Source organism: Lepidochelys kempii, chromosome 5 (assembly GCF_965140265.1).
Source record: "Lepidochelys kempii isolate rLepKem1 chromosome 5, rLepKem1.hap2, whole genome shotgun sequence".
NCBI classification, from domain to species: domain Eukaryota; kingdom Metazoa; phylum Chordata; order Testudines; family Cheloniidae; genus Lepidochelys; species Lepidochelys kempii.
The window spans coordinates 22,336,729-22,408,817 of NC_133260.1; the positions used below are offsets into that span (position 1 = coordinate 22,336,729).

Here is a 72,089-nt window from a genome sequence, read left to right on the forward strand (position 1 = left end):
GTGGGCCATTTACAGCAGTTGACAAGAACCTCTGAGGAACAGTAGGGGGTGGGGGGCGGAATAAACAAGGGGAAATAGTTTTACTATGTGTAATGACCCATCCACTCCCAGTCTCTATTCAAGCCTAAGTTAAATGTATCCAGTTTGCAAATTAATTCCAATTCAGCAGTCTCTCGTTGGAGTCTGTTTTTGAAGGTTTTTTTTGAAGAATTGCAACTTTTAGGTCTGTAATCGAGTGACCAAAGAGATTGAAGTGTTCTCCAACTGGTTTTTGAATGTTATAATTCTTGACGTCTGATTTGTGTCCATTTATTCTTTTACGTAGAGACTGTCCAGTTTGACCAATGTACATGGCAGAGGGGCATTGCTGGCACATGATGGCATATATCACATTGGTAGATGTGCAAGTGAACGAGCCTCTGATAGTGTGGCTGATGTGATTAGGCCCCTGAATAGATATGTGGACACAGTTGGCAACGGGCTTTGTTGCAAGGATAGGTTCCTGGGTTAGTGGTTCTGTTGTGTGGTATGTGGTTGCTGGTGAGTATTTGCTTCAGGTTGGGGGGCTGTCTGTAAGCAAGGACTGGCCTGTCTCCCAAGATCTGTGAGAGTGATGGGTCATCCTTCAGGATAGGTTGTAGATCCTTGATGATGCACTGGAGAGGTTTTAGTTGGGGGCTGAAGGTGAAGGGGCATTCTGTTATTTTCTTTGTTGGGCCTGTCCTGTAGTAGGTGACTTCTGGGTACTCTTCTGGCTCTGTCAATCTGTTTCTTCACTTCAGCAGGTGGGTATTGTAGTTGTAAGAATGCTTGATAGAGATCTTGTAGGTGTTTGTCTCTGTCTGAGGGGTTGGAGTAAATGCGGTTGTATCGTAGAGCTTGGCTGTAGGCAATGGATCGTGTGGTGTGGTCTGGATGAAAGCTGGAGGCATGTAGGTAGGAATAGCAGTCAGTAGGTTTCCGGTATAGAGTGGTGTTTATGTGACCATCACTTATTAGCACCACAGTGTGCAGGAAGTGGATCTCTTGTGTGGACTGGTCCAGGCTGAGGTTGATGGTGGGATGGAAATTGTTGAAATCATGGTGGAATTCCTCAAGGGCTGTTATGGCAGCTATCCCATTACTTGGGCTGCAGAGAACACTAAAAATATTCAATCATACATTTAGAATTACCACCATGCAAAGCAATTTTCTGCACAATCTTGGTTCATTGCATCAAAACTGTGTTCATAAACAAAGCCTTTATAGCTAGTATTTACGCGATTTATACAATTCTAGGGAGAAGATCTGTAAGACAAATGGAATTTATGCTGGACAGATTCTCTGGCTATAGAAACTGGCCCTGGAGAAATATCTCTTTTGTGTTAGTGCGGCTAGAAATACAATCTTTTTGTTCTGAACAGCTTTGACCCTAATTTAGTAGGGCTCCATGCTACAGCACTGGGGAAATGAAAGTGTTTAGCTGGGAATGCTTCCTATTTTAAACTCTGCTCCTATATGCTGATACTCACTGCTGTCTAAAGATTCCCCTCCAGCAGAGCCAGAAGCCAAGGCAGCAGCAGGGGTGAAGGTGAAGCCCAACCAGGACACCCCACAGACATGGACAGGCAGAGAACCTCCTTTCAAATGGCTCCCACTTAATGCATCTGGTCTCTACCGCGTCCCCCAACTTCTCCTGCTGTGTGAGCTTGGGTAGGAGGAAGCTCCTGTTTCTGAGCCTGTCTTGAGAGCACCAAGATCCCTGTCTCTTGGCAGGAGCCAGGATTAAAAGGGGGATCCTCTGGAGTATGCTGTCCCTTGTAGCCCTCCCAACCATGTGACCTTGGAGAGGAAGAAGTTCCTGCAATGGAGCCTGCCCTTCTGAGCCCTGAGAGCACAAAGGATCCCGTCTCCTTGGACAGCCAGGAGCAGCAGGGATGCGTAGGTATTTCAGAACTGAAGCCTTATTAAGTCCTCTTTGAGACTGTCAACCAGGGTGTGAATTAGGAAAAATTCAGAAGGTAAATTCTGTGATGTGAACACTTATCCACTAGAACTTGGACTGAGACCCCAAACTATAATCATCTATATGCTGCTGAAGAATTGTCAGCAATTTTGTATCACTGCTGACCTCTGTCATATCTGAACAGGTGGTAAATGAGTAAAATCTCTAACAGCAGTAGTCAGAACATGATGCAATCTCAAAACTAGAATTAGAGCAGGTTTGTGCTAAGGGAATTGCAAAATTTAGCTAGCTGTACACAAAAAAGCAGAGCCTCTGACACAGAAGGTCAAACAATTCAGGGAGTGAGGACTGCTCTCTAAATGATAACATGTTGGCTTTTCGAGCCCTCTATCAGATTAATGCAAGTTTTGAAAGATAAATGAGACTCAAAGAGAACACTTAAATTGTGAAGGAATGGTGACCCCATCAAAATTAAGGGGTGAAAACAAGTACCTGATTCAAGGCAGTAGTGAGTCCTCAAATACTAGTTACAAAGGAATTTTCAATTAGATGCTTTAAATTGCAAAAATGTTGCTGTCCACCTAGTGTTTAACATCCTGAAGGCAAAGAAAGGAAGTTTATTCAGATGGAAGGTAGGTAAATCTGAATGCAGCATAAAACTGAAATGACGCACCATGGCAATAAAGTATGCCGAATGGCAGCATATACTGTAAGTACTAAATAAATCATGGCCTACGGGGGAATGTCAGTATTTCAGTTTTCAGTGATTGAGGGACAAGCCTCTGAAAGAGACAGCGATATCTGGGGGAGGGATAGCTCAGTGGTTTGAGCATTGGCCTACTAAACCCAGGGTTGAGAGTTCAATCCTTGAGGGGGCCATTTAGGGATCTGGGGCAAAAATTGGGGTTTGGTCCTGCTTTGAGCAGGGGGTTGGACTAGACGACCTCCTGAGGTCCCTTCCAACCCTATGATTCTATGATCTCTTGGAAGACTTAAACCAGACAGTGCTGTCCCAGAAAGGCCAATTAAAAATCCCAACCAATATGGCCTACATTTTCAAAAGTGACGTGTCATTTTCAATTGCTCAATTTTTGGGTGCCCAGCTGGAGACCTTAAAAGGGCCTGATTTTTCAGAGGGCAGGTGCTCAGCACTTCCTGAGGCTTGGACCCCTTTAAGATGTCTCCTGTTGGGCATCAAAAAATTGAGGCCTCCAAAATAACTAGTCACTTTTTTGAACATGTAGGTCTACAGCTAGAGGCAAATTCTAGCCTATGTTTTTGTACAAAACTCCCCTTGACACATCAATGGACATTCCACGTTGGACATCAGTGGATGTGGCTAAGATACAGCTGTTAAAAGTTAATGAATGTAAAACGATACTACTCAGTCACTAGACCTCAAAGGAACAGACTAGGCTTCAGGTCTGCAAAATGAGGCTGAAGTGGGGAGCCCTTAATATCTTCCCCACCCAACATACCATTTTATGTAGAATGAATAAGTTGAGTCTGGGATGTTTCCCAAAGAATCATCGGGCTAACCCATCCCCAAATCCTTAGGTCAGCTCTGTGCACCATGGCATGCTAATGGTGTACAGAAGTCTGGTGTCTTTTGGAGTAGGAGGTTGTGGGCCTGTAAACGTGAATGCTAAATCTGACTCTGCTTTTGGGGTCATGAGGGACTTGTTCCTGAATGACTCAGGGGTACAGTGTTGCATGAACCTGCATAAGGTTCCTGTTAGGTGCCCCAGAGGGAGCGAACCTGGCATTGGCCACTGGCAGTAGACAGGATACTGGGCTGGATGGACCTTTGGTCTGACCCAGTATGGCCATTCTTATATTCTTATGTTCTTAAGGTAAAAGTGATGGACTAGAAGACAGGGAGACCTGATCCTGTGTTAATGAGTGCTGCTGTGCAGCCACCTAGTTCCTTCTTTCTACTAGACAAAGCAAGGGCTAGGCGGGAAGATCATAAAAATTTTCCTCTGTTTGTATTCTAAGGATCACACTTAAGTCCCTCTCTCCTAAAATATATCTATTCTCTGACACATTCACTCCTCACCCCTTTTAACTCTGCTCCTCTGAGAGTGTAGGTGCAACTTTTATTCAGGGTGGAGGACTATACCTACTATTTAACCTTATTTGCACCCAGGTATAATGTCTGCTTACATTTGAAACCTGGCCCTCCAAGGACTTGTGAGACCAAGAACATAGTGTATTGTTAGTAAAAGCTGTTTCCTGTGGACTGTGCTATGTACATTACTGGCTGCTATGAAGGGCTGTAGAGTGACTTTAAAGCAGAATTGTTCACAATGCATTTGAAGGATGCTTGGTGGAGAAATCAGTGATTTTGAATGTTGTTTTTCTTTGCTTTGCTGCCAAAAGGCTGTAAATGGCATTTGTATATCTCTCTCTACTAACCTACTCTTTTTATCTTACAGGCAAGCTGGTAGCTAATAGAACTTGAACAGCTTTCTTGAAAGCAAATAGCCCTACTACAAATATTGCTTTATTTGATTTATAGAAAGCAATAATGCCTGGATGTGTACAAAGACCACTACATGCCAAGAAGGACCGAATAGCAGAAGCTATAATTTAGTGTATTAAAAAAAAAACACAGCATAATTTGTCAGCTGTGGTGCTGAGAAAGATCTACTGTACAAATATTGAAGTCTAATAACTAGTGAATGTGTCCCTGCTCAAAATACATGTAACCTTTAACAATGCAAAAACATGAGCCCCTAGACAGTAAATAATAAACCCACAGACAGAAACCTGAGAGCTTCGTCGTACCTTTTGTGACAGGTAGAAAAAACTTTCATAACATGGTCATTTTGATTTGCTGAAAATAACATAATGTCACAGTTCAGGGCAACTAAACCTGTATATCCCCTCATTGGGCCAGCAAGAGCACCCACCCTCAGGCTTCCAGCTCCCCAGCTATTGCCTCTCGTGGACAGCATCCCTTTCCCTTCTTCCAGCCTGCACAGTTCCTTGTCTTCACTACATATTTCCCAGCACAGACCGGTTGCCCTAGGACATCTGATTGCTTTCTCTGCAGAGATGGTTAACAGGTGTAAGTGCTACAGTTATACGGTACCACACAGCACTTTATTCTTAAGGTAAACAGTGTTACAGAGAAAACACATTAAAAACAATTAAAGGACCTATATGCATGCTAATCTTCTTAGCATATGCGCAATGTTCTTCAAGTTGCACATGACCAGGATTCATCACTGGATTTGGTCCACTGGTTGGATCATTCGCTTTCCCGGCCCGGGCTGGGTACTGACAGGGAGCATGACGTGAATACTGATCCATGCCCCCCAGCATGCTAATAAGTTTACCAGAATTAACCTGAATCCTAACATGGATTCTGGCAGGAGAAGTCCTTCAAATCCCTCCTCCCCCCCACCCCGCCCCTCACGAAAAGTGAGTCCTTTTGGTTATCAGTTTACAGCTGCAGCTTAGAACAAGCTCATTCATAACTCTTTATATATTTCAGGAGTCTTTGATCTGGAGTTTCCAGAAGCAGGTAATTAGTACATACCTGGTCTCTCTCTCTCTCTCCCCTCCCCACCCCTCCCCGGGGCATATCTTCAACAGGTTGCCTTCAAAGGGTAAAATTTGCATTCTCCTAACCCCAAGGTACTTTCTAGGAAATCCACTTTGCACACATTGTTCCAAAAAGATCTCTAAAGTTCCTAATACCTTCCAGGGATTGCATTAATCTTGTCTTCCTGCTAAAGAAATTTCATATAATCTCAGCATAGTACATAAACATTTGCATTGTTAATACAATGCCACTCCAAAGGTATTAATGCTAATTCAACAAGGTTTAATTTAATTCAGTAAACTTTACCTTAATCCCATAAGGTTTTTCAGGATATTCTCAGTCTGTCACACGTAAGCAAATGTAATTTTGGAAAAGGACTCTAGCACTCTAACTTGCAGCTGGTGATCTGGCAATACACTACCGAAAACCTGGTCTCAGAGTTAAGTGTGTGTTTTGCATCCCAAAAGAGAACACACACTACACCTTTGTGAGGCTAAACTAAGCAGCTGACTCAATCCTTCTCTGTCTCCAATTCAAAGTTACCCTCCAATTTCTCAAAATTCTGTACAGACTTTCTTTGCTTCATCTCTCTGACCTGCCAGCTCAGTAGCTCACCCTGTTTGAGCCTTTTCTTTATTTTCCTCCCTTGAACCCCTGAAGGGAGTTGCCCTTTAGTTATGCTTCTCACACTGTTTGTCATTTACTTCCTCCAAGCCACTATCACTTCCTCTTCAAAATTCTTTTCTTAAAACAAGGCTGTGTATTCCTGACCAACATGTAAGGGGAAGTGGCCTACTGTGTCTCACATAAGGAACATTTTCATGTTTTCTGACTTGGTAAATTAAAAAATTTCATCTGAACAATAATGGTCAGTGATAGCGATCTAAATGATCTATTCAGGTACTGCATTCAGCGTCATACAGTACATTGCAACACTCTATCCATGGTCGCCTTTTTTTCAGATAAATATTATGAGCTGAGTGGAACCTTGTTAAGAACATAAGAATGGTCATAGTGGGTCAGAACAATGGTCCACCTAGCCCAGCATCCTATCTGTGACAATGGCCAGTGCCAGATGCTTCACACGGAATGAACAGAACAGGGCAATTATTGAGTGATCCATCCTGTTGTCCACTCCCAGCATCTGGAAGTGAGATGCTTAGGGACACCCGGAGCATGGTTGTATTCCTAAATGTCTTGGGTATTAGCCATTGATGGACCTATAGAATTTATATAGGTTTAAATTACCTAATTCTTTTTTGAGCCCAGTTATACTTTTGGCCTTTACAATGTCCCCTGGCAATGAGTTCCATATGTTGACTGTGCGTTGTGTGACAAAGTACTTCCTTATGTTGGTTTTAAACCTGCTGAATTTCATCGGGTGACCCATTGTTCTCATGTTATGAGAAAGCATAAATAATACTTTCTTTTTCACTTTCTCCACACCATTCATGATTACATAGACCTCTATCAGATTCCCACTTAGTTTTCTCTTTTTCCAAGATGAAAACTAAGAGTCTTTTTAATCTCTCCTAATATGGAAGCTGTTCCATACCCCTAATCATGTTTGATGCCCTTCTCTATACCTTTTCCAATTCATATATATCTTTTTTGAGATGGGGCAACCAGAATGGCACACAGTATTCAAGGTGTGGGTGTACCAGGGGTTTATATAGTGGCATTATGATTTTTATTATTATTATCTATCCCCTTTCTAATGGTTCCTAACATTATTAGCTTTTTTGAGTGCTGCTGCATATTGAGCAGATGTTTTCAGAAAACTACCCACGATTCTAAATTAGCTGTTACCACTCTTTTTTGAGTGGTAACAGCTAATTTAGAATCCAATATTTTATATGTATAGTTGGCATTATTTTTTCCAATGTGCATTACTTTGCGCTTACCGATACTGCATTTCATTTGCCATTTTGTTGCCCAGTCACCCAGTTCTCAAGATTGCTTTGTAGCTCTTTGCAGTGAGCTTTGGACTTAACTATCCCGAGCAATTTTTTTTATCATCTGCAAATTTTGCCACCTTGCAGTTTACCCCTTTTTCCAAAACCTGTATGAATATGTTGAAGAGCACGGGTCCCAGTGCAGATCCTTGTGGGACCCCGGTCTTTACCACTTTCCATTGTGAAAACTGACCACTTATTCCTACCCTTTGTTTCCTATCTTTTAACCAGTTACTGATCCATGAGAGGACCTTCCCTCTTACCCCATGGCTGCTTAGTTTGCTTAAGAGCTTTTAGTCAGAGACCTTGTCAAAAGCTTTCTGAAAGTCTAAGTACACAGTATGCACTGGATCATCCTTGTCCACATGCTTGTTGACCCCCCTCAAAGAATTCTAATAAGCATGATTTCCCTTTACAAAAGCTGTGTTGACTCTTCTCCAACATATTGCGTTCATCTATGTATCTGATCATTTTGTTCTTTAGTATAGTTTCAACCAGTTTGCCTGCTACTGAAGTTTGGTTTACAGTCCTGTAATTGCCAGGATTGCCTCTGGAGTCTTTTTAAAAATAGGTGTTATATTAATGATCTGAAAAACAGGCTGATTTAAGCAATAGATTACATACCACAGTTAGTAGTTCTGCAGTTTCACATCTGAGTTCCTTCAGAACTCTTGGGTGAATACTATCTGGTCCTAGTGATTTATTAATGTTTAATTTATCAATTTGTTCCAAAATCTCCTTTATTGATATCTCAATCTGGAACAATTCCTCAAATTTGTCCCCTAAAAAGAATGACTCGTGTATGGGGATTTCCCCATATGCTCTGTAGTGATGACCAAAGCAAAAAAAATTAATTTAGCTTCTCTGAAACGGCCTTGTCTTTTTTTTTGGCCGGTGGCCTCACTGATGGTTTGGTAGGCTTCCTACTTCTGATGTACTTAACAATTTATTTTGTTAGTTTTTGTGTCTTTAGCTTGTTGCTCTTCAAATTCTTTCTTAGCTTGCCTTATTATGTTCTTACACTTGACTTGCCAGAGTTTATGCTCCTCTCTTTTCCTCACTTGGATTTGACTTCCAATTTGTAAAAGAGGCCTTTTTGCCTTTAACCACCTCTTTTACTTTGCTGTTTAGCCAAGGTGGCATTTTTTAGTCCTCTTACTATTGGGTGGGTAGGTGGATTTTTTTAAAATTTGGGGGGTACATTTAGTTTGAGCCTCTATTATGGTTTTTAAATAGTTTCCATGATGTTTGCAGGTATTTCACCTCTATGACTGCTCCTTTTAACTTCCATTTTACTAGCTTCTTCATTTTTGTGATGTTCCCTTTTTTTAAGTTAAATGCTACTGTGGTGGGTTTCTTTAGCATTTCCCCCTACAGGGATGTTAAATTTAATTACATTTATGGTTGTTCTTACCAAGCGGTTAAGTTATAGTCATGTTTTTGACCACATCCTGTGTTTCATTTAGGATTAAATCAAGAATTGCCTCTTCTCCTGTGGATTCCAGGACGTGCTGATCCAAGAAGCTGTCATTTAATGTATATAGAAATGTTATCTCTTCATCCCATCCTGAGATGACATGTCAATATGAGGATAGTTGAAATCCCCCATTATTATTGTGTTTCCTGTGTTTGTAGCCTCTCTAATCTCCCTGAGCATTTCACAATCACTGTCACCATCTTGGTCCAGTCATCGGTACTATGCTCCTACTGCTTTACTCTAATGGTTCAAGCATGGAATTTCTACCCATAAAGATTCTGTGGGACAGTTTGATTCATTTAAGATTTGTACTATGTTTGACTCTATGCTTTCTTTGATCCATAGGTCACTCCCCCGACCAGCACAACGTACTCTGTCATTTCTATATATTTTGTACCCTGGTACTACCACCTCCCATTGATTATACTCATTCCACCAAGTTTCCATGATGCCTATTACATCAACAGCCTCATTTTAATGGCACTCTGGTTCACCCATCTTAGTACTTAGACTTCTAGCATTTCTATATAAACACTTGTACATTTTGTCAATATTCAGTTGCTTGCTTCGATGTATTATATTTGGGGGGGGGGTCTCTTTTACGTTTGACTATTACTATGTTAACATCTCTTTCAAACTGAGGTGTGAACACACCCTTCATTTCAAATTGTTATAAGAGATGAGTAAGGTGCCACATCTAAAACAAGGCCTACTAGAATCTGCCTAGATATTAGCACTATTTTGGCAGAGGTTCCACTGGGTATTGTGACCACGGGGGAGTGTGAGCGAATACACAGAAACTGAGAACAGACAAGAACTGAGAGAGACAGAGGCAAACAGCAAGAAAGCCAAGCAAAGTCTGTCAGTACAGTGTGAGTTAGGAAAAAGCTAGTAAGAGAGCTTTTGGTTCTGTTGGCTAAAGAGGCTTTGGGCTATAAGCTAAGAAACTGCTACTTCTGCTGCTGAGTCCCCTTGTTTTCAGAGAAATAGAACATTGTATTCCTTGTGCATAAGATTGCATCCAGGGCTGGATTAACCTTTTGTGGGCCTGGTGTCAAACTTTGTAGGGAACTATGGTATAGTGATCAATACACATTCAGAGCCTGAACTATGTATTTCTGACTCTTCCACTGTATCCCAGTGTGAGAGCATGAACGTCCCCGTGCCTCAGTTAACCCCTGAGGCACATATACATAAAATATGTAATACCACCTCTGTCCCAATTAAGTAGTGTAGATTGAGGCTTAATTAACCTTGCCCTAAAGCTGCAACTATGCTGAAAGTTTTGAAAGGATAACTCTTTCCTTTCATTAATAAACAACACCTTTTCTAAAGAGATATTTAAAGGGACACCATTAACTTGTATTCTAGTCAACATTTTTTGATGTTAATCCTCTGTGGAGTACATTTTGTGACTATACAGGGGAAGCCATAAAAAGCAGCTTTATCCATGCACAATGTACTGTCAAATATACAGAGTAAACCAAACAATTGAAACAAATATTTTTCTCACTGCTAATTTTGTAAGCGCTGTAATCCTAAATGTTGCTTGTAATTATAGTAGTCGAAAACTTCATCCATTTTAAATTGATGTTCTTTTAATCTTCCTGCCTGCAACCTACACTCTTTCATGCAACTTTGGAGTCTGCCACTGACATCAATAGCAGTATGAGAGAGCCTTTAAAAAAGGAACTAATTATCTTAACTGGGGGGGGGAGGGGAATTCACAAGATGTTGATTTTCATCTAAAGATACAAGATTCATGAATACATTTCCGGAGCTGCCTCTTCTTGTTTTTCAGAGGGAGGTTCCCTCATTTTGATACATTTAATGGATTTTTTTTAAAAAAAAACCAAAACTGTAAAATGGTTTCATTTTGTTATAAAAATTGAGCTATAATCAGATTGCCTAGTCAGCACAAATCTATTTCTAAGTGCAATTCATCACACTTCCTGCAGCCTAATGGAGCTCTCGTTAACGTTAAATGTAATTGGTACTAATCCACCTAAGTTGAGGGAAATCACATGATATACTGTACAAATGATTAACCCATTTTACAGTTTCCCCTTCTTGAATGACACATTTTGCTTGGGTATTTCAGTGAGACATTTAATATCTAATTAACTTTAATTCTCTCTTTTTCCAACTTGAGACTTTGCCCCTGTATTTCATCTGATGAAAATGATTCTTGGCATAACTGTGATGGGCACTACAGAAATAGTTAAAACTAACTGTTATCAAGGCAGGCATGTTCAAAATGTACTTAATATCCATCTTGCATAGACTTCTTCTGTGAATAAGTAATATTTAGAGAGACCCTTTAAGCCTTCAGGATTTCAAATGTACACACATTTATTATGCCAGAGCCAAAGCTCTGGTACAGTTAAGGTTATGTATAACTATATACACACAAATCTGGGGGCCACTTAGAAAATTCAAGGCTATTACTATGCCACACATCAGGCAAACCAGAATTTCATGGTGATGGCCAGGGTAGAACTCAGACCCGCCCTGCTCCAAAACATAAGACTTTAACAATTGAGTTACAGAAGAAACTCATTTATCTGACAGCAATATAGGGCCTATGACACACAGTCGAATGGCTATCAGTCTCTCAGGAAAAGTGCTGCTACATACACACTCTAGCTGCCCAAAGCACCACTGGAGTGAAGCCGCCAGGGCAGAAGGCCACCCCCAGTACAACAGGGGAGAGGGCAATTTTGACCACAGACACAGGAACCACCCCCACCTCTTACAAGATACACCACAGGGACTTTTCATGTCTGTGCATGGCCAATATCATAGGCACTCTCCTGAAACACCTGGCTCAGACTTGAAGGAGGTTATAACTCAGCTGGTCAGTCTGAAAAGGGGCTAGGAGGGACCTCACCTTCCCTTCCCAGGAGGGGCATATCTGAATCCCCACAGAGGGATCCTCCCCTCCCCTTCAAAGCCAGAGCTAACATATGCTACCCAGGCAGTGGCCAGGGGCTGTCCACCGACTACCAGAGAGCTGCCGTTTACCCCTCAGCCATAACCATGTTGCCTTGTTGGATTTCGCCTGTCATGTGATCCACTGCCTCATCAGCTGAGGGGGCAGTGAGCAGGCGTCTGCCTGCTCCCAGGCTGCAGAGGGGCCAGGCTCGTGTGGATGGGGTGCCCCCTGGCTGCTCGCAGGGCTATATGTGGAGAGTCCAGTCGTGCCTGCTGCAGGGATTCCTCCCTCGCACCCACAGTCCCAGTGGGCAGGGGTTGGGGGCCGGGGGTGGAGAGGAGCCCTCAGCCAGCTGATCAGGGGGCTGGGGGTGGAGAGACACCAGTGAGCAGGCGGGGCCTCAGGGTGGAGTGCAGGTACTTTAGTAGTTGTCTTATCCTCATTTCCACATCGGGCAAGGGGGGAAATGTATTTGTGGGAACAGTCAGCCAGTCAGGAAATAGGATTTCAGCTATTTCTACACGACAAAGATAAGTTGATTTCAGTTAAATAGATGATCATTCACCGCTGTAATTAAACCTCTTTTGCATGTCCACACGACGGTCCTTGTGACGGCAGAATGCATACATCACAGGTGGGCAAACTTTTTGGCCTGAGGGCCACATTGGGGTTGCAAAACTGTATGGAGGGCCGGGTAGGGAAGGCTGTACCTCCCCAAAAAGTCTGGCCCCATCCCCTATCCGACCCCTCCCACTTCCCACCCCCTGACTGCCTCCCTCAGAAGTTCCGACACATCCAACCCCCCTGCTCCTTGTCCCCTGACCACCCCCTCCCAGGACCCCCCATCCCTTCGGACACCCCCCCCGCTCCCTGTCCCTGACTGCCTCGCCCCCTATCCACACCCCCGCCCCCTGCCAGGCCCCTGGGACTCTCATGCCTTTCCAACCCTTCCATTCCCCATCCCTTGACCACCACCCCAGAACCTCTGCCCCATCCAACCACCCCCTGACAGGCCCCCCGGGACTCCAACACCTATCCAACCACCCCTGTCCCCTGACTGCCCCCCGGGACCTGACAGCCCTGGCCCCTGGCCCCCTTACCAAGCTGCTCTGAGCAGCATGTCTGGCAGCCATGCCGCCCGGCCAGAGCCAGACATGCTGCTGCGCTGCCCTGAAGGAGTTTGCAGCCCCACTGCCCAAAGTGCTGCCCACGCGGTGGCATGGCTGTGGGGAATGGAGGACAGCAGGAGAGGGGCTGGGGGGCTAGGCTCCCTGGCGGGGAGTTCAAAGGCCAGGCAGGATGGTCCTGCGGGCCAGATGTGGCCCACAGGCCGTAGTTTGCCCACCTCTGGCGTACACAGTGGGTGCTATTGCATCGACAGAGAAAGCAGTGCACTGTGGGTAGCTCTTCCTCTGTGCAACTCACCACCATCTGTCACTGGGTGCTCTGGGAAGGGATTGTAGTGCTTCATGGGGGCGGGCTCACCATCCCATGATGCAGTTTCCTCTGTCCCATCATTCCGACTACATTTTCAACAGTCCCTGTAACCTGTGCACTTGCCATCTCAGTCAGAAAGCATGGATCCTGAACTGCTCTCCAATCTTCTGATGAGCGTTATGAACACAGAGTGGCTGATCTTGCAGTATTTCATGAGCGGTGAATCTGATAATGACACCATGGTGTCTGCCCTGCTGTGTGCCATGGAAAGAAACAATTCAGGATTGCTATTGGCATTCATGGAGCAGCTGCACACGGTGGACCATTGGTATGGAGATTGGGAAACTAGCAGTAACAGGATCACATCATGATGCAGGTTTGGGATGACGAGAAGTGGCTGTAGAACTTTCAGATGCACAAATCCACCTCTGGGAACTGTGTGCAGAGATTGCCACTGCCCTCCAGCACAAGGACACTGAAATAAAAGCTGCCCTCATGGTGGAGAAGGGAGTGGTGATTGCTTTGTGAAAGCTGGCAACTCCAGACGGCTACCGATCAGTCAAGAATCAGTTTGGAGTTGGGAAGTCTACTGTGTCAGCTGCAGTGATGCAAGTGTGCAGAGCCATTAACCTCCTGCTGCAAAGGACTGTGACTCTGGGCAATGTGCAGGAAATAGCGGATGAATTTGTGGCAATGGGATTCCCTAACTGCAGCAGGATGATTGACGGCATGCATATCCCCCCATTTTGGCCCCAGACCACCTTGCAATTGAGTACATGAACAGAAAGGACTTCTTTTCTATGCCAATTGTGATCCTGGGAGACCCAGCCTACCCCTTGCTCCCATTGCTCATGAAGCCTCACACCAGAAACCTTAACTGCAGCAAGGAGCGCTTCAACAACAGGTTCAGCAGGTGCAGAATGACTGTTGAATGTGCCTTTGGCAGATTAAAGGGTTGCTGGTGCTGCCTTTTTGCCACGTTAGACCTCAATGAGGAAAATATTCCCATGGTCATAGCAGCCTTCTGTGCTCTGCATAACATTTGTGAAACTAAGGGAGAGACGTTTCTGCAAGGGTGGAGCATTACAGTGGATCCGCTGGCAGCTGCTTTTGAGCAGCCAGATAGCAGGGCTGTTAGGGAGCTTCAACAGGGAGCTATTCATATCAGGGAGGTTTTGAAGGAACATTTTGACAAAGAGCCCCACTAATATGCCTTTCTGTAATACACTGAGCAGGCACTTCTGTCTTGCATTGTAGCATGACCCCTGTAATGATTGCTGTGTTTGTGTTAATTGTACTCTGCAAATGTACAGATTGCCACTGTGTATGAATTTCAGCAGCAACCATTGTATGTAGGAGACAAATAAAAATTCATTTTCTTTCTAAACATACATTTTTACGTATACAGCTATACAAACATTTCTATTTCCTACCAGGGACATGACAATGAAGAGCACTCTTTGAAATGAGGTCTTCCAACAGGATGTATGTTCAGGTGTCATCGTGAAACATGTCCCTAGGGTTGGAGTGCATGGGGTAATGTGACAGCCTGGGAACACATGAGGAATGTGTGTGGGGAGGGCATGGAAGGCAGTTCTGTATGGGCTGCAGGGGAGGCGAACATGGATCTGCAGCACAATCAGGGATCTCAGTATGTCTGTTTGGTCCTCAAGCAGCTGTATCTTCCGCTCCTGCCTGTTTCTTCTCCTGGCTATCCATTCTCAGTTTTTCATTGACAGCCTCTCTCCATGCTCTCTGCTCGCTATCAGCAGCATCAGATGATTGCAGCACCTCCCTGAACATGTCTTCCTTACTCCTCCTGGTTCATCTCCTTGTCAGACAGAGCTGTTCAGCCAGTGTGCAGGATGAGACCCTTAAGGGCAAATCTACAGAAGCTAAAGAAAGAGAAACTATTGTGACTGCACTCATAGCTTTGATTCATACAAGTTACACACACCACTTTCTCACTTTCTCTTGGCAGGCACACAGCTCAGCGAGAGTCCTAACCATTGTGAGTTTGGCCCAGGGGGAAGGGGCAAGATGGGACAAAAGGTTGAGGCTGTTCAGAGGGGGATCACTACAAATGCCTAGGGACCTGTGACGGAGCATGCATGCCCTGCACTGGGACTGCGGGGGTTAACCCCTCACTGTGGGATGAGGAAGGAACGGTCCTACTGGGTATGCTCAAAGTGCAACACCAGTATAAGAGGGAGCACCCGGCTCAGTCTGGGTGGACTGCTGTAGGGGAAGAAGGTGTGCTGCTGGCCCCTGCTGAAGGGCTGCAGGCACTCCATGACGCGGAGGCCAGCCAGCTGACAGCAACCCTAAACCCCTAGGTGCTGGATGCAACTGAGGGAGAAGGAACCAAGGGAACTAGGAAGCCACGAGATGCAGAGAAGCGGGAAGGAAGTAACCCAGGGAGACTTTACGGGGAGTTGGTTGGACAGCCAGAGGCTAGCGTTGCGTGTTTCGGCCAGATCCCTGCCAAGCTGGTGGCAGGCAACCCACCACCAACAGAGCCCTGGCTTTGGACCTGGTGGAGAAGGAGGGCCCGTGTCCCCCTATCCTGGCCCCCGCCTCCCGTGAGGTGGCAGCCCCTTCTGACAGTGACTGACTCCGGCCGATAGGCCGCACAGCCCCGAGCCTGGGGGAAGCCATGGACTCCAGCCGCTAGGCCACACAGCCCCGAGCCCGGGGGCAGCCATGGACTCCAGCCGCTAGGCCGCACAGCCCCAAGCCTGGGGGTGCGTAGGCGTGACTGTGGGCCTGACCTGCAACAGGACCCTATTCTGAATACTGGCCCCATTTTCAACAGGCAGGGATGAGAAAAGCTGATATCTCACTCTTGAGGATAACCTGCATGCATGTGGCTGCAGACTGTGTGCTGCTAACCTGTGTGCTGCTTTGGTGCCTGCAGAAGTAACTGCCAATTGGTGGGGCAAAGTTTGCTACGACAGGGGAAGAAACAAGGCAGCCCTCCCAACGAACCTTCAGCAGAGGATTGTGAAGTATTTCCAGGACTGTTTCCTAGAGATCTCTATGGATGATTCCCAAGACATCCCTGTATGCATCAACAAACTTTTCCACAGGGCCCCCTCTGCCTAGCTGCACAGGGGAATGAGAAGTAGATGCAAACAGTGCTACTGTTGGTTATTTCTATCCCTCTTCTACCCTGAGGGAGAAAAAAGACCTCTATCTCATGTCTCCCTGCAGTATCAAAGCACAATGAGTAGTTACAGGAGCTCCCCTTTCCTGCATCAGGAGCACAAGAGTTGGACTGCTGGGACTGGCTAGACCCCTCCAGAGTTGAAAAGAGGTCCTGGCTTGCCATGCCAATGGATGACCCTGTTGCTTGTCCTCCATCCTCCTCCAGCGCCTCTTCCTCATCCACCACTTCGTCCTTGAGGTTCACTCCACTGGATGCTACCTCCTTCCCCCCAAAAGTATCTATGGTGCTCTTGGCAGTGGAGGTGTGCTTGCCACCAAGGGTGGTGTGCAGCTGCTTGTAGAAGTGGCATGAAAGGCATGATAGGTAAGAAAGTTCCACAGACCCAGCAGATCCAACAACTCCGGTGTACTCCAGGCAGGAACATGTTTGCTGTGGGGGAGCTGGCATTGTCAACTGGATATAGGATGTGAGCTCTGGAGGCTCAGCAAACAGAAAGAGGAATTCCAAAAATTCCTGGGGCTTTAAAGGGGGAGGGGCACATGCATGTGTACCTAGCTGTAGGTCAGCAAAGTTTAAATTGGTGACCAGAGTGGTCATGATGGACATTGTGGGACACCTCCTGGAGGCCACTTAGGGTGACATAAGCAACGCAGTGTCTACACGGACACTGTGTCACTCTAACTTTGTCACAAAAAGCTCTATGACTCTTATCCAGGTAGTTTTATTACAATGGCGTAGCAGAAGAGTTAAATCAGTGGGATGAGCATTGCAGTGTGTACACCTCCACTGTTTTGTTGATGAGAGCTGACTTTTGTCAACAAAACTGTGTACTGTAGACATGGCCTTAGCTAGTATCAGTTTGCTAGCACCGAAAACAACTGTAAAAGGCTTACAGCTTATAAACCAATGGGCTCTAAATAATCATTGTTGTGGAAGTCTAACAGCCATTCAGTTAGGCAATAATTGAGAACTGATTCAATATAAGGAGATTAATTGGAAACAGAGGAATATATGAGAAATTATTCTTTCTTTTACAAGAAATTCTGCAGAATTAAAATCAAAAGCAGCTACTCATACAGTAATGGATGAAATTCAGAAACCTGAATCACTCATGAACCTCTCATTAACAATTCATCACAATATTGTGAACAGAATATGCCAGTGGAGTGTCTGGACACTGGACTTATCCCACATCTTTGCCTAACTTTCCCTATTACTCTTCTCTTTTTTTCTGTTTTGCTTGGTGCCCTCTCTAAACTCTGTAAAAAGACTCCATATATCTTGGAAGATGTATGAAAAACAAGCTGAGGCTACAAACTATTTTGATAACACATTCAACACAGACACTATGATATGTCAGCTTCTCTTCTATGGATTGTTTTCCCTGATCAAGTTGCCACAAACACTATTTTTAATCTTTATTTTGTCACTTCTTCAAGTAGATGAATAACAGATTTCCTCCCAATGAAGGGAGGAAAAACCCTTTTGAAGCCTAAACAGTACAGTAAGAAAACCTGTTTCACAAAATTGCAGTCAGCCTTCACAAAGGAAGTGACAGATTTGGATTCTTTATTCCTTTACAGCTTCAAATGGTAAAGCCCTCATTAAGAGTAACATTTCCATGGTTGTATATTCCTCTCCTTAACTCAGATCTTAAGTATGCTTCCTAAATCTGGTAATCTTGGAGTCTTGACTTTGTCCTCCCACATCTCCTTGTTTACTCCTATGTCCCCTTTGCTTATTAACACTTGTAAAATATTGAGTGACTACTACATCTGTTTATCAGTGCAGCCTGCTCCAACCCTGTCCTCCCAACATACACCGGTCCTCCTGTGTGCTCCTGGAAGATTAGGGAAGGAGCAGTCTTTGTGATCCTGTACAAATCTGTTTTACATCTAGCAGATACAGTAAATACCAGTGTGAAGTCTCTGGGTTTTGGTTAATACACTAATGGTACGTCTACACTAGCAATTGTAAATATGTCCATATGTGAACTTGTGCCATTATCCATATGTAAACCCCTGAAGCATGTCTCAAGGTGAGTAAAGGGCAAGTCCTGTACCAGTCAGTTTGCAGTTTAGATGGTGGGTAAGAGGCAGGTCTCAAGTATTAATAGTCCTCCACCCCCATAACCACAATTTACTGAATCCTTTTCTCTTTGACCCTTACCCAATCTATAAAGATCTCTGTCCCCTTGTTTTCACCAGTGGAAGCATGCTGCATTGTCCACATCTATACAGATCAATACAGGTGACAATGGTCACAGCTCTGACAGCAGCCACTTGGCAACTATCAATGTCTGAGAGGAATACTCTATCCTCCTTGATTTTTTGGCCAGAGCAGTAGAAACGTTCACCCATACTGGGACATTTCATAGAGGCTGCAGGAGGCAGGTGTTCTGGCCCAGGACCTGGAACAGATTAAGCACTTGAAGAAGGCCATTCAAGATGTTACCTCTGTTAACACATGTGTAGTTATAGAACAAGAAGGGGCGGAGGATTAGTGGGTTACATATTGTTATAATAAGCTATAAATTCAGTGTCTTTATTAAGACCACGATTTTTAGTGTCTAGCAGTTATAAATTTAAGCTCCCAGGCTTGTCTTTTGAAAATGTTATGCAGGTTTCCTGTGAGGATGAGGACTGATAAGTCAGATATAGAGTGATTTCTCTGTGAAAAGTGCTCATCCCCCGGGCGATAGGGTGTTTTTGTCTTTTATCATTTCCTGCATGAATTCATTTGAGAGTGTAGCAATTGTCAGATTTCACCCACATAGTTATTATTGGGGCATGTACTGCAGTGGATATTACACCACATGTTGTGACAGATATGTGTATGACCCATGGATCTTCAAAGGTGTCTTGTAGGGGTGGTTATCATTGTAGCAATGGAGATATGTCTGCAGATTTTGCATCTGTTGTTCTAGGAGGGTCTGGTGCTGCTTTGAATTGGTGTCTCCTGATCTGTGGGGAGCTTGTTCCTGATGATGAGCTTGGAGAGGTTGAGGGTTGTTTGAGGCCAGAAGAAGGGGTTTAGGAAAAATTTATTTCAGGATGGGGTCCCCCTGGAATATGGGTTGTAGTTGTTTGATGATACCCAATGTGGGTTCCAGTGTGCTGTGGTGATGACAACTAGAGGTGTGCAGTCAGAGGGGGTTTTATTTCTGTATTGAAGCAGGTTCTCTTCAGGTATTTGGATGTTCCATTTCATGGTGCAATCTTCTTCTCTGGTGGCATGTCCTTGTTTGGTGAAGGTGGTTTCAACTGTGTTAAGGTACATATCGCAGACTATTTCCTTGGAGCATATTCTGAGGCATCTTGTGGCATGTTTGATGTGGTAACTGGATCTACAAAAGTAGAGGTGATGGTCTGTGGGTTTCTTGTACGTAGTTGTTTATAGGATTCCATTGTTGAAGTTAATCATGGTGTTCAGGAAGTTGATATTAGTGTGAGAGTTCCAGAGAGAGTTTAATGGACAGGTGGTGGCTGTTGAAGTTGTGGTGAAAATCTGAGGGACTTTAAATCATCTGTCCAGGCGATGAAAATATCAATCAATATATCTCAGGTATATCATTGGTTTTGTGGTGCATTTGTCCAGAAATTGTTCTTTGAGGTGGCCCATGAAGAGGCTGGCATATTGGGGAGCCATCCTAGTATCCCTGGCTGTTCCCATGAGTTGGACAAAGTGTGTGTTATTGAATATAAAATTGCTATGAGGATGAAATGGATGAGTTTGGTGATGTGGTTAGGGTCAATATCTGAGGGTTGTCCATTGCCCTGTAAATATTTGAGGCAGACAGCTATGCCATCATCATGAACGATGTTCGTGTACAGGGAAGTGACATCCACGGTGGCAGGGATGGTGTTTTGAGGGAGGTTGTTAATATTGTGGAGTAAGTTCATTGGGTCCTGGAGGAAACTGGCCCTTTGTGCGGTGAGTGGTTTGAGGATGGTTTCTATGAGTCCCGATATTCCTTCACTAAGAGTGCCATGGGCAGACAAGATGGGTATGCCTGGGCTCTTTTGTTTATCTTGGGAAGCATGTAGAAGGTCTCTGTGGTGGGTTTGTGGATGAATGAGTTTATAGAGTTTCTCTTGGAGTTCTTTGGGGAAGGATTTGATAACATCCTTAAATTCCTGGGTAAATTGTAGTGTGGGGTCTTGAGTTCTTTATAGACTCAGAGTTGTCAGTTGGCCTTAATGTACTCATCATGGTTGAGACTATGGTGGAGCCCCCTTTGTCTGCTGGTTTGACACTATATGGTGATTTCAGGAACTGTATAGCTGTCCTCTTTGCAGTGGAAAGAGAAATCATGGTGGATGTGATGTTTGTTAAGGATTTCACTATCAATTCTTTTTCAGAAGCAATCAATGTAATGATCAAGAGTGTGGTTTCATTCACTCTGTGGTGTCAGATGATTCTTTTTTCTTGTGATTGTTGGCAGGGACATAGTAACTGTGAGTGGTATCATCATTGCTGTTAAAGAGAATTATTTCACAATGACGATACCACTCACATGGAAGCTAGACAATAAAAATCATGGTCTTAATAAAGACATGGGATTTATGGCTTATTGCAAGTATCTCTAACCCACTTTCTTGTCCTATACTATGTGGGGGACAGGAGGGGAGGAAAAAGATGTGCAAGGACTGCATGGTGCAAGGACTGCATGGTGCAAACGCAGTCCAGTGGACACTGCTATTTAAAAGATTTCAATCTCATACATATGAGCACCTGAAGTGGGATCCATTTGGACAAAAGCTGTACAGTTTGGGTGGGATTGTTTGTTCTATTGACCTAGAAATTTGTGGCTGAGTCCGGCAAGTGATATCACATAGAAATGGCGTACGTTTTCATTGCAATCCACTTTTTAGTTTCAGTACTTTATGGAGAAAGGCGCGCTTACAGCTTTGGCTGAGAGGGTAGCAGGAGATGCAGCATTCTGTCCCCAGGGTAAGAGGGCCCTGTATGTGCAGTGCTTGCACAAACGGCAGCAGAGTTTCTATTGCGGGTTTGCCCTGATCAGTACAAACAGCCACCAAGTTCCCCTGGACCCTAATAGTCCCACCCTTCCCTTCCCCACAGGACTCCCGTCCCGCACTCCTCCAGCCCCCATTCCCAACCATGGTTGCCAATTCTGAGGTACAAAAAGGCCGGACCTCCGCCTTTTGAAGTCCAGAAAGCTGGTCCTCCACCCCCGACCCCATCCGCTACCCCTGGGGTAGCGCCTCCCCACCGCGCCGCCGGGAGCGGGTTACCAAGCCCTACGTCGTCCTGCTCCGGGCACTGGCCTGGCCAAGCAGGATACCGTGCCTGGCGGCTCCACCGCATTCCCGCTGGCGGGGACCCCCACAGGCAGGACCTGGGCGGCGGTGACTGAGCCACGCCCCACCCGCTGCTCCGAAGCCGCCTCGTCCCCCTGCCGCTCCCAGTTACCCCAGAGCTCCCCTGCCACTAAGGGGGGGGGGGAGCGAGCGGGGCCTCCCCACCACCAGCCCCACACTGCTCTGCTCCGCTTCGCCCCACGCCCCTCAGCGCCGCCTCCCGCCTCCCCCGCCACATCCGCGAGCCCCGCCAATGAGCTGTGTCCACGGGGCAGCCGCTCAGACACGCAGCTGCCCGACACGCTGCCTGATCCAAGAGGCAGGGTTGGACGCCCTGAGCTGTCACGCTGTTGCTCGCGGGGTCGCGGCGGGGTCCCCTGAGAGGTCGATTCCCGCTTTGCGCGCGTCTGACAACAAACGGCGAGGCAGCTTTACGCACCCTTCCCAGAGGGCCTCACTCCGCGGGCCGCTTGCGACGGTGGCATTCTGGGAGTTGTAGTCCAGCCACTCCGCTGTTCCTTGCGCGGCACTGGAGGAGGGGAACGAGCTGGACTACAATTCCCAGGGGTCGAAGCGAGTCACAGATGACTGTCCCAGCTGGACAGCCTGCTCTAGCGGTGGGAGAGCTCTGCGGCCGGAGGGATGGGGGGCGGGGGGGGGCTGCCCTATAGTCGTCACGGCCCACGACGTTTTGCCGCTTTGGGTCACTTTTTTTGTAATGGCCCGCAGGCTTCCCCACACTACAACCCCGCCCAGCGTCATGACGCTTGCCGCAAACCCCGCCCAGCGTCATGACGAAAGGACCCCCAAATTCCGTCCCTCGCTTTTTTTTTGGGCGCTGTTGGCGGTTTTTTAAGCCAATCAGGCTTTTTGGGGGGCGGGAGCGGGTCTCTCGGCAACCCTCGGCTGGGCCTGGGGTGCTACTGCAGCCGTCCTGCCTTTGCCTCTAGGGGGGACGTGGGGGACTTAACCCTGCCCCACGCACTGTAGCCTGGGGGCTTAGCCCTGCCTGCCTCGCCCACTCTGCTCCTGCCGGGGGGGGGGGGGACGTGAGTGGCTTAGCCCTGCTCCCCTGTTTCTTGGGGTGCGACCCGACGGGCTTAGTCCTGGCCCAGCCCCGCAGCTGCTAGGCAGGAACGAGTGGTGGGGTCCCCCCTCGCTCTGGTTTGCTGCAGCCTCCCCCATCCCCTCTCTCTTCCTTTCCCTTGGGACTGGCGCCGCGCAAGGAGCTGGCGATGGACGTCTTCGAGGACTTGCGGCGAATGAACAAGCGCCAGGTAAAGGGGGTGGGGTGCTCCGTGTGTCTGCAGCTGTGGTGGTGTCCGGTGTGCGTGGGCCGTGTTGCATGCGCCTGGTTTCGTGGCACGTTGAGGCTGCGGGTTGCATGCAAGTGTATGTGTGGTGCCACCCGCGTTACTAGCGATGCCAGGCCCCCAGCTACCCTGCTGTGTATGGAGCAGCTGTTGTGCATGTTGCATGTGTGGGCCGCTCAGTTTTTTGTGCTGTGCTGCATTCAGTCTACAGGTCTAGCGTTGTGAGTGTGCAGTTCATGCCTGTGGTTTGTAGCTAGCGTACTACGGAGTGTCAGACCGAGTTGTTTTGTGGGTATCTCAGGCATGGTTATTACAGGTATAGGATTCTCAGAGTTTCACCCTAAAAATATAAATCCTGAGAAGTACCCTTGTTTGAGGACTGGGAGGATTGCACCACAACTTGGCCACTGGTGGAAGAAGAGTGCCTATGCCTCCTCTTTTACAGAGTTACTCACCTCTGTCTCCTTCCCCTGCCACTCAGGAGTGAATAAGTTCTAGACAAAGTTGATGGGCTTATCGGGGCCTTTATGGATGGGGAAGGTAAGGGGGCAAATGTGGCAGTCTGGTTATTAATATGGGGTAGTCCTCATGTCACATGGGCCCATGGCCAACTTGCTGTCAATATTACCGGTTCAATTATTTAGGGATCAAGGAGGGTTCCAAAATCAGGCCAAAGCCCTGTTTTCTTTTAAAGCTGCCTAAGGCATTGGAACAGGCCCCCAAAACTAGGACATCCTTGGCTTTCAGATATACAGTCAACACATGTAGCATAACTAGATGCCAAGTTCTCAACCAGCCAATCTACTTTGTGCTTGTTATGTGGTAGATTGGCAATGTGCCCTATCTTTCGATGTTTCCTTCCTGGTTGCTCTACTTTGTGAGAGTCCATCATGTTGCTATTCTTGTTACTAATACAGGACCCCTGCACGTATTTACTGTGGTGAAACAGCTAATACACATGAACATCGATGCTTTTTCTAGTATGTATCTCAAAGTTCAAGCTTTGTTTTTGTAGCTTCCTGTCAGAAATTTCAGACTTCTTGACTCTGAGTCCTGTGCCTAGTCTTAGACCACTCTGTCTCTTGTAGTAAGCCAATAGATATAGAGAGTTGCGTCTGGTCACTGCTGATTTCTAATTAGAGTATCCCTAAGTAAAAATTGCCTGGTGAGGTATTCCCCCTTCCAATCCCCACCCTCCCAAAAAATAAAGTATCCTACCAAGAATACCAAATCAGGATTGCTTTTTTTTCCCACCAAGATTAAACCTAAATGTCTGCAATATTTTGCAACTGTGAGTTTCACACATGAGGTTAACAGAGAATGATATACACAACTCGCAAATATTCTAGCTGAACAAAAGTACCACTTGCTTACAGTACAGTGGCTCTGAATGCTGATAGGTTCACAGTAAAGGGCCTAATTTCTTTTGTACGTGTGCAAGGAGCTCTCATGAACAGTAACAGGAGTGATATAAGTGCAATCAAGGAGAGAATTAGCACTTTCCTAAAGAGCATATCTTTCTCTTTTCTGTTTCTCCTCATTACAAAACCACCTCATGGTTTGTCAGTGGAAGTGTTGACAAAAAAGAGATCCAGGAGAGGTGTTGTAAGCCACAACTGAAGTGCACTGGCACAGATATGGGGAAACTTAAGCCTGATCTTGCATTATGATCTCCATAATCATGGAGCAGCTGTACTTTACTCCTGGGAGAATTCTGCACCTCTGCGCACTAGCAGGATTCATGTCCCCCTGCAGAAATTTTTTTTCTCTGCAGAAAATACATTCTGCCTGAAAGGCGCTGCAGTTACACCTTTTGCCCACCAGGGCCAGCTGTGGTACCAGAACAGAGGGCAGCTGCTGCCAGGCAAGAGCAGCCAGCTGCAGAGTGGGGTTAGAGAGAAGAGGCTACGTTTCTCACAGTGCCCTGCCCCTGTGGCCTGGTAAGGAGGCACAGGATATTGGGGGGAGGGGGTTGGGAGATGGACAGCGTGGAGCACATGGGACTGCTGAGAGGTCACACAGACCGAGTTCAGAAGGGCTAATGGGGGCGGGGGACAAACGGGGGGTGGAATGGGAGTGGGGGTGCAGGGCTATATGGTGTTAGGAGGTGGCTGAGTGAGGGCACAGGGACACATGGGGACAGTGGCAGATGTGCCTGACTGAATGAGGGAGGCTAGGGGTCAGCCAGGGTCTGGAAGGAGGAGGCTCCCTAATAATTCCCCCCTCCCCCCGCCCCCAGGGGAAAAAACCCAACCTGTTCCATACTTTTCCCACCCACACCCAGCAACCCACTTACTCAAAATTCTGTATTAATATGCCTAGTAAGGAATCTATTGTCAAAAAACATTTCTTGAATATTTTATGTTGTCTGTATTGTTACAGCCGTATTTTTTGGCAGGTATTTTGAAATAAATTACCAAAATAATTGAAACTGGCCTGATTTATATTGTGTTATTTTTGACAAAATATGCAGAATTTTAAAATATTGTGTGCAGAATTTCTAGTTTTTTGGTGCAGATTTCCCCCAGGAGTAGTACTTGAATGGAGTCCCATTGATCTCACTGGGGCTCTGTGTGGCTTCAGAAGTCCACCCGTGCAGGTCACAGTGCAGAACTGAGGCTTTAATCACAAGGTCTGAGAACTTGTTGCTTCTCTACAGTGCAGCACAAAATTTGCAGCCACAGGCAAGGTAGGGGTTAAGATGGTTTTAAGCCATCATCTTGCCTTCCTGATCCTTTATTATCCCTGGGGCTTGTCTGAGTTACAGGAGCCCCCCCAGGCTGCTCTAAGGACCACTTTGCTGCTCGAATTTTCACTGTGCTGCAGGCCCTTCCCTGACATACCCTCATCCCTGCCCACCATATGCTCCCCTACTCCAGGGCTTGCAAGGGGTCCTCAGGAGGCTACATTGCTGCTGTCTTCCACCTTGTCTGTGCCCGGAGAATCCTCCCCCAGTTGCTTAGGGGGGGTTTTAGGGCCCCTTTATGCTGCTCTGGCCTTTTCCGGTGGTATAAAGAGACCAGAGTAGGAGTGAGGATGTCATCCCAGGGTGCAATCCTGGCTCCATGGAAGTCAGTGGTAAAATTCCCATTGACTTCAATGGGGCCAAGATTTCACCGTAGTCTACTTTAGCATGCCAGCATCAAGACCATTGTACCACTATCATGACTGTTAATGCACAACGTTTTTTTAAAAAGAAAAGCCAGTTCTGCTTTCTGGTTTCAGAGGTGTTCCAAATATCGGAAATTACCCTATGCATTTACGTTGTATCCCCTAAAACATCTATGTTTCATACATCACATAGCTCTGTTTTGCAAAATAAAATAGGTTTAAGAGTTGGTTAAACTTTCATAGTGTCCAGCTGTGACTTTGGCGAAGGAAATCCACATTAAAACGGTGAAGTTAATGAAAACCTGTTTGTATCAGGCAGTTCTACTTTTGTACCTCTAGTCTGTACTTGTTAACTAGACACTTTTTTATTTTATGGGGGGGGCTTGGTTTGTTTGTGTCTTTGCAGCTATATTACCAAGTATTAAATTTTGCCATGATTGTGTCTTCTGCACTTATGATATGGAAAGGTCTGATTGTCATCACGGGAAGTGAAAGCCCTATTGTTGTGGTACTCAGGTATGTCTGTCTAAATCACTACTTGTTTTGTTATAACAGTAGAACATAACTTTTTCTGGTGCAAATATTCCTCAAATTATTTCTTATCCAATAGTAAAATTTTATCACAAGGGGTAAATAAGCACCCAGACCAACATTTTCAAACTGGGGTGCCTAAAGTTAGGCTTCTCAATCCATATTTTGGTATCTAAATAAAACATAGTCTGGTTTTTAGGGCTGCCAAATTCTTGCAGTCAGTGACTGCTCTGGGTGCTTAGCACCTTCAAAAGTCCAGATGTTTTTGTTATATGCCTGAATGCGGAAAAGGTGCCTAACTTTATTATTATTTTCCCAGAATGCCTAGGAAGTCTAGTCATGGAGCAGAAGCCCAATGTAGGGACCAGGTGTGAAAATGTTAGTTCCAGTGGAGAATTATGAAGCTAATTAAATTATGGCATATTTTGCCTACTGAAAAGATATTTAAAGATTATATATATTAGCTATAAATATTCAGAGTTGTCAACTGCCTCTCTACATTTTTCACCATCAAAATGTTTTGCATCTTTCTCACTCAGATTTTTTTATGATCACGTTATATTGATATAAGATTGGGCAGTAATTGTGGCAAAACTCCTTTTCTGGACAACTATTTATAAAAGTCTGCGCAGCTTCCACCTCCCTCAGTAATGACTACATTTAATGTAATATTTTACTGTATAAGGGCCCCTTTCTGCAAACCTATTAGGTTTGGTCAAATGTGTAAAGTTAAGCACACAAGGGATTGGGTCCTACGAAATTGCATCAATAAGGATACTATGTAATAGCAGAACTTTTATTAGGGAATATTTGAGGCTTTAGGGTACAGCCAAAGTTCTGTGTTAGCTTTTAGCAAATCCTTAAATAACACTTTTTGTATATCTGTGTTAAGATCCAATTTCGATTAAGCTATTTTGCAAAGGATGCTATGTTTACGGGAGAAATCTGTTTTCTCCATGATCAGCTCCTGTGCTACTTTATTGTACATATATCTCTTCTTAGCTTTTGACCAACCGACATGGTAAACTTATTTCCATGAGCAGTGGAGCAATACAGCTGTAAAGCAGCATATTAATTTACGAACCATGTAAATATATGTTGGAATCCTTCATTGCTTCTGGGGTGCCCACCCAAAACATTCGAGAGATGACCCTGCTTTTGTAGCACTTCAGTCAAAACAAACTGATTCCAAATTTTAAAACAAAATATTTTCATATCAAGCCAGTGAGCTTCATGTTTTTGTAGTAAATGTTAGAGTGACACTGGCAAAGGTATGTTTCTACATTGTTCAAGTGATTGGTAATGGGATTCGGAGTCTTTATCTCCTATATAGGTTGCTGCCACTGAGTCAAAAACTGTGTCTGGCTTTGAAAAATGGCTGCAAACTTTTCTGATGTGTAATTATGCAATTGAAGATTAATAATCAGATATCCTGCTTCCATAAGCATGAGACTTACCTGCAGGAATTATCCCTTTCTATGTACAGCTTTGTTTCATAATATATTATGATATTTTTTGGCCTGTCATTGAAACATAAGGTATTGAAATATAAGGCTGGTGGCACATTTACTAGATTTGATGGACCAAAAGTCTGATCCACTACGGTAAAACCTTTGTTCTTCATTATAACAGACAGCACTATAGAACCTATTTAATGAAATCAATCTGTTAGCTTGTTCTTTGAGACTGGGGTCTCACAGGATCAGTCACTTGGATCTTTCAGAGGCAGGTCAAGTTTAAATAGCTTTTTATAGTTTTAAATGTAGTGTTGTTAATGAAAGTGCAAAACTCGGGCAACAATTAAAATCACAGATTTGTGTATAGGTATTAAATACTGTTTTTACTTTTCTTTTTAGTTCATCTTGCATACATCATTTTACCTCCAGTATAATCTTTCTCTGTTTGTTTGTAGTGGCAGTATGGAACCAGCATTTCATAGAGGAGACCTGTTGTTTTTAACAAATTTCCAAGAAGACCCTATTAGAGCTGGTGAAATAGTTGTTTTTAAAGTTGAGGGCAGAGATATCCCAATAGTTCACAGAGTAATCAAAATCCATGAAAAGTAATTAAACTTTTTTTTTTATTTTTAAGTATGCTTTTGCTTTTCTGTATTTTCAGATATGTTCTAATTTAATACTGTCTCCTGAAAATGGCAAATATGGTACGCTGGAAGAGAAACCTTATTTCCACTATTTAAAGAAACATTTTTGGCTCTAATCCTGCAGTAGGCTCCTTGCAGGCAGACCCCTGTACCTGTGTGAAGCTCCACTGACTTCAGTGTAGGTACATGTACACACCCAAAGACTATTCTGATAACAAAGGCCCTGATCCTTGAAGTCCTGGGTCTCTCTGTGGGGCTAGGAGCCCACCCGCATAGTGTTTGTTGCAAAATTGGGGCTTTTGTTACTAGGAGAGTGACTTTTACCGCATGAGCCTTCAGAAGTCTTAATCTTTAAAAATGGTAGAGTGAAGGCAGCAGTATAAAGAATTAATTTACAATTCTGTCAAATCCATCCCAAACGATAAATGGAGTTTGTCAGAATACAGATTAGACAATCCCAAAGATGATTCATTATTAAAAACAATAATAGAGCTACTGACAGGTGGATATGTTTTACCTTTGAATGTTATCTGACACATTTAAAGGGAATAACTGAAGAGTGATGTGTAAAAAAGCAGACACCATATCCTTGTATATGATGGACAACTTCTTCCAAAAAGAATGTAAGTGGTTTATATCCTCACTCCATAACAGCAGAAATCTTCCACTGATGCTGCAGGTGTTGATCCAGTTGTCCGTCTGTGAGTTGATACGTGGTGAACTAAAGATGTTGGTGGTTCTTCCCCCCACATCATATCTATTTAACTTATGATTCCAGATGAAAGGTCCATTCTTTAGTCTTTTTTAATGCATATTCATATATCCAAGTACCTTCTTTAATTTGAAGAACTGCTTAAAATTCAGCATGGCCTTCTGGAGGGCACCCTGGTAGTGGGAAGAATAAGAGAAAGTTTTCTGTAAGGCAAAACAAGTCACAGCACCATCACCTCTCTCCTCCCCCCTTTCTAGGTGTGGGTGATGCTAGCTGGAAAGGGGGTGGGGCAGTGGAGGCACTGATTCCACACATCTCTAAGCACAATTAGGCTATGTCTACACTACGGACCAACTGTGTCGCTCTAAGGTCTCCTGTGTAGCCACTCTATACTGGCAGGAGAGAGCTCTCCTGTTGGCATAATTAAACCACCCCTAATGAGCGGTGTTAGCTATGTCAGCAGGAGAGTGTCTCCTGCCGACATAGTGTTTTCCACACTAGTGCTTTTGTCAGTGAAACTTTTGTCTGTCGAGGTGGGTTTTCTTTTCATACTTCTGACCAACAAAAGTTTTACCAACAAAAGTATCAGTGTAGACACAGAAGCCTTTTGCTGTTTTAGGCTGTGGAAGTATGAAAGCTGTACTGCGTGCCTAGCTGCTGCAGGGCAGCTGATGTGCATGCCCTGTACCTGTGCGGGTAACTTTCCCTAGGTCTGAGGAGCTGCAAACAGACTGCTTAATCCACTGCCTCAAAGTAGAGCAGGTCTTTAATACACAACAGGGCTCAAGTGCCAGCATGCCTTGTGCTTCTGACAAAAATCAAAAGGCTTTCTCTTTGTCTCAGATGTGGGAGGATTTGTGCCTGTATGATGGAGGTGAAAGTCAGTTTGGTAGGATTGTGCTGTGGGGTTGGAAGAGGTTTTAATGACTGGGAGGAAGCAATGCACAGGCAGAGATTGAGGTTTACCCCTTTACGCTAAGGTATGATCTGTTTTCCGGTGCAGCCGGATGGTTTTCAGATCGTAGTTTGGTGCTGGGGCAGGTCAGATTTCAATTCTCCAGAGAAGAGGTTGAAAGAATTGGGCTTCGTAGTCTAGGAAAGAGAGAGCTGAAGGGGGCGTGATAAGTCTTCAAATATGTAAAAGGTTGTTATAAAGAGGATGATAAATTGTTCTCCACGTCCACTGAAGATGGGACAAGAAGGAATCGTCTTAGTTTGCAGCAAGGGAAATGTAGGTTAGATATTAAGAAAAGCTTTTTATAAGCTCTTGTATAGGTTAAGCTCTGGCATAGGTTACCTGCAGAGGTTCTGAAATCCCCATTATTGGAAATTTTAAGAATAGGTTGGACAAACACCTGTCAGGGATGTTCTAGGTTTAATTGGTCCTCCCTTATTACGGGGGGCTTGACTAGATGACCTCTTACGATCTCTTCCAGTCCTACATTTCTACGATTCTGTGATTAGACAGTTTTCTGGAAGACCACAGAGTTCATCAGATAAAGCAGTATATTTTCTTTTCTTTTCAGTCTTAATATCTCTATAAATCCATGTGGAAGCAGGGTGAGCAATTCCATGCCATTGTGAATGTTGTAAAGTTAATCATTTTACATTTGTTTTAATCCTGATCCAAAGTGCTTTATATACGCTTCTACTATACATGATATCACTTCACCCACTGCTGAAATGAAGCCATCTCTAGGGTGAAACATGGCAACTGTTTAACAACAGACAACAAATATGCAACATTCAGGACAAAGCGAAGAATATCTTTTCCCTTTGAAACTACAGGTAACATTTAGATAGGCAGAATGTAATGATCCACAATAGAATTTGGCCAAGTCACTGGGCTTAAGACTCCTGCTCTTACAAAAAGAATCAAGGGCTTTTTGATGCTCAGAAGTGGTCAGGACTTCATTTTTGTGTCTTTTCTGAAAGTTGGCATCTGTAGCACTATGGTCCTCTGTAATATTATGCTTGGCATTGTTCATTTCTATCTGGGAGGGAAGAGTGCCACCTACTGAATCACCAATATAACTTCTGTAGCTCCTGGGTGTTCCTTAAAGGTCTTGCATCTGAGCAGTATCTCCATGAAACCCAGTGAAAGCCCCTTTTGGCTTGATAGTGCTTCAGATGCTTTTTTTTTTAACAAAACATAATTGTAATATACCACTCTTTTATCATGTGCAAAATGATACAGATCTAACATAACTGATTCAGCCTGGATGAAAAGAATTGTAGCACATACAAAGCCACGTAAAAGTTAACTGCTGTTTCCAGTGCAGTCTTGCTATTTTATTAACAGTGTTTTTGATTTTTATGTAGCTGTATCTTTTCTCCAGATTTAAAAGCGCATCAATATTTCTTTTAATCAAAAAGAGCCATTTTATCATATTTTTCTTTGAAATAACATATAATATCTGTGTTAATCATGGTTGTGAGTTGAACAAGACCATGGAAGCTAAAGATGGAAATTACCTAGTGCATTAGTCTATCAAGCCCATTCTGCTACCAAGAGGCAGGATACAAGGTCTGACCCTCCCTTCAATGGAACACGTGATTAAACTGCTGTTAACTTCATTGGGAGTAAGATCAATCCTCTAATCCCCTGACAGACAATATATCTGATACTTCACTGGATGTTGTTGCATTCTTTATCCTTCTCACATACACATACCCTAGACCTTTTCAAAATCAGTAGTGCATTTTTCTTGGTAGGGCCACTTTTGGTATTTTAGAACTGTATACTTTACTGTAAATATGTAGGGCTTCACATGCATATAAGTGCTGTTGATGCTAATAAAAGTTACATTGAATCATAAAAGATTAGGGTTGGAAGAGACCTCAGGACGTCATCTAGTCCAATCCTCTGCTCAAAGCAGGACCAACCCCAACTAAATCATCCCAGCCAGGGCTTTGTCAATTCGGGCCTTAAAAATCTCTAAGGATGGAGATTTCACCACCTCCCTAGGTAACCTATTCCAGTGGTTCACCACTCTCCTAGTGAAATAGTTTTTCCTAATATCCAACCTAGACCTCCCCCCACTGCAACTTGAGACTGTTGCTCCTTGTTTTGTCATCTGCCACCAGTGAGAACAGCGTAGCTCCATCCTCTTTGGAACACCCCTTCAGGTAGTTGAAGGCTGCTATCAAATACATACTTGTACCTGGTGGAAAACATCTCTCTAATGTTGAATGGTTGATGTAAAAACTTTGTTATATCTACTAAATGTGTCAGTGAAAACCATAAATGCCTTGATGATATTTATTAAACAAGTAGGACTGCGTGTACAGATTGGTATCTAATCTTACAGTATTTTACTTTTCATCTTCAATATGCTTTGCAAATATTAATTAGTGAGGTTCTAAATGAAGTAGAAATTAATTTGTCACCCTGTTGCCTTCCAGAGAAAATGGAAACATCAAATTTCTGACTAAGGGTGATAATAATGAAGTTGATGATAGAGGCTTGTACAAAGAAGGTCAGAACTGGCTAGAAAAGAAGGATGTTGTTGGAAGAGCGAGAGGGTAAGCAGTACTTTTCTATGTTTTTCCTGCCTCAGTAATATAGAAAGTACATGCTAGAAAGTATTTTGAGTTCTAGGTTGGGATCAGTGTTGGTAGAAGCACAGGGATTAATACTGTATCAAATCCTCTGATCATAAAGAGACAAACCCACCTCGAGAATTAGTTATCTTTCAGGTGAATCACATTAGCTCTTTGTCAGAATACTAACTGCCTGAGAACGTCTCTAAAAGACCCCCAACGTATTCAGTCAAAAATATGTAGTGGTGGAGAGTGTTAAGGTCTATGGTTATTTCACTATTCTTATTTGGAACCTTGCTTAAAGCTACATAAGGACCTGACTTAAAGTCCACTGAAGTCAACGGGAGATCTTCCATTGACTTCAGTGGACTTTGGATCAGTCACCTAAGTGTCTGCCAGCTCAAGAGTCCTGGCTGTGTTTTGGGCCATCAAGAAAACTCTTGGTGGAAGTAGAGTTCTCATGTCAAGTGTCACCCACTGTCCTGAATTGATTTGCCTTATTCAGAATGGCCAGAAACTGGCTTGCCATTGCCATAGAGGTTTTTTTCCTGACTTTATAGATAATGCCTCTTTTGAGAAAAATCTTTGGTATTGCTGGAGGTTTTCAGTCATTATCTCAGCATTCAAAATCAACTGTTTTTAAGTTATATGAAATATATATATGAAAAGTGAACTACTAGAACTTAGTCCACCATTGGTGAGTGATGTAACTTATGTTGCTTATGCAGCTGTATAAGAAGGTGGATGTGTAAACCTTGTCAATCTTATTTTCTTTTTTGACTACCTTACCAAGTTTTAAGTAACATGCAGAAGGATGAAGCCTTTATTTGATTAAGGGAGAGGGAGGTCCACGTTTCCTAGGTTGTATTTCAAATACATGCTCTTTGGAGCTATCCTAATTTAAAGCTCTTGCTGTATGGAACATACATTTTCAATTAAATGTCTAGCTCTAACATGTATATTTTGGAAAATATTTAGGTATCTCTAACTCTGAAATTATTTCACATTTGTCTGCTTTAACTTTTGTCAATTAGCTTTTTGCCTTATGTTGGGATGGTTACCATAATAATGAATGACTACCCAAAATTTAAGGTAAGTCAACATTATTTTGAACATTAACTTGTTAGGGCTTGTAATTTGGTATTTACATGATAAAGGAGCAATTTCTACACCTATGTAAAATACCTAGTTAACTGATAATAGATTTGTATATATGGATTTGGTTACCACAGGGAAAATTAGCCATATGGCATATTTTCATGTAGACTTCTTGTTTTCAGTTAATTAAGTAACATTTAATCAATTAGCCCGTCGCCTCACATTTATGTGTAATTAAGCATGCGATTACAATGCATATTTAGTGTTATGATCTAAGATTTGAATTTATAATTTAAATAATTATAGAAATAAAAATAAGAATAAACTATTCATCAGCTGAAGCTCTTTTTCATGTGCCAATAGCATCTCAAATATGTTTAATTCTTACAGTTGTAAGCCAATCCAAGAGTTGTTAACACTGAACAGAATTTTTTCATGCTTTGTGTGTATAAAAAGATCTTCTACACTTTCCACAGTATGCATCCGATGAAGTGAGCTGTAGCTCACGAAAGCTTATGCTCAAATAAATTGGTTAGTCTCTAAGGTGCCACAAGTACTCCTTTTCTTTTTACTGAACAGAGACTTACTCTGAAATAGCATCTAACTGTTTCAAATCTTTTAGAAGGCAGACTGTAATAATTCTTTGTGTGTTTTCTTCACAGTATGCTCTTTTGGCAGTAATGGGAGCATATGTATTACTGAAACGTGAATCCTAAAACAAGAAGAAAAAGGCCTTGCCCAAGATTGAAGTTAAAACTATTGGAAAAACTAATATATTTCAAATGTTCCAAAATCTTTATCAGGTTACGCAAAGATGTGCAAACTTATTTTTGTTTCATCCAAATAAATTGAGTAATGAGTAAACTTGTTGGCTGTTTAATTATATAATTTAAATTTACTTATTTTATATGCTCTTAGGCAGTTACTTATAAACTGAGGAGACTGGCTAACTTAACTGTAAAACTGGCCAATTAAGGAACTCGGTGGTAAAAATTCTTTGGTCCGAACTTATCCAAATTATAGGCTTTATTTACAGAACCTGACTTAAAAACAATGGTTAAATGTCTAATCTAGCAACTTAATATAGTTGTGCCCTGAGCAGTATTGAAGAGGGAAAAGATATTACTTTGTGACCTCTCTGCTAGCAATTCTTCCCATTCCTGGTTTATGGGAGGAAAAGCCTAGTTGCCTAAGTAAAGGACTGAAAGCCAGGAGCTTATGAGTCTATTCCTGGCTCTAAAATGGACTCTCATTGTGGCCTTGAACAAGACACTTACGGTCTGATTTTTCAGAGATACTGAGCATCCCCTATCTGAAAATCAGGCCATTAACTCTCTGCTTCAGTGTTCCTATTTGTAAAATGGAGCTAACACTTTCAAGCCTCACAAAGGCCTTTTGAGGATTTATTAATATTTGTAAATTGCTAAATTAAAAGCATTGTATGTACTTGGGTGATACTACTAATACAGTACAAAGAGAGTGATTACATATTCCTGTTCTAGTGTATTGTTCTCTTCCTATCATGTTATATCATAAGAATATTACAAAAAGACCAACGTGCCACTCTAACATTTCCTCTAATACCTGTCTTGTACTGTGAAACTTCTGGGTTTTTCTTTCCTTGCTTGATAACGTTAATGTTGTATCTTCAATAAACCAGCAATTATTAAACTGCAGAAAGAATGCCAGGGAAATTAAAAAACAGCATGAGGTTGTCACCCCGCCCCGATCAGGAGTTTTTTACTTCTGCTTTAATCCCTTGCCTCTACAAAAGTACGGTATTAAAACAATAATGGCCCTCCTTCTGTTAAAATCAGCAGTGCTAAAAAGCAGCCTACGACTGAATACTTAGTAGCATTATTTCTTTCGTGTCCCTTAAACCACTGAGCTGTTTTCTCAACAATTAGAATGATTAAAATATAGCTTTCTTATTGTGATCATGGTGTAGAAATATAATGATGTATATTGTATATATAGATGTATATTTCTACAATACATCTAATATACAATATAATGATGTAGAAATATAACAAATGGCACATAGTCTTCGAAGGGTTAGGAGGACTCGGTGTTTGAGGGCGGCAAGCAGTGTAGTTATTGAGGAGTTTCATTTTTCAGTTTATTGCTGACACTTGGGATTTATTTGCCCCTCCATAAACTTTATGTAATTGTCTTCAGTGCTAACGTCTGGTTTTCTGAGTTGTTTTTGATATAGGGGAGTTTTGTTGTCATGGTTTTTTTGTTTGTGTTAACGGGGAATGGCAAGTAAGTCCATGTAGGGACATTACAAGATGGATGAACTGGATTGGAAAGGGAGCTGTGATATAATGGATTTGAAGATTATTCATTAGCTGACACTCCATAAGGGAATTCGTAATTTTTGGGTTTGGTAGCAGGTGCCTATTTTGAGCTTTTTAAACAAATCCTTCATTGAGAAGTACTGAAATGGCTTAGATGGAATGGGAGAGTCAAGGTGGGTGAGGCAATTTTTTTTTATTGGACCAACTGAAGCTGGTGAAAGAGACAAGCTTTGAGCTACACAGAGCTCTTCAAATCATCTTCCGCTGGAATGGAACATTCTGTGATATTTCAGGGAGTGTCACCATCTAATATGTGCATATTAGTGATATTTTTCTGGGTGATGCTGCATGTCCAATTTTCCACAATGCTTTCATTTGGGTACTTGGTGATCCATTAGCTGCACCCAGTTTCCAGTGCAACAGTTGGTGTCATAAATATAAAGGGAAGGGTAAACCCCTTTGAAATCCCTCCTGGCCAGGGGAAAGCTCCTCTCACCTGTAAAGGGTTAAGAAGCTAAAGGTAACCTCGCTGGCACCTGACCAAAATGACCAATGAGGAGACAAGATACTTTCAAAAGCTGGGAGGAGGGAGAGAAACAAAGGGTCTGTGTCTGTCTGTTGGTCGTCTTTGCCAGGGATAGAACAGGAATGGAGTCTTAGAACTTTTAGTAAGTAATCTAGCTAGGTATGTGTTAGATTATGATTTCTTTAAATGGCTGAGAAAAGAATTGTGCTGAATAGAATAACTATTTCTGTCTGTGTATCTTTTTTGTAACTTAAGGTTTTGCCTAGAGGGGTTCTCTATGTTTTTGAATCTAATTACCTTGTAAGATATCTACCATCCTGATTTTACAGGAGGGATTTCTTTATTTCTATTTTTTATTAAAAGTCTTCTTGTAAAACACTGAATGCTTTTTCATTGTTCTCAGATCCAAGGGTTTGGGTCTGTGGTCACCTATGCAAATTGGTGAGGCTTTTTATCCAACATTTCCCAGGAAAGGGGGGGTGCAAGTGTTGGGAGGATTGTTCATTGTTCTTAAGATCCAAGGGTCTGGATCTGTAGTCGCCTAAGCAAATTGGTGAGGCTTTTTACCAAACCTTGTCCAGGAAGTGGGGTGCAAGGTTTTGGGAAGTATTTTGGGGGGAAGGACGCGTCCAAACAGCTCTTCCCCAGTAACCAGTATTAGTTTGGTGGTGGTAGTGGCCAGTCCAAGGATAACGGGGGTAATATTTTGTACCTTGGGGAAGTTTTGACCTAAGCTGGTAAAGATAAGCTTAGGAGGTTTTTCATGCAGGTCCCCACATCTGTACCCTAGAGTTCAGAGTGGGGGAGGAACCGTGACAGTTGGTCTACCATATATGTTAACCCAAGCATATGGCTGTTAACCGTACTGCTATGGCAGGGGTAAAAATTATCATTCTGCTTGTATATAGACCACCAAGTTTTAGGGATGATTTAACAGGTAAGTTATCTGAACTGCTGTGAGCACTTCTGTTGGAATCCACACAAATTGTTGAAAAATCCCCCAGGGCTATATGCATATGGATGTGAGCTTGAAAGAGCCTGCGTGTGTCTCACTGGAGGTGATGGTCTCTCTGAACTGTATTCGGAAGGTCAAGGAGGATCCCCCATAAAACTGGCCATTTGCTTGACCTTGTCTTTGTATCTGGTTTAGATATTTTGGATTCTTGGGTCACCGTTTTGGATAGGCCTATCATCTCCTCACTGTGTTTCAATGCAGGGAATAACCCACTGCTATATCAGCACCAGAGTTAATCTGTTTCAGTATAGACTCCAACATTAATAAATCCTATTGCACCTTCTGTTTCTTTTATTGTGCTGAGGTTAACATTGTACCTTGAGAAATATTGAAAAATAATATTTTTCTCGGATCTCTATACTCGTAATTTTTAAACAGGAGGAAAAAAGATGCAATCTAGTCTGACTGTCAATCAGGTTGTTGATAGTGTACTATGAGAAGGTGAGCTATTAGAAGGGGCTCTTGACATACTGACCACTCATCGGACCCCATTGTTTCTTTGGTCTGGAGAGCACTGTAATACTGAACAGTGATTTCTAGTAGATGGAGTACAGACGGGAGAGATGGCAGCTGGGGAGCAGCATGAAGTCTGATCTTCTGTACAATACACCTATTTAGACTTACAAAGAATTATGACTAAGAGCCGATCTACAGTACCTCAGTAAGTTGACCTAAGTTACGCCACTTCAGTTCCACTTCAGTTAAGTAAATAACATAACTGAAATTGATATAGCTTCGGTCAACTTACCGCAGTGTCTACACCGTACTGTGTCGACAGGAGACGCTCTCCTGCCAACTTACCTTACCCTTCTCGGGGTGGGGAGGCTGGAGTGCTAGACTTTGCCATCAACTTAGTGGGTCTTCACTACACCCACTAAGTTGACATTGCTGCGTTGATCGCAGCAGCGCTGATCTACCAGTAAGTGTAGACATGGCCTTAGGCCAGGTTGGCCTCTTTAGGTGGTGTACAGTTCTGTTTGATCCAGACTGCCTCATGCTGTTAGGTTGGTTTATAATTTTGTTGGTTAACCACACTGGCAAATCTATGTTCTCTATGGGTGATCCACACTGGCATGTGGCTGGTGTGCTCAGACCTATTGTATAGATTATTAATGAGCTGTCTGCCCTGGTTGCTTTAGAGTGTTTCTAGTGTGGATGCCCATAGTCATCTGAGTTACTTCAGGCCAGCCACCTGCATTTCTGATCCTTACATACCTTGACTGCTTAAAGCAAGTGGTTTTGCATAAGTGCCACTATTGATAGGCCTTATTAATGCCTCACTTAGTGAGGAGAGGATGCTTCCTATCCTTAATCATAGGGTATGTCTACACTACGGAATAAGGTCGAATTTATAGAAGTCGGTTTTTTAGAAATCGGTTTTATATATTCGAGTGTTTGTGTCCCCACAGAAAATGCTCTAAGTGCATTAACTCGGTGGAGTGCTTCCACAGTACCGAGGCTAGAGTAGACTTCCGGAGCGTTGCACGTGGGTAGCTATCCCACAGTTCCTGCAGTCTCCGCTGCCCATTGGAATTCTGGGTTGAGATCCCAATGCCTGATGGGGCTAAAACATTGTCGCGGGTGGTTCTGGGTACATATCGTCAGGCCCCCATTCCCTAACTCCCTCCGTGAAAGCAAGGGCAGACAATCGTTTCGCACCTTTTTTCCTGAGTTACCTGTGCAGACGCCATACCACGGCAAGTATGGAGCCCGCTCAGGTAACCGTCACCGTATGTCTCCTGGGTGCTGGCAGACGCGGTACGGCATTGCTACACAGTAGCAGCAACCCATTGCCTTCTGGCAGCAGACGGTGCAATACGACTGGTAGCCGTCATCATCGTGTCCGAGGTGCTCCTGGCCACGTCGGCTGGGAGCGCCTGGGCAGACGTGGGCGCAGGGACTAAATTTGGAGTGACTTGACCAGGTCATTCTCTTTAGTCCTGCAGTCAGTCCTATTGAACCGTCTTATGGTGAGCAGGCAGGCAATACGGATTGCTAGCAGTCGTACTGTACCATCTTCTGCCGGGCAGGCAAGAGATGAGGATGGCTAGCAGTCGTATTGTACCATCTTCTGCCGAGCAGCCATGAGATGTGGATGGCATGCAGTCCTTCTGCACCGTCTGCTGCCAGCCAAAGATGTAAAAGATAGATGGAGTGGATCAAAACAAGAAATAGACCAGATTTGTTTTGTACTCATTTGCCTCCTCCCCTGTCTAGGGGACTCATTCCTCTAAGTCACACTGCAGTCACTCACAGGGAAGGTGCAGCGAGGTAAATTTAGCCATGTATCAATCAGAGGCCAGACTGACCTCCTTGTTCCAATAAGAACAATAACTTAGGTGCACCATTTCTTATTGGAACCCTCCGTGAAGTCCTGCCTGAAATACTCCTTGATGTAAAGCCACCCCCTTTGTTGATTTTAGCTCCCTGAAGCCAACCCTGTAAGCCATGTCGTCAGTCGCCCCTCCCTCTGTCAGAGCAACGGCAGACAATTGTTCCGCGCCTTTTTTCTGTGCGGACGCCATACCAAGGAAAGCATGTAGGCCGCTCAGCTCACTTTGGCAATTAGAAGCACATTAAACACCACACGCATTATCCAGCAGTATATGCAGCACCAGAACCTGGCAAAGCGATACCGGGCGAGGAGGCAACGTCAGCGCGGTCACGTGAGTGATCAGGACATGGACACAGATTTCTCTGAAAGCATGGGCCCTGCCAATGCATGCATTGTGGTGCTAATGGGGCAGGTTCATGCTGTGGAACGCCGATTCTGGGCTCGGGAAACAAGCACAGATTGGTGGGACCACATAGTGTTGCAGGTCTGGGACGATTCCCAGTGGCTGCGAAACTTTCGCATGCGTAAGGGCACTTTCATGGAACTTTGTGACTTGCTTTCCCCTGCCCTGAAGCACATGAATACCAAGATGAGAGCAGCCCTCACAGTTGAGAAGCGAGTGGCGATAGCCCTGTGGAAGCTTGCAACGCCAGACAGCTACCGGTCAGTTGGGAATCAATTTGGAGTGGGCAAATCTACTGTTGGAGCTGCTGTGATACAAGTAGCCCACGCAATCAAAGATCTGCTGATATCAAGGGTAGTGACCCTGGGAAATGTGCAGGTCATAGTAGATGGCTTCGCTGCAATGGGATTCCCTAACTGTGGTGGGGCCATAGACGGAACCCATATCCCTAACTTGGCACCGGAGCACCAAGCCGTCGAGTACATAAACCGCAAGGGGTACTTTTCAATAGTGCTGCAAGCTCTGGTGGATCACAAGGGACGTTTCACCAACATCAACGTGGGATGGCCGGGAAAGGTACATGATGCTCGCATCTTCAGGAACTCTGGTCTGTTTCAAAAGCTGCAGGAAGGGACTTTATTCCCAGACCAGAAAATAACTGTTGGGGATGTTGAAATGCCTATATGTATCCTTGGGGACCCAGCCTACCCCTTAATGCCGTGGCTCATGAAGCCGTACACAGGCAGCCTGGACAGTAGTCAGGAGCTGTTCAACTATAGGCTGAGCAAGTGCAGAATGGTGGTAGAATGTGCATTTGGACGTTTAAAGGCGCGCTGGCGCAGTTTACTGACTCGCTTAGACCGCAGCGAAACCAATATTCCCACTGTTATTACTGCTTGCTGTGTGCTCCCCAGTATCTGTGAGAGTAAGGCGGAGACGTTTATGGCGGGGTGGGAGGTTGAGGCAAATCGCCTGGCTGCTGGTTACGCACAGCCAGACACCAGGGCGGTTAGAAGAGCACAGGAGGGCGCGGTACGCATCAGAGAAGCTTTGAAAACCAGTTTCATGACTGGCCAGGCTACGGTGTGAAAGTTCTGTTTGTTTCTCCTTGATGAAACCCGCCACCCCTTGGTTCACTCTACTTCCCTGTAAGCTAACCACCCTCCCCTCCTCCCTTCGATCACCGCTTGCAGAGGCAATAAAGTCATTGTTGCTTCACATTCATGCATTCTTTATTCATTCATCACACAAATAGGGGGATGACTACCAAGGTAGCCCAGGAGGGATGGTGGAGGAGGGAAGGAAAATGCCACACAGCACTTTAAGCACAGCACTTTAAAAGTTTACAACTTTAAAATTTATTGAATGCCATCCTTCTTTTTTTTTTTGGGCAATCCTCTGTGGCAGAGTGGCTGGTTGGCCGGTGGCCCCTGCACCGCGTTCTTGGGCGTCTGGGTGTGGAGGCTATGGAACTTGGGGAGGAGGGCGGTTGGTTACACAGGGGCTGTAGTGGCAGTCTGTGCTCCAGCTGCCTTTGCTGCAGCTCAACCATACACTGAAGCATACTGGTTTGGTCCTCCAGCAGCCTCAGCATTGAATCCTGCCTCCTCTCATCACGCTGCCGCCACATTTGAGCTTCAGCCCTGTCTTCAGCCCGCCACCTCTCCTCCCGGTCATTTTGTGCTTTCCTGCATTCTGACATTATTTGCCTCCACGCATTCGTCTGTGCTCTGTCGGTGCGGGAGGACAGCATGAGCTCGGAGAACATTTCATCTCGAGTGCGTTTTTTTTTTTCTTTCTAATCTTCACTAGCCTCTGGGAAGGAGAACATCCTGTGATCATTGAAACACATGCAGCTGGTGGAGAGAAAAAAAGGGACAGTGGTATTTAAAAAGACACATTTTATAAAACAGAGGCTACACTCTTTCAGGGTAAACCTTGCTGTTAACATTACATACATAGCACATGTGCTTTCGTTACGAGGTCGCATTTTGCCTCCCCCCACCGCGTGGCTACCCCCTCAACCCTCCCCCCTCTCCGTGGCTAACAGGGGGGAACATTTCTGTTTAGCCACAGGTAAACAGCCCAGCAGGAATGGGCTCCTCTGAGTGTCCCCTGAAGGAAAGCACCCTATTTCAACCAGGTGACCATGAATGATATCTCACTCTCCTGAGGATAACACAGAGAGATAAAGAACGGATATTGTTTGAACACCAGCAAACATACACTGCAATGCTTTGTTGTACAATGATTCCCGAGTACGTGTTACTGGCCTGGAGTGGTAAAGTGTCCTACCATGAAGGACGCAATAAGGCTGCCCTCCCCAGAAACCTTTTGCAAAGGCTTTGGGAGTACATCCAAGAGAGCTGCGAATGCCAGGGCAAAGTAATCCTTTCACATGTTTGCTTTTAAACCATGTATAGTATTTTAAAAGGTACACTCACCGGAGGTCCCTTCTCTGCCTGCCGGGTCCAGGAAGCAGCTTTGGGTGGGTTCGGGGGTACTGGCTCCAGGTCCAGGGTGAGAAACAGTGCCTGGCTGTCGGGAAAACTGGTTTCTCCGCTTGCTTGCTGTGAGCTATCTACAACCTCATCATCATCTTCTTCGTCCCCAAAACCTGTTTCCGTGTTGCCTCCATCTCCATTGAAGGAGTCAAACAACACGGCTGGGGTAGTGGTGGCTGAACCCACTAAAATGGCATGCAGCTCATCATAGAAGCGGCATGTTTGGGGCTCTGACCCGGAGCGGCCGTTCGCCTCTCTGGTTTTCTGGTAGGCTTGCCTCAGCTCCTTTAAGTTTCACGCAGCACTGCTTCGGGTCCCTGTTATGGCCTCTGTCCTTCATGCCCTGGGAGATTTTGACAAAGGTTTTGGCATTTCGAAAACTGGAATGGAGTTCTGATAGCACGGATTCCTCTCCCCAAACAGCGATCAGATCCCGTACCTCCCGTTCGGTCCATGCTGGAGCTCTTTTGCGATTCTGGGACTCCATCATGGTCACCTCTGCTGATGAGCTCTGCATGGTCACCTGCAGCTTGCCACGCTGGCCAAACAGGAAATGAAATTCAAAAGTTCGTGGTTCTTTTCCTGTCTACCTGGCCAGTGCATCTGAGTTGAGAGCGCTGTCCAGAGCGGTCACAATGGAGCACTCTGGGATAGCTCCCGGAGGCCAATACCGTCGAATTGTGTCCACAGTACCCCAAATTCGAGCCGGCAAGGCCGATTTAAGCGCTAATCCACTTGTCAGGGGTGGAGTAAGGAAATCGATTTTAAGAGCCCTTTAAGTCGAAATAAAGGGCTTCATCGTGTGTACGGATGCAGGTTTACATTGATTTAACGCTGCTAAATTGACCTAAAGTCCTAGTGTAGACCAGGGCATAGAGAAGCGCCTTCCTCTATGCCTCTTGGCAACTACTGTCCACTTGATTGAGAAAGCTGCAGCTATTCCATTTGTTTTTATCCACTATTGTTTCTTGTTGAGGCAGGGGCCATCTTTCCATTAGGTCTATACAGCACATGAAACAACGGGACTGGGACCTGTAAGTCCTACCCCAATACAAATAATTGATCTTCAGTTCCAGATCCGTTTGGACACTGACACCTTGGGTAGATTTTAGTTTGGGTTCCAGGTTGTAAGTTGGAGCAAACTTTGACACAGTAATGTATGAATGTTATGAAGCTACTGGATTTCTGTATTAAGGAGGGAGGCAGAACTAAGGTGGGTTAATAATAGAGCTGATTAGAATTTTTTAATGAAAAATGGCTTTTCAAAAGATCCAAAAATATTCATTTTGTTTCCTTCAATCTATCCAGTTGTAATAAAAAAAATTTCAGTTTGAATAAAAATCCTTTTTTTATTTCTCCCCTTCCCCCACTGAAAAACTTGGTAGGGGTAACCCAAAAAATCAAATCAAAACAATTTAAGTTTGATTTGTTTCCTCAAAAATAACAGTGAAACCATTTCATTCAGTTTTTCACAGGAAATACAGTACCGTCTTTTTTTATATATTAATCCTAAAACTGGTAACTGATGGCCTTCTGTGGAGAGAAAAAAAGGCAAGGAAAATATTTGCACACAAACTGCAACTATATCTATCAGTTATAATTTTGTCACAATCAGTATAATGTTTATCTTAAAGATTCTATGCTCCACCTTCATCAAGATCAATTTAGTACTGTGTGTTTACGTTTTATATTATCTCTGGATATGTGCTCCAGTTGTATTCACAAAATCACACTTGTTAATACTGAGTGACTTATCAGGGCAAGTAAAATAGGTCAAAATCCCATAAATGGGAAAATGAGGCATTACCAGATTTGATCACATTTATAGACAGACCTCAAAATGTGACATTTTGAAAGATTTAGGCCTGATGATGCAGCCCTTACATAAATTTTCTATAGAAGTCTGTCTTGTTTGAATAAGGATTGCACCCTAATGTCCTACATTTTTAGTCATCCCTTAAAAGTGAAGTGCAAGGGTAACAATGAGCTTGTGCCCTTTTGATTGTTGTTGCTGTTTCATTCTGCTGTAAAAAGAAGTTTGAAAGGGTTTTTTTGGTTTGTTTGTTTTTTCTCCACCCATTAGAAATTCAGGTCTTGTGTGCACTTGTTTTTCTCCCAGGGCACGGCATAGATTTAAATTCTTTCTTAGATTTTCTGCATCCCCCGAATGTTGACTTGGTAACAGAGGTAAATTAAGTATATGTTAGCTGGTTTTCATACCAAAATAATCTTGAAACTCACATTAGGAGAATGTTTTCTTGCTGCTGTGACTAAATCATTTTATATTTAATGTCTATTTAATATCATTTAATACTTGCAGTAGAGAGGGTACTCTTTGCTATTGAGAATACTTAGTGGCTGAATGTTAGAGGTTTTTCCCTGCTAGCAATAAGGTCCCATTTATCACATTTACTTTGAAAATATTAAATTTTATGTTTTGTTAGTAATTAGTAGATGTTATAGCAATTACTTATGAGCCATAGTCTGAAAATTGTTGCTTTTGGGAAGATTTTGTCCCTTGTACTACAGACTTAAAAAGAGGGGGAAATATAGCCACAAAGTTAAGTAGCAGGATGGAAAATCCTTTCCTGGACTGAGAGCTGTCAGAGCAGGGTTCTAGTACTATCTGATAGTGCCATAAACTGTATTTCGACACTGAGGCCAGGTCTACACGACACTCTTACTTCAGTATAACAGCATCACCCATGGGTGTGAAAAATCAACACCCCTGAGCAACGTTGTTAGCTGTATGATAGTGACAGATTTCAAATTGCAGTAAGTGAAGTGTCTCCCTGATCCTTCTGTGTAGATCCAATTGTATGGAGTCTCAAGTTCATCTCAACTACAGTCACCAGTCACAAAGTGAGGGGGACGGGAAGTAAGGCTAGTTTATAATGTGATGCTCATGATGGCTGAGTATGAATGGTGGGATAATACAGTGGATTTGTACACCTGTTTTGTAGGAAGAGTATAGCATGTATAGTACAGGTCATTAAAAATAAATATGCCTATCTCAAACACTGTCTACAATGTTACACTGATCCTTCAAAGGGGAAGATGCACAGACTGTTTTGGGGTAGATTGGAGAAGCCCTAAATGCTCACTTCTCTCAGGTAATATCAGGGAACCGATGTCTTCAGTCCATCTCATCTTTTTCCAAACCCATGTTCCACCACCCAGTGATTCCAAGCCCATGTTGACCCTTGCTTATTGTAGTGACCAACTGATAAGGGAGCTAGAAGATGCTTTCGCCCAAGCATCTGTGCTCAGCTTTGGGTCTAGCCCTCAAATGATTTCCAGAGCTTGTCTATGTACAGAGTTGCATCAGTTTTTAAACTGATTTTAGTTAAACCGGTGCAAAAGGCCGAGGAGGCTCTCTTATTTGGTTTAAACCAGGTTTATTTGGGTTTAGAGTGTCACTTTGGAACATGTCTAAACCAAACTGAAAGAAGCTGCTCTTTAACTGGAATAGTGTCCACACAGGGTTTGCATTGTTTTAATTAAATCTGTGCAAATTTGTGCATAAAAAACCCCCTAGACTCATAATATGCATAGAATGTGCTGTGTTTCATGGGTGCTGTAAGCACTTGCATAGAGGTTCAGCAGTACCAGTCCTCCACTACTCTCTGACCCTCCTTCATCCCAGTCTGTGTCAGTGTTAAAATACCAAGATTCTCTAGAACGAAAGGTTCCAGTTCTAGCAGAGATGATTAGACCGCTTCCTTCTGTAGATTTTCTCTGGAGTTTACGATAGGTAGGGTCTCTTGTATGAGACGTTAACAATGAACGTCCTCTCTGCTCAGGATATTAAAGATCTCAGGGTAGTTTTCTGAGAGCTTTGGCCTGGTCAGCTACAAGCTGTTTGAGATCAACAGCTTGTAACAGATGTGAAATCAGACAGGGAGCTACTAGAGAGTGAAGATCATCAAAGAGATGCACTTCTACAATTCACTATGCCATGACTAGGGAGCAGGCCAACCAAAATTGAAAATATTGTTTGTTACAGTAGCAGCTAGAGATCCAAACGGAGATGAGAGCCCTATTGTGCATACACATAGTAAGGGACATGTCCTGGCTGCGTGGGAGTAGCAATAATCTCTTGGGATTCTAAGACACTGCATGCCTGTGTATCAGAGGACAAATGACTGCACTGAAGGGTGAAGTCATAGCTCCTCTTGGTTCCTCAAAATGCTTTCTCCTTCCTCCTCTCATAACCGCTTTCTTGAACAGGCTGCTTTTCATCCAGCTTGCAATTTCCCTTAGATGTTGGGACAGATCAGATACAAAATTGTCTGTACTTGATAAGAGAGATTGGAGGGTGGGGGAGCTGCGTGCCATTAGCATTCTACTAGCTTTGAAGTTAATGGTGTCTCATCCCAACCAGTGGTCTGACATAAATGTTGAATAAGGATGGTAGGGTGGGCAGCTTCAGTACTTTGAGTAGCTGTCCATCATGATCATTAAGGATCTGTGAGAGAAATGAGTGAAACCATTTTAATGCAACTCCCTCCATTCCAGCAAGGCCTCCAGGTGGACTGTGGGGCAGGGCGGGGAGAGTTGAGAGCGATCAAGATCCTACAGGCATCAGAAGGAACTTTGTAATTGGATAAATGAAAAATCCTAATGCTTTAATTGAAGCTGTTTTCCATCTAGCTACACTTCTACAGAATGGTGAGAAAAGAAACCCTATGGGCATTGCAGCCTTGAGTACCCCGGCAGACGTGGGGGAGGGGGGCAAAATGCTGAATCTGACAATGATCTCCAGGGGAGACTCTCTTATTGTTTTCCAGTGGAAGCCGACACTGCAATGAAAAGAACCTTGAGACAAGAAAAGAATTCAGCAGCACTTGCTGCTGTGTGTGTGTATTGTCCGTTGGCTGGAGGGGCTGTTTTTTAAAAAAGGTGACTTTGACAAGAGATTTGTTTTCCCACGTTGGCTGGTTTTAATTTAGTAAGAGACAAAAGGGATAATATTAAGACATATTTTGCATATTTCACATAGGTCACAACATGGGGCAGAGGAACAAGTCCGTCCCATTTTATGTTGTGATCATTCCAACACAGAAGTCTAATCACAACTAGATTATATTGCAGGGGTATGTTGGGTTACTCAGTTTGTTGCATGACATTTTTGTTAGTGATGTTTTGTCAGTGGTGTTTAGCTTCTGACATTTCACTTTCAGCAGCATGCACTGTAGACTGCCACTGGCCATTCATGCTGTCATAAATATAAAGGGAAGGGTAAACCCCTTTAAAATCCCTCCTGGCCAGAGGAAAACTCCTCTCACCTGTAAAGGGTTAAGAAGCTAAAGGTAACCTCACTGGCACCTGACCAAAATGACCAATGAGGAGACAAGATACTTTCAAAAGCTGGGAGGAGGGAGAGAAACAAAGGGTCTGTGTGTCTGTCTATATGCTGTTTTTGCCGGGAATAGACCAGGAATGGAGTCTTAGAAGTTTTAGTAAGTAATCTAGCTAGGTATGTGTTAGATTATGATTTCTTTAAATGGCTGAGAAAAGAATTGTGCTGAATGGAATAACTATTTCTGTCTGTGTATCTTTTTTGTAACTTAAGGTTTTGCCTAGAGAGATTCTCTATGTTTTGAATCTAATTACACTGTAAGGTATCTACCATCCTGATTTTACAGAGGGGATTTCTTTACTTCTATTTACTCCTATTCCTATTAAAAGTCTTCTTGTAAGAAAGCTGAATGCTTTTTCATTGTTCTCAGATCCAAGGGTCTGGGTCTGTAGTCACCTAGGCAAATTGGTGGGGCTTTTTACCAAACCTTGTCCAGGAAGTGGGGTGTAAGGTTTTGGGAAGTATTTGGGGGGAAAGACGTTTCCAAACAGCTCTTCCCCAGTAACCAGTATTTGTTTGGTGGTGGTAGCGGCCAATCCAAGGACAAAGGGTGGAATATTTTGTACCTTGGGGAAGTTTTGACCTAAACTGGTAAAGATAAGCTTAGGAGGTTTTCATGCAGGTCCCCACATCTGTACCTTAGCATTCAGAGTGGGGGGAGGAACCTTGACACATGCCTAGAGTTATGCCAGTCATATAGCAAAGAACAATTAATCATCCCAGTTGTCTTTAAAATGGCTAGGTACAATAAATTCACAGCATGTGCTGGTTTTCTTCTGTTTTTATGCTGCTGCTGTTGCTGGTGCTGCTACAAAAATTTAAAAAATCAAGCTTGAAACAAAGGGGAAAGATGGCTTTTCAAAACACCCCATCACCTTATATTAAATTTGGTAATGCATCCCCCAACTGGGGACCTGTGAACCAGAAAAATGCTAGGGTTTAGTAAAATAACTTCAGCCTCGCTTGCAGGTGTACTGGAGATATTTATTTGAAGGGAAATGGAGTGTCTAGCATAATTTCTTCCTACATACGCTTCTGAGGAAACAAATCAAATGTTCTCTGACCTACATTTACCACTGTTCCCTATACAATCTTCATGATGATATGACTGGCTTTATTTGCAGATAGCGATTTTCTGATTCTAATTGGGTCTTGATAACTGTTCAGTACAGGACACAATAGTTTGTGTTTATACATCATCTAGCACAGTGGCATACTGGCCTGTGATTGAGGCTCCTAGGCACTATTATAATACAAATAATAAACAACAATAATCATAAAGAAGAAGGTGCCTATTTAACCAACAAGGATATATTTCTAGTTTGAGATTTTTAAATTTTTAAAAGATTTTTAAAGCCATAAGTGACCATTATATTCATCTAGGGCAGGAGTTCTCAAACTGGGGGTTGGGACCCCTCGAGGGGTCACAAGGGTCTTACAGCGGGGGGGGGGTCGCAAGCTGTCAGCCTACACCCCGAACCACGCTTCGCCTTCAGCATTTACAATGGTGTTAAATATATAAAAAGTGTTTTTAATTTATAAGGGGGAGGGCGCACTCAGAGGCTTTCTATGTGAAAGGGGTCACCAATACAAAAGTCTGAGAACCACTGATCTAGGGTAACACTTTCGAAAGTGTCTAAAGGTACATCTACATTTACAGCGGTGTGTAGAATACAGACACTGCACTCCCAGCTAGCACAGGTATAAATAGCAGTAGAGACGGTGAGGCCTGGCTTAGATGGCTGAGGTATGTACTTGACCCATCTAAGCCAGGCCTCACCCTACCCAGCTCTCTACGTCCCCAAGCAGTGCCTTCCATGTATACATGGCTGTTTTTAGCAGTGTAGTGTCCTGCTGCAGCAAAAGGCTCTGGGAGCGGGGAAAGGCTCCGGCAGGGGGGAGGGGAGACAGCTGAAGCCTTTTACTGTGGTGTGTATCTAACACAGCACAATTATGAGTATGGATGCAGCTCCCCTTTCATTGCACTGCATAGCTACCTAGGTAGTGCCTGTACTCTACACACCACCATAAGTCTAGCTATAGCTTAAGTGACTTAGGAGCCAAACTCATAGTTTCAAAAGCAAGTTAGACACTTGTGGCTAGATATTTATGGGATATAGGCACTGATATCCACCAGGTGGATGCCACTGACCTTTTCAAAACCCTACCTCCAGTCTTGCCTAACCTCCCCTTGAAGCCTAAGTTTCCACCAGTTAGCATTTTCAAAGCATCCTAAGCACTGCTGCTACTCCGTGGCTAAGGAGCTGCTTGAAGCCCAAGCTCATGCCAAAGCCCCAAGGTGGAATCTTTTAAAGTAGGCAAGGGAACACTTACCTTGGCAGCAGAGCCTGACCCCCTGCTGTGCCCTGAGCATGTCTAAGGTCTGATACCTGTCATAGCCCACAGCAGGAGGCCACTGCTTGGTCAAGGAGCAGTACGTCATCTGCAAAAAGACAGCCAGGAGAACAGGGAAACATAGGGTGAGCATGAGAAAGGTATTGAGTGTGAGCAGGGGAGAGAGAGGGAGAAAGTTTCAGCTGCTAGGGCATGGGTTACCTAAGTGGCTGATCTGGCTTAGGTGCCTAATTCCAGGAGAGGGTTCACAATTGACGATCCCAAGAAGAAGGAAGTGTCTATCTCTGCCCCATCAGCCAGGCTTAGCAGGTCAGCCACTTGGGTGCCTAAACTCCTCTCCTCTCCCCATCCCTTTTCTTAGCCTTTCACTCCTGGTTAGGATAAGCAGCTCTCTGTTCAGCTGACCAGCTTCTGAAAATCCCGTTCTTAAGCACTTAACTATCCCACCTAACTCAGGGATGAAAATTCCAATAGGTAGCAGGCCCACTATGGGTTAAACCTAAATCAGTGAGATTTAGGCTCCTAAGGGAAACATTTTCAAAGATATTTAGGTGCCCAGTGGGATTTTCAAAAGTGCCTAAATGGGTTAGGTGCCTAAATCCCATTGACAATCCCATTAGGCACCTATCTGCATCTTCGGGTGCTTAAATACCTTTGAAAATCTGACCGCAAGATGTCTGAGAGAGTTTTGAAAATGGACTTGGGCTCTTAAGTCACTTAGATGCTTTCAAAAATTTTACCCTTAGTCTAACTTCCAGCATAACACAGGCCAAAGGACTTCACTCAGTAACTCCTGCATCAAGCCCATAACATCGGGTTGAGATACAGCATAATTTTAATAAGAGGTAATACAAATATGGTCTTATTTCTACCTTGTTTGTGCACTATTTGTCTTTATTGCCTCTTATCTTTATTAAACTTAGTGTTGAAAAAGACCATCATCACTATGCCCACAGACTCTCCCAATGTTTCTTTGTGTCTTGTGTACTTTGTCCCAAAAAAAAAAAGGGAGGAAAAAAAAAGAAAATTCATGTGATGCCAATGGTAAATTTCATATATTTCTCTGATAAATTCAGGTTTTTTTACATTTTTGAATATGTTTGTTAGGGGGCTAATTCCTTCACCCACTTACTTCCCTGGTCCTTCTTGCATGAACAGAGAGCAACAATACCTGAAGTCCAAAGCTGCAAACAATTTGATGTTTATTGGGGTGAACTTCCAGCAAGCATGATTCTAGTTTCCTTCCCTGTTCCCATTTCCCCCCACCCTTACTTCCTGATTGACTGCAGACTATATAGTAAAACTTGAGTTCTGTTTAGCTATACTTTAACCTATCATTTTACTGAAATGTAACTAGCCAATCCTAACATATTGTAACATGATTATTTAACCAATTATATCCCACCACCTTAATTAGTTTACACCCAGCAAAATTAATTATACCGCAGACAGAAACAATCACAGAACCAGACCGAGACCATGCAAATAAACAATGGCAAAGTGGGAACTATAATGACAAAACAATACAGAAGTGAAGATTTCACTGCTACATCTATAAAGACATAAGGGTTTCCCAGCTGCATCTATTGATAAGTGAGTTCTTACTGAACAGAAAACTATCAAACTAAACTTCCTTTTACATCCTCTAGGCTCTTCCCTTTGTCTGGAGATGATAGATCAGATCACCTTTCTAACAGCTCCAGATTGCCTTATTTCAATGTGACTAGTTTGGAATGTGAGGATGTGACAGTTCCCTTCCCAGCTTATGGCTGCCTCTGCTGCTTAGCCAGAGATCTTAGCCTAAGAACAGGGCCTCAGACTGTCTCAGTAAGAGAAGGCCCTTACACCGGCAGACAGTGATTTGATTCTTTCTTTTAAACCTCTATAACTAGCTAAGTGATAAGAATACACCTAAATTCTTAGAGTCTAGGCCTTTACAGACAGGCCTGAATATCTATATCCTAACAATGTTCAATTATATTTATTATATAAAATTATATAATTTTTCTCTGCTGCTATCATTTTATATTTAATACTGTTCCAACCACTATCTATCCATATAAAAATACAGAGATGGGTCTGAAGCCAAACCTCAGATTTAACTACACCTGAACGTTGGAAGTGTTTGAAATATGAATCTAGATCTGAATTTTGCACATGGCAGACTTGCTGACCAAGCTGTGCCTACTTCATGGATAAATTAGGACTTCAGTTTCTAGGTCTGTGACTAAATGCCATTCAACCACCCTAAATTTGTATATGTAATCTCATAATGGGATATCCTCGCTATCCAACATCTCTGAGAATGCATCATTTGTATACACGCTACATTTTAATGAAAGAAAATATTTTTAAAATAATGAATGCGGTCATGGAGCCGCCGGCTGTATTTTTGCATGGAGTGATGAATTCTATCAAATACTTTGTGGGATGGGGAATAAGAGGGCCCCTTCTGTACAACACAGTGTGTTGTACTCATTACTGGTGCAATTCTGATTTTGCCATTGTTTTTACACCACTCAACTCTAGTGACTTCAGCGGAGTTATTCCTGTTGTATGCAGGTATAAGTGAGATCAGATCCAGAACCTACATGTTTTATTTGTGAGCTGATGATAATCAAAGGGATTTTGTGGGGGGAGGGGGTTGTTTGTTTTTCTCCCCCAAGGTTTCAGGGAACATCTTTGCAGGTGGAAACAATGAAACTTCCAGGAAGTCACACATTCCTTTGATAGAAAACTACTCTTCTCAAGGAACACAGATTACTCTACTGATTCTTACCTAAAGGAACAATCATGCTGAATGCGTTCGTGAACTCCGCTTTTTACTGTTTTGTTTCTCCTAGTTACTTGAGTTTGGGCCAGCAGATAATTCTCCAGTTTTCTAACTCTGTCCTTGCTATATCACCTGTCTCTCTCCTACTCTTTGCCCAATAGCTATCAAAACTAACCACATATTCTACCCATCTGTTTTCTCTAACACATTTGGTGTTTCTGTGTTTCCGTGGCTGGGATGATTTAGTTGGGGATTGGTCCTGCTTTGAGCAGGGGGTTGGACTAGATGACCTCCTGAGGTCCCTTCTGTCACGGAGTCCCTGGGCGATGCTCTGGAACTGCTCCCCATGAAGCCAGTCAGGACTCTGGGGTAGTCGCCTTTCTGGGAGCAGCCTGTCTTCAGGACACACAGCTCACACAGCTTCCACCTTCCTGGGTCTGACCTCGGAGCATTCAGCATCCTCTGCCCCTCCGTGCGCTTCCCCCCAGTGAGTCCACTCAGGTGGGGCTCCTGGGGAAGCCAGAGGGTCCTGCCCCCCAACTCCGCAGTCAGACGGGACTCTCAGCCAGCCAGTAAAACAGAAGGTTTATTAGACGACAGGAACATGGTCTAACACAGAGCTTGCAGGTGCAGAGAACGGGACCCCTCAGCTGGGTCCATTCTGGGGGGCAGTGAGCCAGACAACCACGTCTGCACTTCACTCCATGTCCCAGCCAGCCCCAAACTGAAACTCCCTCCAGCCCCTCCTCCTCTGGGCTTTGTTCCTTTCCCCGGGCCAGGTGGTCACCTGATTCCTTTGTTCTCCAACCCTTTAGCTCTCACCTGGCAGGGGGGAAGGGCCCAGGCCATCAGTTGCCAGGAAACAGGGTGTTGGCCATTCTCTGTGTCCAGACTCCTGCACACACCGGCCCTCTAGGGCTCTGCAATGATCATACACCCTTACCCCACCACCTAGATACTTAAGAACTGCCTAGGGGAAACTGAGGCACCCCCACACTATTCAGAGGAAACATTAAGAAGAGTCCCACTTCGTCACACCTTCCAACCCTGATATTCTATGATTCTATGAACTCAGCACAGGGACCTGCTCAGGAATTTACATTTGACTGACTTTGGAGAGGCATGTTAGAGCAGCCACCAGCGGTCAGCAGCTGGTGCTGGAGCAGCGGCTGGGGCTAGGGCTGGGGTTGGAGCAGAAATACATATTTTGTAAGATTAATATTGGGGGGAGGGGCTATGCCCCTGCTTGCCCTCCCACTCTCACCCTTGTGCATGGCCTTGACTCAGCAGCAGCTTGATGTGGAAGAAACCTGAGATTTGGAAAATTCCAACACACATAAATGTGTTTTATCTAGACACCCATTACCATAGTTTTAAATGAAAACTAGCAGATGCCAAATGAGTCACCTACCTTGAATACTCATTAAAATCACTGACCGTTATTTGCTACACCAGGGTCCATAGCTGTTGTGTGGAAAGCCTTCAATGACAAAATCTTACACCGTGTCTTGATTTTGCCAAATTCAAGTTCTGAGAGAGCAAGTCTGTCTATTTAAGCACTTACAATGTGCTCATTGCCATATCTTCTGAGCATCTTCTACAGGAGAGGTCCCTCAGCTGAGAACACCATGTTGCCAAACAGATCTGGACTGTCATAATGAGAGATGGGGGGAAAAATGGTATTTTTTTATAATTAGCTCCTAGCCCATGCTTCAAAGATACTTCAATTGAAGAGACTAGGTACTTGAAGGTGAAAGAGTAACCATTTCAGAGCCCAAAGCATTGGTCTTATCTGCTCAAAGCAATCTGTGCCAGTGAAAATGAATATTTTGACATAGCATGCACGCATGCCATGAATATTATAGCTCTGAGCTTGACCTAAAATTTCCTATTTTTTTCAAGGTAGGCATTTGAATATGATAAACAATCATCAAACATAGAGTAACTGCTTCTGAGCTGACCTTTCAAGATGTGGATATTATACCCTATTCCTGCAAACTATGAAATGTAAGAGACACGGGAGAGTCTGCCAAATCAATACCCTGCGTAATTGCTTTTTGAAATAGAATACACAGGGACGTATGCAGGCACAGGGATGCATTTTATGCTTGTCACATGTTATCTAAATCACCAGAAGATAAACTACTCAGGTGAACAATGGAAAAATTTGGGCATCCTCTAAGGTGAGTGTGGTCTACTGTACAGATGTTGCTTAGCTTTTGGCAGAGTGGGGAACTACCTCCTGCTGTCTGTTGCAGAGGGTGCCAAATCTTCTGGCGCTCTTGGCAATTCTGCTCCACCCTGAATGTGGGACAGTACCTAACAGACACAATCTGGCCTTTTATTTTCTACACAGCTGGGTTTTGAGTGGTAAAGTTCAGATCCATTGTTATAACTATTACAACAGTGCACAGAAATCCCAGTCAGGATCAGAGGCCCATGCTGTTGCAAAAACACAAGGAGAGACATTATTCTAGCCCATAAGTGTTTATGACTTTAGATCCAAACTTTGGCCAAGGGTTGCCGTGTTTGGATCTGTGAAGTTGATTTAGGCCATTATGAAACTTGGATCCAGATGGGAACTTTCTCCAAGTTTCAGGATGTCTGTATCCAGGCGTACAGTTTGGTCCAGCATTTAGCCCCGCAGTAAGTACATAAAGTAGCTCTTCAAAACCCACCTGCCTATATTCTCAAAGTTTTCGCAAACAACTTTGCCTGATCCCTAACAAGATCTAATCCAGTTCCCGCTGACTTTTATGGTAGATGCATCAGACCAGTAACAGCTCTTGAGAACTTCAGAAAGTAAACCCTACCCACTTGGAATCGGCAAATAACACTTCACCTCCACAGTTTTATCAAAATTGAAGAAATAAATATGGCACATTAATTAAACAAAGGCATATACACAAATATCATAAGAAACCGCTTTAGCAGGACTTGACGTGGATAGATTTAGTACTTTATAAAATACAGCACCAATCCAAAATTTAAAACATGTTAACCCATCTATTGTTAAATAAATGCTTTATTACAGCATATTGTTCAGTGACTGCTGATTTATCTTGTGGTTCTTTTCTCACCACTTCTTAGAAGAATAGTGATTCTTTAGGAAGCCATTATTGCAGAAGGTCATTGTGCAGGTTATTTGAAAAACAACTAGCATGTTTCCAGATTCTGAAAACTGCACATCAATCAATTCGGTATGTTAGACATTTACAAAGTATTCCTTAGGGATTATGCCCTATTATTCTGTTGCTGATCGGTTCAAACCATTATCAGCTCTGTACATACATTATAGGTGCCTCTAACATTTTAGGATCTGACTGCAAACGGGATGGTGAAAGATATACAGCATTTTTAATCTTTCGTGCCTGTTATTTCCATAAAATCTGCTTTAATGGAAGAACAATCATATTTGCCTGAAATGCAAAGGAAGCAAATGAAATAACAGTACAGTAATAATGTTACTGAAATTAAAAGCCATTAATGTCTTCCTGCCATAAAGCTTAATTGTGACTTATTTTGCCAGTGTGTAGACATAAGAGAAGTATGAACGCTGTTTTAAAATTAGAGGGATTATCTCTTGAAGTTCATATGCAAATGTTATTGGATTTCTGCTTTAGCAAAGAAAGGCTGTCTCAAACGAATATGAGTGAGTCACTTAAAAATAGATTAGCTGTACTTCTTGTACCGGGAATCTTTCCTGAGTTTGAGGGGTTCCTGTGTATTATCTAATTATTTTGTTCTGAAAAGGTTAACAGGAAAATACAAAATGTGATCAGGAACTATGTTAACATTCTTATCCTCAAAGGCATGTATAAAAGAAACACTAGCAATGTGCAAAATAGCACAGATATGTAGGGTTGAATCCTCAGCTGTGTCTGAGATGTGCTCAGTGAGGCTGAGGGATGAGGGGACAAAAGTGGATCTAAAGTCACCTTTTTGTGTTTCTCCAGTCATAAGGTCTATTTGGTCCCAGGCATAACTCTTGGAACATCCTGAAGGGGTCAGGCTTTTGAATACCTCAACGTTTTGGGATATTTACGTGGAGAAAGTGAGAAATTTCTGTATTGTTTTTATGAAAAGGATGTGGGACTCAGTTTCCCCACTCATTTTTATTCGGTATAAAGGAGTTTATTTCTTTCCAGAGACTGGAGAATGAACAATGAATTGACTGGGTGTGGGCCATATACATGTGTCCGGGTTGGTTTGAATGGACTATCAAGAACTGTCCACATGTGAAAGGAGCTCTCTGATGCAGACCAACCACCGGACCATTAAGTTTTAATAACTGTGGGCCAAGAGGATCTGTTGGATGTGGATGGGTAATTACCTGTCTGACCACAACTCCTCCCTTACCTCAATCTGGAGGGACAGTGCCTGTGAAAACAGCATGACTGGAACTTGAGACAAAGGACTTGAGTGTTAGAAGACGGATAAGAATCCTGTTCTCCCAGCCAAGGAGGTAATTCGCTCTTGGATAGTTGGACAAAGTCAGGAAAGTTTGCTGCAGGTGTGCAGTCTGCCTACCAGGCCCACCTAACTAAGCAAGGAAAAGCTGGCAAGCTAGTTGAGAGACATGTGCAATGTCCCTAAATACTGTATTCTGGTTGTCACATTATATCTTGTTTTGTCACTGCAAATGTCTGCTGATTGCACCACTCCCAACAGGGTAGATCTCCAACAGGAATCCTACCTCATTTGGAAATGCTGAAGGAACCGCGGCAAGAAAGAGAGGTGCTGAAGCCAGAGATCCAGGCTCAGAGCAGCAGTGTCATGGGGCTTGACCTGGATAAAAGCAGAGGCCTCGGGCCTATCATTTAAGAAAGGTATACTCCTAGAAAGAATGTATAAAGGTTGGAAGCATAGCATGCCCTGTGGATTCATCACAGTTTGTAACTGAAGTGTTGGTGCAGTATATGCAAAATTTGAATCTGGTTCCAGGTTCAGATTTCAGACATTCCCTAAATGTTGGGATTATTAACATCCAAATTTCTGATCTCTGTTTAGAAAGGCGGGCTGGTGAGGGAAGGGGGAAGTATCTAGTGAAGTCCCACAGCTTTCAATCTGAAATAGAACTAGGTGTTCAGATAAGGCTTTAATTAGTTAGTGGGTGCTAACAGAAGTTAAGTAGTGAGAGAGAGAAACCAGGACAGCTGTTTGGGAATTTATTTTATTTCCTGTGAAAATTAAATGGGAAAATATTATCAAAAACTGAAATACCCTAAATTGTTTTTGGCAACCCCAAACTGAATATTTTGTGGGGGGAAGTAAGGGGTAGGTTTATACTGAAAAAGTGAGATTTCAACAAAAAAAAAAACTGGGGGAAAAAATTAAAAATAAATTAACCAAAAAAAGTCAATGAAACATTTTTAACCAGCTCTATATACCAGTATTGTTCACGATAGTAATGTGTGACCTAAAGGATGAAGTAAATTAAACTTTCATGAAATGTATGAATGACACAACGATAATATAAAAAGCAAATGAAGAAGGAATAAAATGAACATATCTTGAGGCAGAGTGAGATGAGATTTAATATAAGGAAGTACAATTTAATACTTTAAAGGACTGTTAATATTTATTCTCATAGCTTCTGTGGAAAAAAAAAAGACTTGGAGCTAATTGTGCATAATAAACTGAATATGAACTCAGTTTGTGATCCTGCTGCCAAAAGATTAACAGAGTTCTGGGAGTTATATACAGAGCTATGGGGCAGGAGGTTATAACATCAGTTTGTACTGTAAATACAGCAATAGTCCTGCACATTACAAGGAAAAACATCAAAAAGCTGGAAAGAGCTAAAAGATCAGCTAAAATACTAATGATAAAATGATAACGAGACTGGAAAATGGGCATTATCTTCCTAACTTCGTTTGTACAGCTTAGAATACTGAAGTTTTAGGGAGAACTTGGCTACTTCCTTTGTCCTGCCAATGTTCCCAGCCTTCACCTTAGTTCATTTCTCCTACAAGCACCTCTCTGCTTTCTCTCATGTCACAACTTATGTAGGGAAGAAATGTTTGTATAGATTCTGAAACACAGAGATATGAGACAAGAAACTACAGCTTCCAGAAAGGATCACTGCAGCTCAGCCAAAGAAGACCATAGTGCATCATGGAATATGGAGACCGAACAGGGAAAAGAGCCCCGAGGGGATAATGTGGGCTGGAGGGATAAAGAACTACAACTCCCATGAGGCAGCATGGTGGATCAAGTAAAAACAGAGATTCTGAAATGACTCCCATGGCACTGAAGTAGTAAAGGCAAAAGGAGAGATTCTGTAACAAAATGGGGAATGTCAAAACATTTCATTCTGATTGTTTCAACATTCTTGAATTGAAATTTTTCTGAACTTTCATCTTTTCATCTTGAATTAGGATGAAAACAAATGTCAAAATATTAAATTTCCCATGGAAAAGAAATCCTGTTTTATGATCAACTCTAACGGTAAGTGTGTTGGGACGGGGATGTCTCTTTCCTATATATTTGTACCACACTTGGCACAACAGGGCCCTGATCCCTAACTAGGCCTCTAAGCTGATTATAATTTAAATAATAAATAATAAATATAATTAATAAACAAAATAAAAGAATGATTCACATTCAAAAGTAAAGGAAGATGTGATGGACTTAAGTTAATCAGTCAACCCTATCAGCTGTGCATCCTAGGGCTAAGTTTTTAAAAGTACCTAACAGATATTTGTCAAGGTAGCATAATCACCACACAAGCCACAACAATTACACATGACTGTGTCATTGTGTTTGTTGGTTCCTGAGTCCAGGTTAAATAGCACATCAAGTTTCCATACCCATGTACCTATACTATCTTTGACTTCAATGGGACTACTAATATGCTTAAAGTTAAGCCTGGGTTTAAGTGTTTTTCTGGATCATGGCCTTTAAGGGCATCTGCTAGACTCCTTAACTCTCTCCTTCACTGCATCTTTTTTCTTGCAATGTGGTTGAAATTGTTTCATCTATTAGAATATTGGCCAGTCCCAGAGAACCTTCAAGCTTTGGAGAGCTTGCAGGACCTCTGTGCAAGGTAGGAAGGAGGTTCCTTTAGCTCTCTCATAATCCCTGTACTGAAGACATGGATATAGATATGGCACCATAGTATAGATGCAGCCTACAGCCATGGAAGGGTTTTTTCCATTGCTGTAGGAACACCATCTCCCTGAGTGATGGTAGCTAGGTTGATAGAAGCATTCTTCCATTGACCTAGCTGCCTCCACACCGGGGGTTAGACTGACGTAGTTACAGTGCTTGGTGGTATACATTTTTCACACCCCTGAGTGCTGTAGCTATGACAACCTAAATTTTAAATGTGGACCAGGCCATAGACTTGTGAGCCATACTATTAAATCCCAGATACGGAAAATACATAAGATACTAAGAAATTTGAAAAAAAAAAAAAAATCTTTGTCCCAGGCCATCTCCCTGCGTGATATGTGGACTTTTTGAGTTTTTCTGTTTTACAGTGAGCAGGTCAGTCAAAACTGATTTTCAGGAAACTATTCATGCCTGTTTTCATTGTCTCTTATTTGCATGAATGTTTGTGTAATTCTGTCAAGTTGTTTTGTATTTTTAGGCATTATTTATTTTTTGTTATTATTATTTATTTTAGGCATTATTATGTATTTTTATTATGCATTATTGTTTATTTTTAGGCAGTATTATTATGTATTTTATTGCTCCTGCAACAATTTCTGGAGCCATTTTCATTTTCAAATTTCCTGTACAGTTGTGAGATTCCTTTTAACTGCAAATGTCCTTTCATTAATCACACACAAAAACATAAATCATAAATACATGTTGTGCACAAGCTTATCTCTGTAATCACACAATCTTCTAAGTTTCCTAACCCTCCTCTTTTTCCTATTATTTGTAAACTCCACTCGTGTCTTGTCTGATATTTGAACTGGAAACTCTTCAGGGCACAGGGTGTCTTTTATTCTATGTCTGTGCAGAGCCTAGCACGTTGGGGCCCCGATCCTTATTGGGTCTCTAGGAAGTATTGTAATAATAATCAGTAATTAATAAATTCAGATTCAACTTAGAAATTCACACAGGCACCCCAATTGTAAAGATGTGCAGAAAAACACAATGCACTCAGACATTCACATCACTTGCACGGAGGGATACAAAACACAGAGCTGCGTAGAAAGAAGTAACAAACAGTAGAGTTAAAGTGAATTTTGGATTCAAATGAAGTTTCAAAAGAAATGTGGATTCAAATGAAGTTTGCCAGTCTGGGATTTAAATAAGCACTTGTGAATGTTTTTTAAAAATTATTTATCTAGCTGTGCAATTTGTATTGGTTTGTCCATTAAGGGCATACAGTTCAGTCATAAACAAAATTCAGAAAGGTGAAATTCAGTCAAGAGAAAAACAGAACAAGAGCGCTTACAAGCCCTGTTCCCTCTAAGCTGTGCGCGTCTGCATGTGCACACAGATCCTGAACCCCACTCACACGGCGAAACACCACGCACACAAAAAATGAAATCGGAACCAGGCCGAAATATTGGGTGACTTTTGACATTGTTTGCCCGCCATCTATCAACACAGCCAGATTCTACTTGTTGGCAAGTGAGGGAAAGGCAAAGGAGGATAATGAATCGTACCCATCCCCGCCAGCATTTTGAACGTGGAACGTTGATCACGTCGGGATGGTCGGGACCCACACATCTCCTTGTAGTCTGTTCATTTGGCTGTGTACAAACTCAAATATGTGCGAATAAGTCAAAATGCCTGGCCGTAGTTGCTAAGGAACTGCAAAGATTTCCCAGAAATGAACAAAGGTAAGTGTTGTTTTCGTGATTGAAATCTTTCAAAGGCATTGGACCTCATACATTTACTCATGATGTTTTACCATTTTCCCCTCGTTTTTTGCCGCAGATACATGGACGTGGTCGGAACTATGCACAAACTTCCGGTATCCTGATCTGAATGATTTCCTGTTTGCCCTTTTTTCGAGTCACGCTGTTAAGCACATTGAAATAGTAGCCATATAATAAAAGTATTAATTTTAAATAAACCAATCTGGTAAAAAATCAATCCCAAAATGTCACTGTCTAGAGGTCTAAAGCGTAAAAGAACACCGAATTCATTTAAATCTGGATGGCTGGATGATACTATAAGGACGGTTACACCAAAGTCACATAGTGTAATGCTTGTTAAACTTCATGAAATATTCACATATGATGAGGACAACAGAGTGGTTTTGTATATTCTCGAGATACCAGAGCTTCGGGAGGATTTTCAACGGAAAGAATGTGGAACGATGTATGGAAGTTGGATTTCTTAAAGCGTCATCTGTTAAGGAAGTCTCATATAGACGATGTAACAAAACTTAGAAACAAAAACCCTTCCTTACGGAGCAGATTGCTTAGCATGATTCTTGAAAGTCCAGCTGAAAAGCAGAGGAGGCAAATTAATCTTGAACACAAGAGCTCAAACCCAGAAGTAATCAAGGTACTTATTGACAATAAAATGAACAGCTCAGTGCTTTCTGTTCAGGATGTTAATGATCATATGGAAAGTATGCACGCATACCAGCGAGCTGGAGAAGTAAAAATTATGCTTTTGAATTTCTTGAAATTATCAACTGCATTGTCCAAAATGACCTCATGTATGAAACAGCATCAGCAATGTTTCATACTCTAGCTGTTGATGAAAGCACTGATATATCCATTAACAGATACTGGATACTCTACTTTCAATATAGATCCATAAATTCTGCAGACTATAAAACTTTGTTTGGTGGACTATTACGATTGCAAGAATGTGATGCTGTTTCAATAGTGTCTGCAATCAAAGAGTTTTATAAAAAACACCAACTTGATCTAATGAAAATGGTGATGTTCACATCTGATGGTGCCTCCGTGATGTTGGGCAAACTCAATGGTGTGGCAGCTCAGCTGAAACGTGATATTCCACACTTAGTCCAGCACCATTGCATTGCGCACCGGGAAGACTTGGGGATTTCTGATGCATGGAAAGAGGTCAAGCTGATAAGAGACATCGAAACCTTAATGAGAACTGTCTACACAGTGTTCTGTCAGTCATCCAGGAGAAAATGCAAATTTCAGGAAATAGTGGATGCTTCTGAATGCGAGTCAGTGGCTTTCAGGCCACTCAGTGAAGTGTGCTGGTTATCTAGGCACTTTGCACTTCAAGCAATTATTCGCAACTATAATCCTCTTCTGGAATATTTTGAGCAAGACAAAGATAAAGACAGTTTCTAAATACTGCCACAAAAAGCTGAATACCATGGAAAAGTGAATAACATTAGAAGTTTTGAATAATGTTTTGTCAGAGCTGGCTTCACTATCCATGCTGCTCCAGAAACAGGGCCTTACACCTCTTGAAGCATTTCACCTTGCCCAAGGTAAACTGAACAAGATCAGAAGACAGTACCTTGGAGATTCGGTCTTATGGAGTGACAAAGTTAAGGCTCTCTTAGATATGAGCTCTCAAGAAAATAATGAAATTGATTCCAGTTCCATAATAACTTTCATAAACATCTTGTGTGCACATTTGGCAGACAGGTTTCCAGAGGATGAAGTCCAGGAGTGGTCCGCTTTTGATTGTGCAGCAATAGTTAAGTGTGACTTCAATTCTGGAATTCATCAGGTCGAATCCCTATGTTCAAAATACAAAGACTTTCTTGCTGAAGAGATTGTTATAGTCAGTCAGTACAATGACTTCAAGTTTGCAGTAGCCGAAAGAATCAAAAGCCAATTGGTTTTGAGCTTCCTGGATATGGTGACATTTGCTCACCAGAACGAACAGTTTCAGGATCTTGCAAAGTTGATGGATATTGGAGGAACATTCCTAGCATCAAGTGCAGACTGTGAGCGTGGCTTTAGCTTAATGAACACTCTAAAAAACAAACTACGGAATCATTTACAAGTAGATCATTTGGACATGCTGATGTGTATTAAGAGTTACCAGCTGGATGGAGGACTGACAGATCTGGGCAGAGTTTATATTGCATAGGCAAATGAAAAAGATCACAGGGAAAAACAGTAAGGTTAATTTAGCGCTCTTTGACATTTCGACCAATAAGGAAATTAAAATGCATTTGTAATTACATATATTATTCTTGGCTGATAATAATTTATTAATATTTTTTAGGAAAATTTTAAATTTAAAAAACAAACTCTTGTTTTTCTTTTTTTACTTATGATGTCTCTATCTGAACCCCCATATAAATTGACATAATGGTATACTTATTGAATTGTCTTTATTATATGTTTATCAAAATATTTTCAGACGTGTATAGAATGAAAGGTGAAAGTGGACACCAACAGGCAGAAGCCTATAGACTGATAATGATCATGATTAATATGTGCTTGATATATGCTCATGATTGTCTATAAAAAAGATCATAAAGCGTAATGCTTAAAACTAACTTCTGCTTCATGAAGAATGGTTACATTTCCTTTTTCTAAGTATTTAAAAATGACATTAATAAAATAACATGGTGTAAAACTATTATCACAAATTGCAAATTAAAACTTTTTAAATGTATACACATTTTACTCGTTTGGGTGCATTTGCCTCATAGCGCACAAATTTGAACTCTGCTTTAACAATTTGTGCAAAAGAATTTTTTTGCGCACACAGCCTGTCAAAAATTAGAGGGAACATTGCTTACAAGATTCATAATTTTTTATCCAAAATGAAATTCTGCCTCCCTTGTTCACCACTACTTCACAGGTATAAAACCACACCAGACCTTATATACCTGGCTAGGTACACAACACACCACACACACAAAGCAACTATAGGTGAATGGCACAGAAACACAAGAGCCACATGTAGGCACACAGATACACAGCCCATACACTAAGTAACTCACCCAGCAAAATGAAAGCAACACAAATGGGAATGAAAAGAGAGTGAAACAGGAGAGCCAAAAACAAACACAGAGAGGGTGCAGACTGAACGCAGCAAGCATCTGGTCAGCCCATGGTATGGAACCTTGATACCTGTGAAAGGGAGCAGATAAGTGTAAAGTCACTCTAATTAACAATAGAGACCCCCAGACACAATATAGCCAGGCACGTGCAGCCACAGAGATACTGTCAGAATCCGCAGCAGCAGTGCAAGTGCGTGGGGCGAGGGAGGGGAAGCCACAACGTGAAGGATGCACTAAAAGTGTACAGCATAGAACCGGATAATGTGAGCCCGTGACAAATCGGGCCAGGTGGTGGGTGGGAGCACGGGTGTGCCTAAATGAGCCTGGAGTAAGGACGCGTGCACGATACAATGACAGGGGGCCATCAATTAGAGGGCGCCTGTCCCGGTGTGAACAGCCCTGTGGTTATCAGCGACAGTAACTGGGTAAATAAAGATCCCCCCCCCTCCTCCTCGCCCCCTGCCTTGATAAGAACGTGCTGGCGGGGGCGCATCCAAGGGCTTATCAAGTCTCACAACCCACAGAGGAAACAAAGCGCCCCCGTTCAATGAGTGTGCGGGGAAGGGGCCGAGGGGCTAGTGGTGGCTTTGTACGGCCTGGGAATTGTAGGGAAGGGCTTGTCGATCAAGGGAACGGGGAAACCTCCGGGGGAGGGAAGGGGGTGCTCAGGACATATCAGTAACTAGCAACTTGTGCCCGAGCCCTGGAGTTACTTTGGGAGCCGGGCTGGAAAGGAAACCGCAATGCCAGGGCCCCTGCTACCCAAAAGTAGGAGTAGTGGGTGAACGGGTTAATACGCTCCAGAGGTGGGGCTATTGGGGGGCTGAGGGGTTTGACGCAGGGGAACCTAGTAACACCCAGATATTCCCCAGAACCAGCGATATCGCACTGGGGGGGGGGGGGGGCGGGGTGTTGATGCAGGGGAACCACACTAACACCCCCTGCTTCGCAGAGGCGGGGATATTGGGGGACTGGGGTGTTTGATGCAGGGGAACTCCAATAACACCCCCCTGTTCCCCAGAGGCGGTGATATTGGGGGGCTTTGGTGTTTGATACAGGGGAACCCCAGTAACACCCCCTGCTCCCCAGAGGTGGGGATATTGGGGTGGGGGGCTGAGGTAGTTGATACAGATGAACCCAAGTAATACCTCCTGCTCCCCAGAGGCGAGGATACTGGGGGGCTGGGGTGTTTGATACCGGTGAACCCCAGTAGCAGCCCCTGTTCCCCAGAGGCAGGGATATTTGCAGGGTCGGGTGTTTGATACAGGGGCACCCCAGTAACCCCGCTCCCTAGAAGCGAGGATATCGGTGTGGCTGGGGTGTTTGATACAGGGGAACCCCAGTAACACCCCCTGCTCCCAGGAGGCAGAGATACTGGGGACTTTGGTGTTTGATACAGGGGAACCCCAGTAACCCCCCTGCTCCCCCGAGGTAGGGATATTGAGGGTGTGGGGTGTTTGATACAGGGGAACCCCAGTAACACCCCCTGCTCCCCAGAGGCTGGGATATTGGGGTGTGGGGTGTTTGATACAGAGGCATCCCAGTTGCGCTCCATGCTTCCCAGAGGCGGCGATATTGGGGTGTGGGTGTCTGATACAGGGGAACCCCAGTAACACCTCTGCTCCCCAGAGGCGGGGATACTGGGGTGTGGGGTGTCTGATACAGTTGCGCGCCATGTTCCCCAGAGGCGGGGATATTGGGGGTGGGAGCTGGGGGTCGGATAACTGGGGGACCCAAGCGCGCAGTAACTCGCTCCCCAGAGACTGTCACGCCGAGGCTGCGGGTTGGGGGTGGTTGAATGGTCCATTTGGAAGGCGAATCCCGAGTCCTGCCCCAGCCAGCAGGGAGGGGGCCGGGGAGGGCTCGCAAAGGATGCGCCGCCCATCCCCAGCCGCAGGGAGCCTGCCGGTGCGGTGTGGCTCTGGCTGGCTGAGCGCTCCGCAGCCCCCGCGCTCCCAGAGCCACCTTTGGGGGAGGCGCCAGGTGCCTGAACTTCGCTGTCACCTCGTCCCGCTTCCTTATAAATTCGGGTCAGCGCTGGCGGAGGCAGCAGAGGCGGCAGCAGCACCTGGCCCCGCAGATCCAGAGCAGCGGATTCCCTCCCTCCAGCCAGGAGCCGGACTCGCCCGTGCAGCGCCGCGCACCATGGGGGGCTGCGAATTCCTCCTCCTCGGGAAGCCCCGCTCCCTCCTCTCGCTGGGCCTCTTCGCCCTGGTCCTGCTCGAGGTGCACTGGGGCGCCGCGGCTCCCTTGCAGTCCAACGGCGGAGCCTCCCCTCTGGCCAAGATCTACCCCAGGGGCAGCCACTGGGCGGTGGGTAAGTGTCCGCGCCGCGCAGGGAGACCGGGGCAGCCCTGGACCCCGCTGTAGCATTTATTGGGGGTAAGGGGGGCTTTTCTCCAGGCGCTGCAGCGCTTCATGGTCCTGCTAGAAACTTCGGACTAGCTCGATCCTCCTCCCAGTAACATCAGTCCACCTGCCCGCCCGACCATGTGTCTGCCTAGGGAGCGATTGATGGCTTGAGTTCCAAGCCTCTTGTTAATTAGCACCGCAGCCCAGACTTTACTAGCCTGTGGGCTTGGTTTTTGCGTGACACAGGCTATCTCACTGAGGGGAAGATGCGCTTTGTGTTCAGAGAGCCGTTTGGCTTAGGGCGCTGATTCTCCTCCGGCTCACGAAAGCAGGAGATCCGGCGAGACAGATGCACTTTTACATGGGGGGCCCGGTGAATTATAATGATGAATACATGCAAAGATAGGCGCCGTCGGATGCTGGGAATCCCTGTTTGGAAAAGCGGACCCCCCCCCCCCCACACACACACACACGGATCAGTGTCACCGCAACACACCCAGAATTCGGGAAGAAAAGGAGCCCGCGTGCAATTGGCCCATGCAATGGCTGAGCTCGAGAGCAAACCCGCGACAGCCACTGAAAGCCAAGAGAAGAGCGATGCTACCTTTGAACCCGTGTGATTCATTTAAGATGATACCTGCGGTCCGTGGCAGGGCTCCCCGTGGCTTCCAGGGGCGCTGAGCAGCACTGATCTGAAGCCGCTTTGTTCCTGGAATGCCCTGCACACTGCAGAGCGGTAAAACCAGCCCGTCCGAGGACAGGGAGGGTGGGGCTCCGCGGCTGCTTCTCGCGGCCAGACCTCGGCCGTTCTCTCCTGGAGCCAGGTGCGGGACACGGGCCATCTTTGTAGTCTGTGTTTGTACAGCTCCTAGCGCAAAGCGGTCCCTGGGTCCATGCCTGGGGCACTAGGAAAATAATAATAATAATACATCTAAACCTCACTTTACTCAGGTTTCAGAGTAGCAGCCCTGTTAGTCTGTATTCCCAAAAAGAAAAGGAGGACTTGTGGCACCTTAGAGACTAACCAATTTATTTGAGCATGAGCTTTCGTGAGCTACAGCTCACTTCATCGGATGCATACTGTGGAAAGTGTAGAAGATCTTTTTATACACACAAAGCATGAAAAAATACCTCCCCCCACCCCACTCTCCTGCTGGTAATAGCTTATCTAAAGTGATCAGTCTCCTTACAATGTGCATGATAATCAGGTTGGGCCATTTCCAGCACAAATCCAGGTTTTCTCCCATTGTATGTGGGGGGTGGGGGGGCAGAGAAAACCTGGATTTGTGCTGGAAATGGCCCAACTTGATTATCATGCACATTGTAAGGAGAGCGGTCACTTTAGATAAGCTATTACCAGCAGGAGAGTGGGGTGGGGGAGGTATTTTTTCATGCTTTGTGTGTATATAAAAAGATCTTCTACACTTTCTACAGTATGCATCCGATGAAGTGAGCTGTAGCTCAGGAAAGCTTATGCTCAAATAAATTGGTTAGTCTCTAAGGTGCCACAAGTCCTCCTTTCTTTTCACTTTACTCAGAGCAGTGAGGTGGGCTGGAGGTGGCAAGAGAGGAGCTTTCTTCCATCAGAATAGTTGGCAGGAGGCCTTAGTGAAATCCATCAGAGCCGCCCTGTGGGACAGGGAACCAGGGGCAGGTGTAATGAAAAGGAGTCAAATACATTCTTTGGATCATTCCTTCTCCCTAGAAAGACCAGGTGGGTGAGGTGATATATTTCATGGGACCAGCTCCTCTGGTGAGAGAGAAAAGCTTTGGGGCTACACAGAGCTCTTCTTCAAGGCGGACGAGCTGGCTCCAGCCCCTGATTTCCATGGCCAGCAAGGCCCTTTTGTGTTACTGACCCTGGAGGAGGATGCGGTTTCATTTGGAAGCTGATAGTGTCTGTCTAGCTAGTCACTAGACTCCCAGAGTGGCCTCGTTTCTCTTCACTCCCCTAGCGCGTGTGTTGTTTCCATTTTGTAGTGTTGGTTTGTAGGCTTATCTATGTGTCTAAATTGCCGCTCCCCGGAGGCAGGGAGGTTGCGGGCTGGGGTGCTTGACACAGGGGCAGAATTGTTTCCTTTGGTCTGCTTCCCCCATCGAAAGCCGCGGAGCGCTGGCTCGTTCCTATCAGCCATGGCAAGAGGTGGAAACGGAATTAAATACAGCTCCGGTGACCACAGACTAATAATACATCTTTGCAAAAGTCAAAGGGAATCGAAAGCTTGCAATTCGCGGGGATAGCGACCGGCGGAAGAAAGGCGCTACTGTGGGGAATAAGAAAGGAGAGCTTGACCCTTGGGAAGAGTTAATCATGGTAACATATCGCGCTATTTCTGAGTTCAAAATGTATATTGGAGAGTGAGATCCAAGGGGCAATGAGCCCCAATTGATACTTATTATTATTATTATTTCCTGAAAGCCTTGCCCTGACTTTCGCTCCACTTATCACAACGATCATTTGCAGGTTGTTGTCCCCAGCAGCGTTTCTCTTTTGCAGTGTAGACAGTGCCCTTAGTTTGTGGACCACGGCCAATTTCAATGTCACTTTCATAAAAACAACACCTGGAATACTGAAGCCTATCCAATGTAGCTTTTTGCCATAAAAATTACAGTTAAAAGTGGTAGGAAAAGCCACACTCTGCTGCTGAACTGGAAGCTTGGGTGGGAAGAAAATAAAACTTTCAACCTCTCCTTCACCTGCTCACACTCACTCCTGCTCTCAGTTGCCTCTCTTGGTGGCTTATTATATCTATCCTCTTCTCATCAACATATCACCCCACCCATTTAATATAATGGGCCTAGGGACTTTTGTGTGTGTGACTCTGAGTTGGTGTGACATCATTCAAAAGGCTCTACTGGCCAATCAGAATGTGGCTTTGGACATCCACACTCACATGCTAATTATTTTTTGGTTAATGTCATGATATTCTGATTATTTTTATAGGACATTTAATGGGGAAAAAGAGCACTGGAGATTTTCCCTACGTTTATGAAGAAGAAAACAAGATCCCATTTTCAGCATTACCTGAAAATGTCAAGCAGCTGGGAGATTACTTGCAATGGGAAGAAACACTGAAGAATTTGCTAAGGCTGTTAGAAGAAAATGAAAACAGAAGTGCTCAGACCCTAAGGGAAGAGCTTCCATGGTATACCAAGAACACTTGGGAGACAGATGATGACAGCAGCTTTAAAGATGTAAGTTTAAAACAAGAAGGTACTGTAAATCTGATTTTTTTAAAAAACAAATTAGCTCCTCACTCTGGGATTGTTGGTAGAGCTGGTCAAACATTTTGTAAAGAACAACTAATTCAGTGAATTTATCCCTTACTCCTGATCGCAAATTGTCACTGAATAGAGCATACCTTTTATGGGTGTATTTATTTAGAACAGCTCAGCATATATTTTGTAAATTTCAGCCTATGGCTTGGGTGAAAACTATTTGATGTGTATATTTTTTCAAGTATTGTGATTTATTTGTATTATAAAAAGTGCCCCAATCATTGCCAAACAAACACACAACCAGATGTAGTCCCTGCACTGAAGAGTTCACAATGTAATCTGAAAACTCCTGCAAACAATAGGAGGGAACCATCAGGGAGGAAGATTAAGGGTGATGATAAAAAGATTACATGATGGTTATGTAGGTGAGCTATGTTCAAACTCAGTGGTTTTGTATTTTTAAAAACACAAACAAACAAGATATCCCCAACTACTGCCCAATCTGCTTCTCATTAGCTAGCTGATTTATTTGAATTGTCAGTATTCCCCTTTCAATATTTGAGCTACATGAATGGCCATCTGTATCACTTGATATTATTTCTGTCCTTTGATGTTATGACCTAACCTTGATAAACTTCTGCCACTCAAAACAAATTTCACAAAATGGGAATTTGGGGCTAGATTCAGAAAGGGACTTAGGAATCTAACTGCCATTTTAGGCTCCTAAATCCCAGGATCAGGCCCCATTGAGAACCACAAAAACCCCATTCAGCGGCTGCCAAACATGCAGGTGCCTAAACTCACTGGGTAAA

The 72,089-nt window shown here is 43.8% G+C and overlaps 2 protein-coding genes and 1 long non-coding RNA gene across 4 annotated transcripts in view; 2 read left to right on the forward strand and 1 right to left on the reverse strand.

Moving 5' to 3' along the window:
• Window positions 1-14,676: 14,676 nt before the first annotated feature.
• Window positions 14,677-21,914, reverse strand: LOC140912015 (uncharacterized). The gene is made up of 2 exons (XR_012159205.1): window positions 21,740-21,914; window positions 14,677-15,197 (listed from the first exon to the last, which is right to left on the reverse strand). It is a non-coding gene; the product is annotated as an uncharacterized lncRNA (long non-coding RNA).
• A 689-nt stretch (window positions 21,915-22,603) lies between these two features.
• On the forward strand, window positions 22,604-35,068 carry SEC11C (SEC11 homolog C, signal peptidase complex subunit). Of its 2 annotated transcripts, XM_073343641.1 has the most exons (6): window positions 22,624-23,072; window positions 26,626-26,735; window positions 28,663-28,812; window positions 32,969-33,088; window positions 34,141-34,198; window positions 34,867-35,068. In XM_073343641.1, exons 1-6 carry the CDS (start codon window positions 23,031-23,033, stop codon window positions 34,918-34,920), a joined length of 534 nt encoding a protein of 177 aa, XP_073199742.1. In that variant the 5' UTR covers window positions 22,624-23,030; the 3' UTR covers window positions 34,921-35,068. The 2 variants fall into 2 exon arrangements, with proteins under 2 accessions (XP_073199743.1, XP_073199742.1); XM_073343642.1 differs by lacking the exon at window positions 28,663-28,812 and having other exon boundaries at window positions 22,604-23,072.
• Window positions 35,069-67,578: 32,510 nt separating this feature from the next.
• Window positions 67,579-72,089, forward strand: part of GRP (gastrin releasing peptide) — a 7,867-nt gene continuing 3,356 nt past the window's right edge. The window contains exons 1-2 of the mRNA XM_073346160.1: window positions 67,579-68,023; window positions 71,003-71,253. Coding sequence (XP_073202261.1) covers window positions 67,579-68,023; window positions 71,003-71,253 — 696 coding nt within the window. The remainder of the gene's footprint in view (window positions 68,024-71,002; window positions 71,254-72,089) is intronic.

Excerpts from the sequence above, each read along its gene's own strand:
- SEC11C (XM_073343641.1), top strand. The coding sequence starts at position 23,031 with ATGGACGTCTTCGAGGACTTGCGGCGAATGAACAAGCGCCAG. Across the intron at positions 23,073-26,625 it reads GGCGAATGAACAAGCGCCAG|CTATATTACCAAGTATTAAA; the intron begins GTAAAGGGGGTG and ends GTGTCTTTGCAG. Across the intron at positions 33,089-34,140 it reads GTTGTTGGAAGAGCGAGAGG|CTTTTTGCCTTATGTTGGGA; the intron begins GTAAGCAGTACT and ends TTTGTCAATTAG.